Source organism: Neltuma alba, unplaced genomic scaffold (assembly GCF_004799145.2).
Source record: "Neltuma alba isolate B1F8T4 unplaced genomic scaffold, ASM479914v2 tig00011243_pilon, whole genome shotgun sequence".
NCBI classification, from domain to species: Eukaryota; Viridiplantae; Streptophyta; class Magnoliopsida; order Fabales; family Fabaceae; genus Neltuma; species Neltuma alba.
In genome coordinates, this window is record NW_021635961.1 from 43,612 (window position 1) to 98,585 (window position 54,974).

Below are 54,974 nucleotides of genomic sequence, written 5' to 3' on the forward strand. Positions count from 1 at the left end.
ACGTTTAATATAAATCAAGACGAAACTTTCTTTGCATGTTTATTTTAAACAGGCCATTATAATTCAGGTATTTGATCTTTTTGAGTTGTATAATCTTAAAATTTTGTTATAATTGTTTGACTCGGCTAATACTTGGCACTTTCTTAAATTTGATATGAGCACGAAGTTGCGAGTTTGGGTCTTAGTGATGAGTGGGTGATTTTCTTTTCTTGGGTGATGGATAATTTAAAAAAAATCTTAAAATTTTAATTTTGTGGATAGGGGCAGAGAGAGAGAGAGAAACTAACAGCCCCCAAGTTTTTATTTTTGAAAGAATATAAATTTTACGCATGTTATTTATATCATTTTGATTCTCAATCTCGCTCGGCCTTTTTTATGAATCAAAGTCACTAATGAGTTTTTCAAAGTGAAAAAAAAACAGAAAAAGAAAAAAAGAGCTGCTAATGAGTCTTTAAGAGATTTGCCATCACATTTCTAGAGAAATTTATAAGTAGTACTTTTTAAAAAAATGATAGTGATTTTTAAATTCTTAATGATATTAACTTATTACTTTATTTATTGGAGCTATCATCTATGTTCTTTATAGTTACAATTCAGTCATTTTAACGGTACAAAAATATCTTAAGATTATAGAAATAAAGTATCTTATATATATATATTCAGGGTTATTATCATATTTAATTCCTGAAATGTGATTTTATTTTAATTTTAATCTCTAAAATTTAAAATTAGTGGTTTTATTCATTTAAACTTACTCCAGGGGCCAAAAACATTGTTTTAATTGAGAACAAAAGTTTTTAAATGGATTAAAATGAGGTCAGCTTTTAGGGATAAAAATAAAATAAGGTGAAACTTTAAAGATAAAAGTTGTATAAACTTTTATTTATCACTGTCTTTAAATGAAAACATTGTTGTACCACGCAAAAGATTATTTGTGCTTTAAAAATACGAGTGTAAGACTTTCAAGTTCAGTAAGGGTGTAAGTTCCAATTCTTTTGCAAATGAATATGGATCACGTCAATAGATAATTTATAAGTACATGCACCAAGTAACCATGATAAACTTGAGACTTGAATACTTGACTCACTGTTTTTTAATAATAAATAAATAAAAGACGTGTAGCTCTTACTTTGCCGACAAAAAATCTGCATGGTGGATTCAAAATGGTACTTGATGCTAAGAATAAAAATGGGGCATGTTTTGTGAAGAATTCAGTGTGCGAGAATTGCGGTTTCAGCACATTCATTGTATTTACTATTTAGAAAGCTAATAATTTCATACGCTTCATCTTGATCTAGTCTACTAGTTTGGGTATCTTCCATTAATTAAATTGTTGTGCAACGAGTAGGCCAACAAAATGTTTCCAAGTTAGGTATGTGATTTAAGTCTTAAGTTGAGGAAACCCAGAAAATGTAGAACTTTATAATATTGTACTTTGTATGATGCTGACAGGATAAATTTTGGTGCTAATTAAGTAATTATATGCTCCCATCCTCCATAATTAGCTTGCTTTTGGTGCACAGATTTCAGCGTACGTAGTTGTAGCGGTTGGACTTTGTGATTAAGCTTATATCATTATCATCCTCACCATCATATATTGGTTAATGTCTCTACCTCCCGTTTTTAAATAAAATTTTATTTAACTTTTATTTTAATTCTAAATATAAGACCCTAATCTATTTGTTTTTATATTTATATATTTTTTTTCAAGGTAGTCCTTGTAATAATAGTAGTTTAGCTAATAAACTTGATTAAGAAAGATATTTTAGAAAAGACAACACATATTTATTATAAATAACTAACTTAACTTCTTTTCTTAATCTCCTCAAATTAGTCAATTAGCTCTTATAATTAGGACCGGAAATAGTAATAACTTTTTAATAGAATACAAAGTACAGGAAAAGGGGGATGAAATGATATAGCCGTATATTTTTTTTAGCAGATACATGTATTTTTTTTCTTGGTAACAATCCATTAAGTATAAATAATGATTCAAACCTTAATTATGTAGTCGTATTCTGTGTGAAAAAAAAAAAAACAAAGGACGAAGAGCATATGTGCACGTTGCTGCAAGTCGTGTGAAATTATCTGTGATCCATGTGACGGGACCACGGCCGAATTAATGAATGATACACACATAGATGGCCTCAAAATTTGGTGGGCCTCTTCTGATATCTGTTTCGGTTTTTCTGTTTTTTTCTTTTAATGAATAAAGGCAATCTGGGTTCTGAAAGGACTATGTACAAACGCAAACTTATTTCTTGAAACCCAACTGGCATCCAGAAATTCTACCGAGCTAGTTGCTTGCCTTCCACAACATGGCATCCAAAAATGTGCCTTTAATATGGTTACTCTTAATTATGCTCGACAATGCATGGATCTAAATTAGATAACTGTATTTGAAAAAAATTAACAAAACTGCCTGAATTCCTGAAAAGTAAAATTTTTAAAAAAACTAATTAACATTTTCTGCTTGTTATTTTTGGACAAATTCAAGTAAATGATATATATTTAATTATTGATCACTTTATCATTGAACGCTTACTATAGATTCATCATACTTTAATCAAAAAATACACACGCACGCGTACGCACATATGACAAAACCTGTAACAATATACAATATTTATGTCATAAAACAGGCAGCTTATTTCTCGAACTGAACGCATCCCATTTTTTAAGAGAACAGTAATATAAAAAATAGCATGAAACATTGGAACTTTAACTGAAATTACAAGGAAAAGAAAGGGTTGGCAGAGGTCATGGCAGCGGCTAGCAATATCAACCGACCATTTTACCCCACAGATGATGGGAGCTTCATGTTCGTTATCATCACAACCCAATAATTTAGGCAACATTATATTAATCGTTTTTTTTTTTAAACCGTGGATAGATCGAAACTCCTTCACATTTCAGGAGTAACGACTAATGATAAAAGGAAATTACAATATTTTGGCCCGTGTGATTTTTATTTTATCCGCATGCATGCTTACTTTTTGAAACGCCAAATCTCGAGATCCAATGATTCAATCATATTATTGTTTTTTTCAAACATATGCTTCACTAGCAGCAGAAACTATGATTTCTTGAAGTACTAGAAATGAAGTTCTATATTCATTCCACATAGAAATGCTGTTATTAATTAAGTTAATTCTTTTTTTTTTTTGGCCAGAGGCTATTGATATATTACATAAACCATGCACATAATATGAAATATCACTTTAACAAAAAACAACAAAAAGAGATCCATACACCCATCTTCATCTTGCAGACCTAAGATATGTAATATTTCTAATTTAATTTCATCACTAAGGACTCTCTGGCCTTATAAGAACTCAATCTTCTAATACCCTTTGCTTATATTTCCATTACAAAAATCAGCACAGTAATAATACAGAGCAGAGAAAAGAAGACGTTACCAATGTCGCTTATGGACCCATCGGACGATAGGATCTCGTCTTCTGCAACAAAAGAAAAAACATAATCAAAATCGGAGCCAAGTAACAAGTAAGAAATCTTTTTTCTGCACATTAAATCAAATGCGCTTACTGCATTCTTTGGTGTGGCATAGACACTTCAACCCAGCCCCACAGTTCCCATGAGGCTTCTCACACTCCTTACACAGATCTGGAACATGATCCGGAATGTCGAAAGAGATCCTCGTACCCAACTTATATCCTCCGTAGTTGCTAACATCTGAAGAACTTTTATGGACCCACATGTAATTTGAGCAGTTCAAATGCCTAGGATGAAACCCCTTGTCAATTTTGTGGACGTCCTTAACAACTAAACATTCATAAGGCTTAGATGAGTATAGTTCCCTGCAGTTATGCAAGAATGGCGAAATGATGTTTTTGTTTCTTCTTTTGATGGAACAGTTGAAGAGAAGAAGTGAATCAGATTCCGGAGGAGAAGGAAAACCAGCAGTGACCGCCTGAGGAGAAACAAATTGGAGAGAGGAAGAAGAAGAATGTGATATTGTTACTGTTCTAGCGTTATAGTCGATGGAAGTAACTTTGAAAAGGCCCAGAGATGTTCTGAAGTAAAGGTTGTGTGATCTGCATAGGGTTATGTTATTCAATATAGATGAAGAAGAAGATGAAGATGATGTTTGGCTCATGATCTCACCACAATAGTTTGTATGATTGTGTTGGGCCATGCAAGTAAACTCAAGCATGAGGTTGAACAAGAGAACAGAATGAAGAATACTGAATTTCTTCATATTCTTTACTTTCCTGAGTCGAAATCTGAAATCTTGAATCTTGTTCGGGTTTTTCCTTCAGGATCATAGTAGGGAGGAAGACAGAGCAGGGTCTTCAAGAATCCACAGTTTCCTTATGATTTTTGCAGTTGGGCCCATGTGTCTCTAGATTGATCTTTATAAGAAAGGTTATATTGCTTCGAGGAATCAGTAGCTAGGCTACAAATTCAATTTTCTTTATGTGATTATGCCATGTCCCTTTGAAATGGAACTTTACTTTTGCCCATTAGATTCCTTTTCTTTTCCTTCCTCTGTGCTTTGTTTCTCACACTATTGCTTATTATATATTTTTCTGATCCATGTGTCGTTCAATTCCCCTCACCACCATGGATTCTCATTAACAGACTCCTAAAGTTACATTTCCGAGTTACCTGCTTTTTCAGGTCATTAATATTCTTCCATATAAAGTGATAGAATCTCTCATCACAACCATTTGCTGTCACTCAGAATCATTTACTTTATCAGGCAATAAAGTATTACCAAACAGCAACTTCATGATCCATTAATCAGAAGGGAGAATAAAAGACCTCATGGCTCATTACAAGTTGAGAATAATTGAGAACTGACAGGCACATAGAAACAAAACCCCATAATTTTACATATACTAGAAACAGTTTTCTTAAAGATGGAATCTTTGCCGCTTTATGATCTTCAGGATCATGCTGTGGCGGTAGCTGGCGGTGGCTTAACAAGAGTGGACGGGAAATCCAGAAGCACAAGCTTCTCAATGGCAGCAGAAAATGTTGCAGAGAATTCCACATGATTTGGATGACCTTGAAATGCAACGAAGTCTTCCTTACTGTTGAATGTCATCAAGAAGGCATGAGTGTAACCCTGTCTTAACATCTCTGGGCTCTCAATGTCCTGTCCCCTGTTGATACCAATTCAGTCATATTAATTGGAAAACTATTCATATATCTTTCCTCTACGTATCAAACTTGCCTTTGAAATTGAGTTCTAGATGGTAAGCAAGTATATCAGAATTATGGCTAAACAGAATCAAAGGGAAAGGGTCTTATTGTTACCATTCAAAGTGTTTGACAGCATCAATCTGAGAGACCATCTTCCCCATGCCTTTGATGAGATCTTCAATGGCCACACCTTCCTTGAACTTAACAATCACAAAGTGTTTGAACTCTCCCATGGCTACTTCACTTATGGTTCAAATCTTGTCACTGCCTACTCAGATATATAATGCACGAAAGGCTTGTAATATATGTGCAATTTGCACGTCAAACCCCACAGTCCCAATCTGTCGCTTGTCATATCAGATACGCTTTACACTTTTAAGTTATACCAGGACAGTATATTTCATGTTTAACCGCGTGTTTGCAGTCCTGTTCGGGGTCAGATGTGGGCTAAAGAACGGAAAGAAGTCTCACATTAATAAAAAAAATTGAAGTAAATAAGAGATAAATAAAAGAAAGTGGTATCAATATCTCAGCTAGAGATTTTTATTGACCCGAAGTTTGAAGGGACAGCATTCACAGCCAAATCTCTGAGGAAAGATACAGGCTCTGTTCAAGGTATAGACCCACTAGTGGGGAACCCCTTGGGTCTATCCTACAGTAAAATTTGTCTTGTGTCATTGTCGCAGCACATGAATGGGGGTCTACTTGGTGTCATTTCCCCCTGCAAGTTTAGGTTTATGGTTTGGCCTCTGCTCAGAACAGCCTATCATGATTTTCCCCTTTGGACCAACCTTACTTTCTAGTTTGTTCCCGGGTCAAATTTTTATGCCTCGATAATTTTCATAGCTAAAACCTGCTTTATAAAAGGGAGCAGGAAAAAAAGAAAAGAAAAAACACTTTTTGAAACTTTGTTCTCATGAGGCAGTGGATTTCTTGAATTTATTGACTTTAGTGAGATTTGCAGAAAAGCATAGTGGGAGTTCATGGACATTTTCCTCCATGTCCTTGCCATGTGCAGGAGTAAAAATGATAGCTAAGTGACATGAGTTTCATGATAAGGTCTATAACCTAGTGACATGAAAGTTCCTTATAAGTAAGAAGTCATCTAGGTAAATATAAGTAAATGCGACAATGCTTTTGATGTTTTAACCTGGTAGCATCGAAGTTCCCTTATAAATGAGAGATCATAGGCTCGATCCATTAAGTGTTTTTTTTTTTTTGCTTTGTGGGCCTCTCACGCCCACTTTGATTCTACTTGTAATTTAATTCTAGGCCGCTGTTATAATTCTTATCAAATCGGTTGTATGTTTAGCTCAAAGCCATCTTCCAGAGAACAAATCCAGGTCACCATTTCTGGTTCGTTTCGGAGTTAACCTGCGTCATTAACGATTTGAATGTCCATTTTCTTTGCCAAGTCTAAATTTCCAAAACGTTTGTCTTTTCGGTCGAAATTAAAGTAAGACATTAGAGTGGAGGTAAGTGAAATGTTGCGTCATATAATTGTCTTGAAATAACGTGGACCGATAGGTAATCCGTCCTACTCACTCTTTATCGGACAAGATGCCTTTGTGATGTTGGAATTGTCTAAACTTTTTCTCTTCCCGTTTGAAATTTCTCTTAATAATTTCTTATCAGGATTCCAATCACTTAATGATACGTTTCATCAATTAGCACAATAATTGGCTCGAGTATTTACCCCCTTTCCTATAGATCGCATTTAATTAACGGGTTTTCATTTAATGCTCATCACAAGGATGAGCACCAAGTGCTTATCACTTTAATGTAATCTAAACCATCCAAAATTTAAGATGGATGATTCAGATTTAAAATTTTTAATATATAATTTTTTCAATGATAAATTTATTTTTTAAAGATATGTTAATTATGATATTATATTTATTTTAAAATTTGTATTTATTAAAACAAAAAATTGATTAAAATATATAAAAAATTAAATTTAATTTGAGCCATCTAAAATCGATCTGGATGCTTCAAATTATAATGAGCACTCTATGCTCATCGTTATGATGAGCATGGAATGTGCTCCTTTTAATTAACATCTTCGCTGGATATGGAGATGCAACTTCTAATCTGCAAAGTAGTTAAAAAAAACCTATTTCTTGCGTTAAATTCTCCTCTTTTTCATCTTCTGCAACTGCATGACATAACCCTAGTCCTGACATGGCAAGGTAATAACAGTAAAACTTTCTGATTTACTATAGTACCAGAACCGAGGGTAAACGAAGAAGTGGAGCCCATCCTTGCTGTCACGACCAATCCGAATCAGAATTCTGGCTGGTGGTTAGGTACATCTCTCCTCGAAACTGGTCTGTCCAATATATAATTATATATACAAATTAAACCTCTCGCGACATCCATCCTGGGCTCAATCCAATGCCATTGAGCCAGTCCAGTGAACTTTATTTGAAGTTAGTTTCAGACGATTTTGAAGCAGGGATAAATTCTGAGGCAAGACATGCTCGAGGACTTTAAAAATCTGAGTTGACATATTTGTATCTTAGGGGGTGTTTGGATGAAGCCAAACCCTAGTTTAAAGAATAGTTTCTGGAGAATAGATTTTAGAAGAATAGATTTTGTAAAAAAGTGATTCTAATAAAATGAGAGTGTTTGGATAATTGCTATCAGAAGCACTTTTTATATATACAAATTACTAAAAAGGGCATAAATTAATATGATAATTACATAAAAGATAGATTTTATAATATATTTTTATTGAAGTAATAATTTTTAATAATATATTTTTTTGCTAACACAATAAATAATATATAAAAAACGTAATTAATAAATAATTAGTATTTATATATGTATTTATAAAATATAAGATTAAATATGTTTTGAAAAAATATTTTTTTTTGCCAACAGAAAAATATTATTTTACCTTAAAGATTTTAAATATGAAATCCCATAATATTTTTTTCACAATTAGTTTTTTTTAACAATATACTAACTCCGGTCTTTAATATAAGAGCTATTTTGATATTCAATTTGGTCTTAAATATAAACCCCAATCCATTTTATTTATTATATTTATTTATTTTTTTAAAGTAGTCTTTTTAGTAATTATACATATTAAATATTTCATCAAATGGTACTTCTAGCAAATACATGTGATTAGAATGGATATTTTAGGGAAAACAATACCTATTTATTACAAATAGTTAACTTATCTAATTTTTTTAATCTACTCAAATTAATTACCTAACTCTTATATTAAGGATTGGAAGTAGTATTATAATGTGAAAAAAAAGGACCACATTTTTAAAAAGCAACTTTTTTTTGCTTTTTCATGAAATCATGGTTTGGGAGGCCAAAACTTTGGTTTTGGACCAAACCAAGGTTTCCTGAAAAATCAGCCTGTTTGGATAATCCCTGGCCAAAACCATGGTTTAGGGTGGAAAAGCACTTTTTTTTGAAATTGCCAAACACCCCTTAGGTTTGGTGAGATCACAGGGCGCAAGTGAGAGTAATTCATAATGTAGCAGAATAGGCTTGGTTGGTACTTGGTATACTCAGAAGTACCAGCTTGGTGCAGGGAAGGCTTTTGGCGTGATAAAAGCTCAGTGGCGACGAGTGGCCAAGGGATTTAACTGATGTTAATTCCTTTCGTTCTCTAATTTTCAAGCTTTAGCTTGCCGTTTTGTACTCAAAAAAGAATAGGCTTGGTTGGTACGTACTCGTGGGGAATCGGAAGGCAAATAGTAACAGTTTGAGGTGTTTTTTTTTTTTTTTCATTTTTTCCCCACCATGCTAGGATGAAGAATGCACATGGGGTTTGACATCAGTTACATGGAGGCTTCGTCTCAGTTCTGACAGATAGGTTTTGAAGTGTACGTGGGGGAAAAGACGTGGCCCTTGACCACAAGCATCAGATACGAACCCCCCACCGCCATCAGCAGCGTATACTTCTTCCCTTTCTTCATTTACCTATTGTTAGCTCGCCAAGTCCTTCTCATTGGAAATATTGTACATTTACCCCCATTCACGCCATAGTGACAGGCAGGAAAAACTAAGAACAAAAGAGTTAGAAACACGTAAAGTGAAAGATTTGAGGCCTCACTTTATAGAGAGTTGGAGGATTTTGTGCCTTTTCCTTTTCTGTAAAATTTGTTGCATGTGAGTGGCAGAGAAGGAGAGAAAGCAGAAAATCTAAATTTGCGTTCCAAGTTACTTCCATTTGGTCTTGTGACTCCCAATTCCGTCGCAAATTACTCTTCCGGTCCTAAATGTAAGACCCTTATACACACTAGTATAAGGGTCTTACATTTAAGACCGGAGGAGTAATTAGCACGTGAATGCAAACAAAATGCATCCAACTAAATGACTGGAATATATCTTCTTTTTTGGGTGACCAACTAGAATATATCTTCGTCCAAAAGAATAGAATTTGCTCCCTTTATATTTAAAACAAATAGAAACAACGTACAGGCCTCCACTGTGGAATCAAACTTAGATCCCCTCTTTTATCGGCAAGTTAGTGCTGGTTTCGTTTAAAGCGACATGCCATTATGATATCACATCTCACTCACATGTACTTATTATTAGTGTGTTGTCTAGTTATTAGTTTCTTAATCAGTGCAAACGTTACATTTTTCCGATTTTTGCATCCATGAACCATATGTTGTAACAATTGGCTAAAAGGAATTGATTAATTGGTGCGTACATGAGAAAAATTGCTTTGAATGGTTCAAGGAGTAAAAGCTTTAAAATGTGTCGGAAAATTACAATTCAGGGTCTATAATTAAAGTTTTTTAAACTTAGGTTAGAGTCTTTTCATAACAACTTTTTTTATGATACCAATTGAATTTCAATAAGTTGTATATCATGAATCTTAAGTGATCTGGTTGAATAAAGTCAGATTATATGAATGCAAAGTTTTTGAGACAAAAACACTATTTTTTTTTCCTTCTTTCTTCTAGACTTCTACACACGCACATATAATTAGCTGAGTTTTCCTTTATATCTTTAAGGTCCTATTATAGCGAGCGAGAGAGAGAGAGTGTGTGTGCGTGTGTGTGTGTTTTTTTTTGGGGGGGCGGGGACAGTACTGACACGGGCAATACAAAATCTATCAGAGTTCCCACTTCGTCTTCCGCCTCTCAGAGCACGCACATTTTTCAAATTTGAGTTACCTAGAGACGACAAAATTAGGGTAGTTGCCACTTAATTAATTTCAGGCTGACTAAAGATATTGTGCCCTTGATCAGAGGCAAACTATATACTATCGTCTTGTGAAGCTATAATCCATCACAATCAAATAAAACTAACAGTTAAAAAAAGAACAGAGAATATAAGTTTTGAGAATTTCGCTGCTGGCAATTAATGATGAATATTTCTTCCATCATATATGTTACCCCCAATCCTTAATATATGAGTTAGATAACTAATTTAAGAAAATTAAAAAAACTGATTAAATTGGTTAATTATAATAAGTATGTATTGATTTTCTTAAAATATTCTCTTTAATCATGTGCATTAAAATTATTTCTTAATAAGAACTCCTTACCATTAATAGGGATGTTTTAGATAATGCACTATAAATTTAAGAGATAAAATGGATTAAAGTTTTATATTTAACTAACTCTTATATTAAGGAATAGAGATGTATATCACTAAAACAGAGGCCGGTATTGTTCAATATTTTTCATGTATGGTTTACCTCTAAAATTAACTAGCTCCCATGAAGCGATTTGAAACGCAAAATCCTAAGGACGTATGCAAGTATAATTTTCCTGACATTATGACAAAACCATTTGATTAAATGAGAATTCGACGATTTTATATGTTCTTCTAATACACAGGCAGGCGGGCAGTTAACGAGGCTAAAGCGCCCCCATTTTGGACCGAATGGTCTGGATGGTACTTATAAACAAATTAAAAAAACAAATAAAACACCAAAGGCAAGAAAATCATACAAATTTTGTTTGGTATGGGAAAAAAAAGAATAAACCAAATAAAAAACAATGATGAAAACAATTATTTCGTATATAAGAAATACATATATTACCTTCGATCCTAAATATAAGATCTCATTTTTAAACTGCAAATAAGGTCTTATATTTAGAACTGGGAGATAGTATATAGTGTGATACTTAATAAAAAATTAATAAAAATATCAGTTAATATCAATTAATAACACCCAAAAAATTAAACAAGCACCGATCAAGCATGCAAAATTTGAAATGGTGATCCAATCCACATTTATTAAGCACTATTGCAACTCGATCAGACGATTGATAATTGGATTGACGCACCTTCAATTTCATCATACGAACAGGCGATTATATATATATATATATATATAGATATTCTATATACATATGTATATGTGAAAAGATGAGCTATTTGTATATATGATGGAGAAGAAGCATGGGTCTGTGAGACTTGAAAGCAATTCTTGCACATTACGAACCTTACAAAATGCAGAACTAATTAGATTAATCTGCAGACTTAATTAATTTGTCAATAGTTCTTCTTTCTTTCTTATTACCTTCAGTCTTTAATATAAAAGTTAGTCGACTAATTTGAGTATATTAAAAAAAATAGTTGAGCTAATTATTTGTAATAAATATATGTTGTCTTCTCAGATACTCTTGCTAATAATATGTATTAACCAAAATTACTATTTGATATATGAAACCTTTAATACTATGATGACTAACATGAAAAAAAAAAGAAGAGAGAAACAATAGATTGTAATATTATATTTAAGACTAAATTGAAAATCAAACTAGCTCTTATATATTTGTTTTTTTTTCCTCCTACACCGGAAGCTAATCTTTCTTTGTTTTAACGAAACTACTGCTTGTATCTTTATCATATATATGGACAGGGACTACTGCGACATTACTACAAAAAGCTATAGTCAGCTCCCATTTGGAGACATACCTAGGCCACACGAGGTCATGACATATATGGATACTAAATTTGCTGTTGTCTATGTAAAAATGAAAAAAAACTTTCCTTCAACTTTTAACTACCCTGCTCACTCCTTGTCTCCTCTACTACATCTCCGCAATGTTAAGTTACAATTGTTTTCTTAACCCAATTAATGGTTAGGGAAATTTTGTTCCTTTTTTTTAAAAGATTTATAGGGCGACATTAATTCAACAAAAATTTCTAGATATATACCCACATCTCCCACGAATATATGTGCGTGTAGTATAACTTCTATTCGCAAATTATCTTAATTATTTGTTTAAAAATAGACTATACAAGGGAATATTGTTTGAGCTTTAGTCGTCTTGCCATAAAGTCAAGTCTACTTGACACGTAAAATCATCGTCCAAACCTAAACCCAAGGCCCTCCGGCAGATAGAAGGAGGGCTAAGAAGCAGACCCTCGGCCATATGATCTAACAGGCTCGGCATATTATACAATGCCTCCTCGTCCAAGAACAAACTTCGACACTCATCACCACCTTCACTATTGCTCTTTTCCTTTTCTTCAACTGAGAAAAAAGGCTCTCTAATGTTCTGATGAGCATTTGAGGAGGTTGGTCGGAAAGCGTGGGCGGCTTCGGCCGCAGCTGCTCTGATGTCCTTGGCGGAGGATGAGGTGGCGACCGGGAGGAGCCAAGCTGAGTCAGGGAAATTGAGAGCAGCCGAGCTGCCTCGGAGAGCCAGGGCAGCCACGTCGTGTGCCCTAGCCGCCATTTCTGGATTAGGGTAAGTGCCGAGCCAAATCCTGGACTTCTTTTTCGGTTCCCGGACTTCACAAACCCACCGGTTACCGTTCCTTCGCCGGACACCTCGAAAGAGAGGATGTCGAGTCTCCTGAAATTTCTTTCTTCCTGCTTTCCTCTTATGAGATGCAGGAGGGCTAGGGTTTCGTGGTGAGCATGAAGAAGATCCATTCTTAAAGTCCATGACAAGAGAGCAACGATCGAGAGGCCAAAACGAGGTTTATAATTAATTATTTCAATGGTGTTTAGTTGGGGAAAACCGTGGAAGAGTGAGGGATATATATATAAATCCCGAAGGATCAGCGTGCGACACGAAGGGTGTGATACGAAGAAGGATCTAACTAAGGCTTTTTTTTTTTATAAAAAAAATATATATATAGTCAGTTTCGTTGAAGGGGAAAAAATCATATCAAGCACGTGGGGATTCTAATTACTAATTAGGCCCACATGATAACGAAAAATGACAAACCTTCGCGTGCGTGAATGCATGTACACATATAATCATCAGTGGGAAAACACAGACACATAAATTTATGGTGCTACCGTGGAAAATACTTTATTTGAAGATAATGATGGTGCAAATACATTCCGTGCTTTTAACCCAACTCAAGCTGAAGAAACTTGTTCAGTGGTCACTGCTAACCGCTTTGGACAACCATAAGGTAAGGACCACAGGGCTATTGAATTTAACCACTTTAATTCTTTTATCTGAAATACATGTATCATACCCTTATTAATTTGTATATTCGATATTTATATTTACACAAATATATATAATAAAGAGCCGGGGCACTATCCAAAACTTGAAATGAAACTGATCAGTATTGTAATTGCAAAGAAAACTAAGTTCTTTTTTTTACTAGAAAGATATAAGCTCTTGTAAAGGCTCCATCCTCGATATTAATATAATGTGATCCGTTTGGATGGAAAGGAAAGTGGGGAAGAAAAAAATAGAAATGAGAAAATTTTGGGGAGAAAATATTGTCATTCTTCTCGTCTGGAATGGCAAAAATATCTTTCTATGTAAAATATATCATGTTTAATATTAAATTAAATAACACAATGAAAAAAGTCATATTATTATTAAAATTAACATCATCAAACAATTTAAAATCAAATTATTTGATAAAGATTTATTTTTGTTGTTGTTATGTTTTCAAGCGAAATAAATTAGAAAAATGTTATTTTTCAAGGTAGAAAATCATGAGTGGATGGTGTTTTTTTTTATTGCAAGTAGACATGATAAAAGAAAATAGATAAATGAAAGGTGGAGTACATCAACGGAAAGGAAAGTGAATTTTCTTCTTATTCGCTTTCTCTATATGCAGAGAGAAAAATTGGGGATAAGATGGGATGTGTCTCATACCTCTCTTTCTTTTTTTTTGAACTTTGCTTTTCTTCTATTTTTCCTCCTCATTCAAACTCGGAAAACTCCACTTTTTCCCCCATTTTCTTTTATTTCAAGCTGGCTTGTTTTGGCATTGCCAGACTGATTTTTAATTTGTGTCATAAAAAGTCACCTTGGCCCAACATATTATGGTGTTTGGAATGACTTCTAAAAAGAGTAAAAAGAGCTTTCAAATCAGAAGTCAAGTTGAAGCTAGAGTATGCTGGTCAAAAAAAAGAAAAGTTGAAGCTAGAATAGTTTTTTCTGACTTTAAGCCTTTATTTAAATTTCAACCTTATGAAACTGACTTCTTAATATATGGTCCAAATAAGTTTTTGTTAAGCTTGCTTTTTGATAAAAATCTATTCAAACATGAATTATATTATATTAATTAATAAAAATCACTTTTATCAGTATAATTCAAACCAGTTTTATACATCTTTTCACACACTGCCACTGAACGTGTTTAGTATGAAGGAGAAAAACCCCAGGTCAATATTTTCACACTGGACGGATGTTTCTAGTGTCATCGGTTATCGAGCTACACGCTCTTTCTATATCTCTCATGCGCTGAAATTAATGAAACCAATTAAGCTTCAAATTATCATCATATACATATGCTTTTATCGTTAGTTTGAACCATTATACTGATGTCTGTTCACACCCTATTCTATTTTTTGTCTTTTCAGCTAGCTAATTAGTCCCAACTGACATCAATATATCAATATCAGTATTAATATTAAATTTCTATTATGTAATATATTATTTATTTTATAAGTATCATGTGACTTGTTTTTTAAGGGCTTGATTAGAGTTTCGTTCAGATTTTTAAGCAAGTTCACATAAACTGAAACAAAACTCTCCTCACATACTTATCTTGTATTCCGTAAATGACATTTGAAAAACTACTCATAATTCAATACAAATAAGGGGGTGTTTGGATAAAAACCAAACTATAGTTTCAGAAGTGCTTTTACGGTTTACGAAGTAAATATGTGGAGGAATTTACCTCGTTTTACAGAAAAGTACTTCTGAAACCATGATTTGAAGGTTGCCGAACACCCCCTAAGTCTAAGTTTTGCAGACCAGCCTACTTTTAGATTCAGTCTAAGACTTTGAGTTTAGCTAGACGTCTCACCCCACTTGTAAACTGTATGCACCACATCCAGAGAAAGAGAAAATGAACTGATTCTGTTATTATAATTCGCGTCTCATTGCTGGTTAATTTATCTCTTTTATTGCTTGCTAGTTCCTCTAATTTTCATATAAAGCTGCATCTTCGATTTTTTTTTTGGACTATTACTTTATGCAATCTTCTTCCTACAAATGTATTGAATGTTTGTTAAACTAACATGAACATACAAAATATGCTGGGTATGGAATTTTCTTTTTAATAATAAAAGGTTAAGGCGAGTTGTGGTGAGGTTCAATATGGCTGAAATTAACATATCTCCGGCCTTAGAGCGCTGATTTTTACATGTGTAGTTACAGATCATGTGCCAATAAAATTCTTATGTCAGTTGTGGGATTTGAGCCAATAGCTTTATGACTTATAGGATAATAAATCCTTACTACTTAATTAGACCAGCTTTTATTGGGGCGGCCATGAATTTCCCTTATATCATGCAAGGCCTCTTGATTATTCGTATATATAGCATGCCAACAAGTTAATTTGATCTTAAATCTCAGTTGATTGTCCGTTTATATAACAGCGACCAATATACCAAAAGTTGAACTTGTTATAATGTCTAATCGCATCCGATCCCTTGAAGTTACATTGCAATTTGATTAACATACAGTTGCACATGGATTAAGGCAAGTACCACAAAACTTAATTTCAAGTATAAAGTATACCTAATTAATTTCCTTCAAAACTTAATTAGTTACCACAAGTGTTGCACCAGATCGATCGCAGATTGGGAATTTGAAAAAAAAAAAGAAGAAGAAGAAAAAAACAGTTGGAGACATCAAAACACAAGGAAAATTCTAATTTCTTTCAAAGTTCTCGACTTCCACTGGCGACCAAAGTTTTGCCACGCAAGTAAGCAAATTTATTAATGGAAACAAACATATATAACTGCAATAGAATTCAATGAGGAGGTTCCTGCTGCCTTAAAAATTACCACGTCATTCTTTCTTCCCTATTCCATGGGACATATTATAAATCCCTTTTCCCTGCATACAAACAGAAAGCCCATGATAGAGCATTTTAAGCAAGACATGTATTTGTAATTAATTCACAAGAACAGACTAGATGATAAGTTGGATTATGATGAAGACCAGATCATGAAGAACCATGCATGATATCAAAGTTGAAACAAATAACTTACAATCAGGAAGATTGAAGATGCTGCCAGGGCAAGGGGTATTGCCACAGAAGTGATCTTATCATTTGGTCCTTTCAGGTGGGTGTATTTACGGATATTTTGGAAATATTTCTGCTTCTCAGTAAGCTTCTCTCTTGGTCTGAAGGGTAATTCTGACATCCTGCTTCACATATATATCATCAATGGTGACAAACTCTTAACACAAGAAAACATGTCATGGCATGGAATTAAATAAAACATATATATAATCAAATTTGTATCTCATGAGATGAGTATTAATTAAAAAAAAAAAAAGAAAGCCTGAACTCAAGCTATAAAATATCCAGCACCCTGATAAAAGGAATGTGCCCAGAAAAGAGAAAATATAGAAATATTTGTAGAACCAAACCAAGAAATCCCAAATTAGATTCAACTATCCAATCATAATTAGTCTGAACGTGCCTGTCCTGTTAAGCAATAATCCAAGTTTAAAACAGAGATGCACGCACGGCCAATTCATAAAAGACCCTAGGGACTGAGGCTACCCAGATCACGATGCTTCAATTTAGAGCAAAATACAGCTTAACAATGCACCATAAGGAACACCCCGAAAAATCAGATCACGACCCCGTTGAAGGGCCGATTCGAAAAATAAACGGAAGATTACATTACATTTAAACTGGATGTCAGGAAGATCAAACTGATCGACGTCAGAAAGTGCATATTGGCAGACGATATGGATCACTGATGGAAAACAAGTCATCATGAGAAAAAAAAAAAAGGAAAAGGAAAAAGTGCAGTGAAGAGATCAGGAAATTGCGTTATCGATATCGCAACAAATGTACACAAAGAGAAGCTTACTTTGAATGGAGGTAATGGACTTGAATTCTCACCGGTTGCTGTCGATTTGCGAGGAAGAAAATAGAGAAAAGGACGGCTTTCTAATTCTTCATATACAGCGTCATTCACGGGGTAGTGATTACCAAATTATATTGAAGGATCTTTAGAAGTCAATATTTACTATGAATGACCACAAAGATTATGGAATATTAATATCGAAGGATTAAAGGATTAAAAAATATATACATAAATATTATTATACCCTAAACTAATATTTTTGGATAAAAAAACAATGCTTGATAAAAAAAGTAATGAGGATGCATGAAGGAGCGGGCCGAATGTTTTCGGGTTTATATGAGAGATGGGGCTTGGGAGACAAAAAGCAGTCTGCAAAGAGACGAGAACACTACTAGAGAAAAAACATTTAACGTCGCAAAATAACGGCGGTTAAGAGAAAAAACGCCATGGAAAAAAAGACGGTGGCAATTTTGTAAATAAATGGAATAACTCTTGATTTTCCACGGCGGTTACTTGGAAAACCGCCGTGGAAAGTTCCAACTTAAACCCTACGGCGCGTTCTAGTTCTCTTATTTTCACAGTCTTGACTTAGTGCACCGTAATCCCCCTTTGTCCCACCACCAAAAAACTTCCATTACCGACCATTCCTTCCACTGTCCCGCAGTTTAAACTCCTCCATTTTGCTTGTGTGGTCTTGCCGCCGCCCGCCGCCGCCGCCTGTCGCCGTGGAGTCGCCCCTCTTTTCGCATTGAATCATCTCTATTATGTGAGTATCCTCTTCTTTCATTCTCTTCAATTTTTTTTGGTTTCCTGGATGTTTTGGCCGTTAAAATCCGTTGTATTTCGAATGGGTTTGTTAGTTTTACATTGTGGTTGGCTTACATTGTCGATTTTGCATTTTTTATTTGGTTGAGTTGTTGATTGGGGACATTGGATGTGAGAAAACCTCAATTCCTTCTTATGTACGGTATTAGAAACATGTTTAAAATTTTGAAGTTGATTAGTTTTGAATTTTTTGATTTTTTAATAATTTTTTGATATTTATTTCGAATTTTTGGTAAATTTTTTGAAATAAATTTCATAATTTAGTAATAAATAATCTGTTAATTGTTTTGTGCTTTTTTTTTCGTTATGAACTTTGATTGATGATAAAGTGTTGTTTAAAATTTCATTATAAATGGATATTGTTTGTGTTCCTGTTTTGTATTCAGAAATTTTAGCTTTAAGAATCTTTATTCATTGAATTGGTTTGAAATTGAATTCTTATTTTTTTTATTTATTATATTCTTTAAATTTATCCTATTTTTAATTTTTGTTACATTGTTATATTGGTTTGATTGATTTGTTTAATTTTGTATACAAATTTAAGATTTGTTATAGGAAAAATTAGATTGAAAAATTATACGAATTTTTTATTTTTAAAAGGGAGACATTCCCTTTAATTTGTAATTAAGTGTTAGTCAATTTTAATTTATTGACTAACATTTAATTATTTTATTATTTCAATATTTGAATTGAGGAGTTACAATTGAGCTTGACAACTATGTTCATTGACTCTGTAGAACAATGGATCGTAGTTGGATGAAAGCTAAGAGAATTAGCAAAGAATATGAGGATAGGGTTGAAAGGTTTCTTCAGTTTGCTCAGAGAAATGCCCCTAATCAAAGAGATGGATTATATTATTGTCCTTGTGTCAAATGCCTAAACAATAGTTGGAGGAGTATTTCTGAGATAAAAGAGCATCTTATCTGTGATGGGATAAATTTGAGGTATACAAATTGGATATGGCATGGAGAAATTAGAAAGACTACACTATCTGGAAAGGAGAAGGTTGTGAATGAAGACTTTGGTGATAGAATTTCGGATATGTTTCATGACATAAGGTCTGAATCTTCTACACAGTTCTCTTCCACTTTCGAAACTTTGTGTAGTGATGCAGAAATGCCTTTATACCTAGGGTGTAAAGATGATTACACAAGGTTGACAACCGTGTTGAAATTGATGAACTTGAAGGCAAAAAATGGTTGGACCGATGCTAGTTTCACGGAATTACTTGAACTGCTGAGTGATATTCTTCCAAAGGGGAATTCACTTCCGAAACGAATGTATGAGGCAAAAAATTTTTTGTGTCCTATGGGTTTGGAATATGAGAAGATACATGCATGCCCTAATGACTGTATATTATTCAGAAATGAGTATGAAGGGTTGAATAAGTGCCCTAAATGTGAGACTTCAAGATACAAGGTTAAGAAAGATGGTGGTGATTATAATGAGATGACCAAAGGTTCTCTTTTGAAGGTTCTGTGGTATCTTCCAATAATACCACGATTTAAGCGTCTATTTGCTAATGCCACAAAGCAAAAACTTGAGATGGCATTTCGATGAGAAAATATGTGATGGAAAGCTTCGTCACCCAGCAGATTCTCCTCAATGGAAAACAATAGATCAAAAATTTCCTCAATTCAGTAGCGAGCCAAGAAACCTTCAGCTAGGTCTTTGTACGGACAGAATTAATCCATATGGTAATCTTAGTAGCACACACAGTGCTTGGCCGGTGCTTCTCGTAATTTACAATTTGCCTCCTTGGTTATGTATGAAAAGAAAATATATCATGCTATCTTTGATGATCTCAAGGCCAAAATAGCCGGGAAACGATATCGATGTGTGTTTGACACATTTGATTGAGGATCTGAAAAAATTATGGGTGGAAGGTGTTGATGTGTTTGATGCATATAAACAAGAGACCTTCAATTTACGTGCTATGATCTTCACTATGATAAATGACTTTCCAGCATATGAAATTTGTCAGGATACAGTGTTAAGGGGCATAAAGCATGCCCAATATGCGAAGAAGGCATCCACTATAGGCAACTTAAACATGGCAGGAAGATGGTATACCTTAGTCACAGAAGGTTTCTTAGTCGGTATCACCCTTACCGTAGATTGAAAAAGGCATTTAATGACTCACAAGAATATGAAATGGCTCCAAGACCATTAACTGGAGAAGAAGTTTATCAGCGGGTGGAGGAAATTAATGTGGTCTTTGGTAAGAAGAAGAAGAAGACTGCCGGTGAGAGGAATATATGGAAAAAAAGATCTATCTTTTTTGATCTTCCATATTGGCATAGTCTTGATGTGAGGCATAGTCTAGATGTGATACATGTGGAGAAGAATGTGTGTGAGAGTCTTGTTGGTACACTTTTACATATAAGTGGAAAGACTAAGGATGGAATCAATGCAAGACGTGACTTAGCCGAAATTGGAATAAGAAAACTCCTCCACCCACAAGAAAGAGAGGGTAAAAGGGCTTATTTATATCCAGCTGCGCACACATTATCAAAAGCAGAGAAAACAAGTTTCTGTGGTTTTATTAATAACCTTAAGGTGCCACAAGGTTATTCTTCTAATTTGAACAAACTTGTTTCAATGCATGATTTGAAGATAACGGGGATGAAGTCTCATGATTGTCACGTGTTGATGCAACAATTACTTCTACTTGCTATTCGAGGCATTATGAAAACCGATGTGAGAAGTACTATTACGAGAATTTGTATGTTTTTTAGCGCTATTTGTAGCAAAGTCATTGATCCTGCTGAGTTAGATGAATTAGAAAATGAAGGTTATGTAATCCTCTCCCAATTGGAAATGCACTTTCCTCCCTCATTTTTTGATATTATGGTCCATTTGATAGCTCACCTTGTACGAGAGATAAGACTTTGCAGTCCTGTGTGTTTAAGGTGGATGTACCCATTTGAGAGATACATGAAAATTCTAAAAGGGTACTCTAAGAATCCTTATCGGCCTGAGGCATCAATTGTTGAGAGATATATAGCTGAAGAGACAGTTGAGTTCTGCAATGCATATCTTGATAAGGTAAAGACAGTTGGACTTCCTCAATCTCGGCATGATCAGGGGAGAAGCAAGGGAACACGGGGTGTCATAGTGAGGTCTATGTCAAGAGATGTTGTAATGCAGGCACATCTATATATTTTAAACAACACGGATGAAGTTTTGCCTTACTTGAATGCTCACAAGAATATGTTGAAGAACTTGAATCCAAGAAAGAACGATATGCAACTAGCCAACGAGCATAACAAGTCATTTGCCGAGTGGTTCAAGCAACAAGTGTTAAAGGATGGTAATCCTTTTGAAACAATACAGAGACTAGCTGCAGGGCCTCGTTTTGAGGTTGTGTGTTGGGGCGGATATGACATAAATGGTTATTCATTTTATACAAAAACCCAAGATGATAAGAGTACCATGCAGAACAGTGGGGTGATGGTAGTAGCTGAAGCAATGCATTTTGCTAGTTCAAAAGATAGAAACCCAATGTTAGCGTCAATATCCTATTATGGAGTAATAGAAGAGATATGGGAGGTTAGCTATACCAAATTTAAAGTTCCCGTCTTCAAATGTAAGTGGGTTAATAATAGTGCTGTGCAAGTTGATGAAGAATTTGATTTTGTTTCAGTCGATCTTGAGAGGATTGGATATGGAGATGAGCCATTTATTTTGGCAAATCAAGCAAAACAAGTGTTTTATGTTATCGATCTAGCAAAAAAGAAATTATCTATTGTGCTCCAGGGTAAGAGGCAAGGAGTTGGTGGAGATGACGGTGACTCAGAGGTCAATCTTGACGAAATCCCGCCTTTCACAGTTACTCGACCTAAAATTACTGAATTAGATTTGGTAGATGATGACTATGCGGTTAGGGATGATCATTGTGAAGGAATTTGGGAGGATAATCGTTGTAAGGCCTTTCACAGCTAATGTGATTTTTTTAAAAATATACTTGATGTTTTATACGGGACTTATTCTAATATTTATTGGTTGTTTGTTGAACAGGAAATGGATGGATCTGATCAACAAGGTTCTGGAGATGACAACTCCTTCCATAGAGCGAAAAGAGGTAGAGGGCCAACCCGTATGAAGAAGTTGGCCTTACGTGATGAGAACACATAGCCCCCGAGGATTGTAGTACACTTTGACGCTGATTTGAAAGCTATAGGTCCTGAAGGGGCTAAATTTACTAGTTATGTGGGCTATCTCGCACGCAGTAAGATTGGGATTGACATTCTTAATTGGAAGATGGTAGATAAAAACTTAAAACAAAATTGGGAGGATATTTTGGTACGTTACGAATTCTTTTCTTTATTAGTGTTAATTATAATTGATTATTTGCTTATAACTCTATTGTATTATATTGCAGTTGACATTTGATATTCCCGCAATGAAGAAATGAGAGACCGTTTGTATAAGCAACTCGATGACCGGTGGAGGGATTTTAAATCCACGCTTACAAGAGAGTATCTTCGTGGAAAAAGAAAGGGCGAGCATCCTAAAGAACGATACTCTTTTATTAGTGACGAGGCAAGGGAGAGGTTTGTGCAGCAACGTCAAGACCCTGCATTTCAGGTTTGGTTTCTTCAAACTTAGTTTTTTATCAATTTATATTATATTTAACTAAACTAACTTTGTTAAATTTTTATTGTCATAGGCACTAAGTAGGAAGAACAAGCAAATATCTGAGCTGAATGTGTACCCACATACCATGTCTCGTGCAGGGTATGGTGGGTTGGAAAGAAGTATGATGGAGGAGCGGCAAAAGAGTGCAGAAATGGCTGCTGCTTCAGATCCTACTGGAGTCATTCCACCTATCGACCGTCCTTCTCGCCAAGAAAAATGGAAGGCGGCGAGGATTAAAAGGGGTCAATATCTCACTCCAGAGGCTGCTATTGTTGCTGAGAAAATTGTAAGTAATATTAGCATTATGCTTCATTAATTGTTTTTTTAATTATGTTAAATTGAAGTTGTTATTTTAATGTTACAGGATACACTTGAGGAGCAATTATCCCAAGGTACATTTGTTCCTCATGGGCGGATGGATATCTTGGCCACTGCCATTGGAAAGGCTAACCATCCCGGCAGAGTCAGAGGGGCCCCTAAAGGAATTGGCATCAAACAATTTTTTGGTCCTGGTTCTCGAAAAAGTACTGGATCATCCTCCGCTGACATGGTATCTAAAGAGGAACTCGACCGACGATTACAAGAAGAAACGGAAAGAGTTCGAGTTCAACTCAGTGAAGAACACAAGGCAGAGATGCAAAAGATGCGTGAGGAGTTTGATGCCAAGTTTGCAATGATGATGGGCACGACCGGATTCCAGATGCCCCGAGTGTCTGAGCCGTCACAGGTAATAAAGGTTCATTTCGTCAATTTAAACTTATATAATGTGCCTTAAGTAATTTCTTCTTATATTTTAGGGTTCACCTATGATGAAAAGTGGGAAGGGCAGTAATAATCAGACACAACAGCTGACATTATCTGACCCTAACCCTAGCCCTGACCCTGTCCAAGACAATGGAACACCGTGTTCTCTCTATGTCGACGTTAATGGAGATTCGACATTTCATGTTGCTAATGGCCGAGTATTCTCGGGCTCAACGATCCACGGGAAGAAAGTTCCAGTAGATCAATAGAGGGTGACGGTGGATAAAATCCGTAGCGGTCAAGGTGATACACCAGTGCCCATCCCTACTGATGAGGTTCGCCTACTGGTTCAGGCTAAAGGAAATTTCATTCTGTGGCCAAAACGACTTATTGGAAAGCCTACACCATCGAAGAAGGCGACAACAAAGAAGGCGACAACGAAGAAGACGGCAAGTAGCGCTTCAGAACCTGTCCTGCTGCCTCTTCCTGCTGATATTGGGGTTATGTATGGGAGTTTGGAGCTTCTTCATAGCATGGTAACAAATATGGAAAACTCTCTTACTTATAATATGCCGCCGGGAATTGTGGGTTCAGATGTCACATACCAGTTCACTATTGACAAGAAGGACCTCATTCAGTTCCTCAACTTTGAGGAGTGGGATATAGTCTTTATGCAGCTGGCTATTTTGTAAGTTACAATAACTAAACTAATTTTTTGTATTATACTTATGCATATTCTAATATTTCTTATTTGAACAACAGGCATTTTGTTGGAGTCTGTAGGCAGGCAGGACTTGAGGACACATATGGCTTTATGTGTCCTCAAAAGGTACAAAAAATAGCCAATACTGTGGAAGCCAGGTCGATCTACATGATGACCGCAATGACTCAGTTGAAAAAGAAAATATATTTTGTACCTTACGTGGAAAAGTAAGTATATTATTATATTTGAGATACACTTGTTATATATGTAGGATTATAATTAACATGGTTCGTATTTTGCAGTTATCATTGGACTCTAATTGTTTGCGCCCCTTTTGAAAACAAAGTCTACTGGTTCGATTCCCTCCGTGGAAGTCCAACCGAAGAAACCAAAGATGTCATTGAAACGTTAGTTTTATATATTTATTACATATAAAGTTTATAAAAATGTGTTCTAATGTTCTAATATTTGAATGTTCATAGGGCTTTTCACACTTTCAATTTTATGACCAGGCATCAAAATATGCAACCACCAACATGGTTTCTCCCACAAGTATGTTGTTTTGAGCTAAATATGTAGTTATAAATCTTTTCAATCATCAAATTAGCTAATGCTTATAAATTTTTTATTTTTTCAGTATCGTTGTCAACCTAGGAAAGTTGAATGCGGATATTATGTCATCCGTTATATCAATGACATTATTGAGACAGGGGTAACTGAAAAATTACACGAGGTAATTAAATATAACTTATGTTGCATGTAATTCTACCCATTTTTTTCACATTTTTAATCAAGTTGACTAATGAATCCATTTTTGATTTACAGGCATTCGAAAATGTTATGCCATATAGCATGGACGAGATCAATTTGATAAGAGACTTTTTGTCAACCACGTTGTTAGAGAATCTTTAAAATGTCAAGTACTAAGGTCTCTTAGCTTCCTCACATATTGGTTCATTTTTTGATTGTTAACTATAGTTGATGTTCATATATGGTAATATTCAAATAGTTTTGTTGAGATAATGCTTTGGTGTTCATCTGGTAATCTTCAAATGGTGCTGCATATATATTATTCTACCGATTTGGGTACCTAAACTACAGGGAGGTGGTAAAATATAAAATGACGAATGAAAAAAAAATATAACATTTAACGGCGGTTATTCAACAAACAGCCGTTAAATAATTTATAACGGCGGTTTTATTAAAAACCGCCGTGGAAAATATTTTATAACGGCGGTTTATTAAGAAACCGCCGTGTAAAATTTGAATTTCCACGACGGTTTTGAGATAAAACCACCGTGAAAAGTTTATTTTCCATGGCGGTTAATAACCGCCGTATTTTCTTATCCTTTCAACGTCGACTCTTTTTACTCCGACTCCAAAACCCGTTAAAAGCCACAATTAACCGCCGTTAAAAGCCATTTTTCTGGCAGTGGAACATGGTAATGACATACTAGTACGGAATAGGCTGGTCTTTTATAAGCAAATAAAGATTTAAATTTTTATTGAAAAAAAGTTCATATTCAATATTTGATAATAACTTGGATAGGATTGTTTCAAATAGAAAGATATATTTGTTTAATAAGAAAAAAGGCGTGAAACTTCAACCGGATTAAACTTATCTTCTCCAAAGTCATGTATTGTATTAATCATTAATTTTTATTTATTATTTATTGATATAAAAAAAATTGTGCCTGTGATTTTGTTATAAAATTGAACTTCTACTACTGTTAATTAAAATAATATCATGCACTTGACAAAATTTAAATAAAACTAAAATTTCAATTAAATTTAAATATGAGGCAGGGCTTGCTCGTATTGCTGCCACGACGCCGCGTTCTTTTTTTAGCCTTTAACCAGAAATTCAAGAAACGACGTTCCGTTTGTAGCCCAAAGTTTATATTTTTTCGGGGCCCAAAAATAGTCTCTTTGAAACTTGCAAGATCGTCGCTGCCGCACTGCGAAGAGACGGCGGCGATTAAGCTCTGCGAATTACCAGCTGGTGATAATGGGGAGGACTAGGGGCGGCACAGTTCTGAGGTGACCGGCCACGGGGTTGCCGATATTGTAGGCATATTCTTCTTCGATATTCCTGCAGTAACCACACTTTATGTGACAATGCGCTCCAAGGACCGGATCTCTTACTTCTACGATGGTGCACATTTCTATCTTCTTTTATTCGTTCTATATCCATAAACATGAATGATAAACGACCAATTTTGCGCTGAATTATCTCTAAGAATCGAAGTCGCTCAACTTTTTGTTCATCTCGATTATATGTTTTTTTCCTACCCCCAGTTCAGTTCATTTATGTTTATGAAAACCCTAATTCTGGTTCCACGATTCTTGTATTGGTTTATTTTCTGAAAAATAGTAATCATCGAGCGAAGGAACTGTTAATAACAAGTTTTGTAGAACAGATATTTCGGTGTTTACTCAGCTAAACATCTAACACAGTTTGCCTTAGCAAATTTGTTTTTCGGTTTTTGAAACTTTCGAGAATTTCAAAGTTGTGTATGTTCCATATTACCAGTACTCTATTTGATTGCATATAGTGATGAATTTAACATTACTTTGATGAGTTATATACTCATTGTTGCCCATACGTACTATACCATGTTCCTGTATATGTTTTAATATGGAATACTTGCTTGAGACTTGATATTCCAGGTGACGTGGGCAGCGTTTACTTTGGGCCAAACCATCCAATGAAGCCTCACCGTCTTTGCATGACTCATCATCTTGTCCTCTCATACGAACTTCATAAGAAGATGGAAATTTATGTTAGTCATATTAGTTGGCATTACATTTTTCTTTCTCCTCATGTTTGTGCTTGAATAATTTACTTCGCCCCCACATCAGTAATTTTATTCTGGTTAATTGATTTTGCGTGATGCAGCGTCCGCACAAGGCTTATCCTGTTGAGCTTGCCCAGTTTCATTCAGCTGATTATGTTGAGTTTTTGCACAGGATTACGCCTGACACTCAGCATTTGTTCTCGAATGAATTGGCCAAATGTATTCTTAAATTTCTCTTTTAAATGACTTTTGTTCGTATGTGCTTTAAAAATTAATTATTTTTTAGGTCAGAAACATTGAAAGTTTTCTTGCCATGAGCATTTTCTTTCCGTCAGAGAGAGAAATATAATTTAGAGAGGGAGAAGGAACACCAGTTAATGCACAAAAACTGAAGTTTTATGCTGTATAAACTTCGATTTGATGCTTAAATGAAAGTTCCCCTGTATTGTTTTCATCTCTGCCAGATAATCTTGGAGAAGATTGCCCTGTATTTGACAACTTATTTGAATTTTGTCAGATTTATGCGGGTGGAACCATAGGTAATTTGTTTGTGATGGGATGCTCTTATACTTTGCTCATGCCTGATTGTCAGTTTGTCATATATACTGATTAATATCTACCTCCAGATGCTGCACGTCGATTAAACAATCAACTCTGTGACATTGCTATAAATTGGGCTGGTGGACTACACCATGCCAAGAAATGCGAAGCGTCTGGATTTTGTTACATCAATGACTTGGTTTTGGGGATCTTGGAGCTTCTTAAATATCATGCTCGTGTTTTATATATTGATATAGATGTCCACCATGGTGATGGAGTAGAAGAAGCCTTCTACTTCACTGACAGGTAAAGTTTTCTGGTATATTCTGGAACTGGAATAGAGTTGTAAAAGCTTCAGTATGATTGTATTCATTGATTCGGTTTATTCTAACTCTAAATACAACATCAACAGTAAGCAACCATGTTCCCTTTCTGTTAAGATAGACGGGAATCCTTTCCATCTAAAACGTTCAACTCTTTTAAGTTCTATGAAGTCACTAGGTTTTGCCACTCAGCTGCTGTTTTGGTATTGTGATACTAGTTATAGCTGGGGAAAACTTTTAGTCTCGTGATGGACTTTGCATGCTTGTAGACTGTATGCATCTAACAACGTTTCCACACTGAGCATACTGTTGATCAAATTGTGGCGCCAAATAGATCATGTTAATGTCCTTTTTATCATATTGAATTTTTATATTTCTTGGTTCCAGCTTTGCTTGTAATATCAAAAGTGAAACGTTTTTCAGTCAGTAGATGGAATTTTTTTTCTTACGTGTACTGATACGTTAATTTTTCCATACTTCTCATGGACTTCTCAATTACTTTAAATGGTGAAGTTTGTCATGACAGGGTAATGACCGTTAGTTTTCACAAGTATGGAGATATGTTCTTTCCGGGAACTGGTGATGTCAAGGTGATTTCTTTTACTTCCCTATTTGTGGACTTCTGGTAGTTGGGTTTAAAATGTCAGTACCTGGATCTTATTATTAATTGCTACGGTTGAATTTTCTCCATTCTTTGAATCATACCTGCTACACTATAGACTGAAATGATATAAACTGATTTTACTGCATTGAAGGAAATAGGAGAAAAAGAGGGCAAGTTTTATGCCATTAATGTACCCCTTAAAGACGGAATAGATGATCCTAGCTTCAATCGGCTTTTCAAGACAGTAAGTTTGGTTCTGAAGTTGCCTAATGTAATAGTTAACTTGTTACTTTTGGGTTGAAGCTGTCCAGTGTGAACCTGTCTGTTTGAAATTTTATGGTGTAGATTATTTCTAAGGTTGTTGAAATATATCAACCTGGCGTGATAGTTCTCCAATGTGGGGCAGATTCGCTTGCTGGAGACCGTCTGGGATGCTTCAATCTTTCCATTGATGGTGCTTATCTCCTATTATATCTCGTGTGCTGATTATATATACGTATCATGTGCACTCTCCTTCATAATCGCTGCCCAACTTTTATTAGTGATTGTTCAGCTATATTTGAAGATTATCTTTTGGACTCCTTTTATAGGTCATGCTGAGTGTGTTAGATTTGTAAAGAAATTCAATTTGCCTTTACTGGTGGGTTTTTATAACTTAATCCTTCGCTTCTATTCACCTATGAAATACAATAGATTTACTTGAATATTCTATCACAGGTCACTGGAGGTGGGGGATACACAAAAGAGAATGTCGCTCGGTGTTGGACTCTTGAGACTGGTGTTCTTCTCGATACAGAACTTCCAAATGGTACCTTACGCTAGTTTTAGCTAGCAGTCAGTTCTAAAATATGTAATGCAATTCGGCCTTAAATTTTGTTTGATCCTTCTTGTTTTTAAGAGAGTAACATTGTATACCTGTTTGATCTGCGTCTTGCAGAGATCCCTCAGAATGATTACATCAAATATTTTGCTCCAGAATTTTCCTTGAAGATTCCCAATGGGCACATAGTATGTACATTGCCAATTATCTTGTATCATATTGACTTCTAGTTTATATCTTGATCTTCTCCATTATAAAATTTGATTGAAAGGCCACGATCCGGTAAGAGTTGGCCGTTCCAATTGGTCTTGATATGACAAAATACACGTTACTGTGATTTAGTCCGAACCTTGTACTGTGCCGTGAAATGTCTATACAAATATACAATACATGCCATGGCCCCTTACCATTTTTCTTATTTTAAATTGATCAGGAGAATTTAAATAGTAAATCATATCTTAGCACCATCAAAATGCAAGTCTTGGAAAATCTCCGTTACATTCAACATGCTCCAAGTGTACAAATGCAGGAGGTGAGTGTGTCCCCCAACTAGATAGGCTCCCAGTACCCGCAACTTATATAGAATGAAATTGTTATTTCTTGTGGTTGTGGGTCATGTCCTGGCTTTTTTGAACATGCCACTCATTGGGCAGGGGTTATATCGCAAGCACTTGAAGTCTGGTTACGCACATTTTGAAAAATATCATGATCAAAAACCAACTTCAACCCATATGCTGATAAATCATGATGCATAATTAGTAATCTTTTCCTTCAAAAACTGACCAACGCATTGTGGGTTACAGGTCCCTCCGGATTTCTACATTCCTGATTACGATGAAAATGAGCAAAACCCTGATGAGCGCATTGATCGTAAGTGAAAAAGTAGAAGTTCTGCTTCTATTGCCCATATGCCTGCATTAACATAACACTTACTGGGCATTCGCGCTCTTGTTTCCTCACGTTGCGCAGAACCGTTTTAGCCTGTACACTTTTTATGTAATTGACGATTCTCTCTTTTCAGAGCACACTCAAGACAAGCAAATCCAGCGGGATGATGAATTTTATGAAGGTGACAATGACAACGATCATCACATGGATGATGTATGAAGTTTGCCCCAGCTTTGTGTATTCTCTTGGGGGAAGATTGAGTTATGAATATTATGAAGTTTGACTTAGGGAAGGAAATTGTAATTAGATTCAAATACTCAGTTGTTACCAAGGGTGGGAAAAAAGCAGTGGTATTTATGTGAGAAATTCTCGCTTCCGATGTATTCTTTGTAAATTTTCCCTGGAGTTTTGTTTGTTTCTTTTACGAAGGGCATTTCTCCGTAACTTGATAGATAGTGTAACTGCTGAGCTCTGCGCAACACCTCTCGTGATGGGATGTTCTGGAACCGTTTATAGTTCTATCCGTGATTCAAGGTTGATGGAAACTTTCGGAGCTCCTTTTTTTTTTAAAAAAAAAAAATCCGCCCAGAAAAATTCCATTAAAAAGAAAGAATTCAGGGGTTTATGAAAATAAAGATTTTGAACCACATGATTATCATGTAATGGTAATGGTAGTAGAGGCAATTTTTATCAATCAATTTTTCCAAAAAATATTAATAAAAAAAAAGCCACGAGGGTTTTAATAACATTGTAAAATTTTAAAATCTAAAAATGTGATTACTCATGTCAATTATTAGAGTTGTGATCAACTAAATCCGCGATCATTGAAATAAGAAGAGAAAAGTACAACTAATTAATTAAATCTGAACATATATTTAAATTTTACATTAATTATTTCGTACTCACTATAGTCACAGCCCACAGCTACTTGCACATGAATGCAGAGGGTGGAAATGGAACGTGAAATTGCACGGCAAGTCATTAATTTAAAGTCACATAAATTACTTAGGATCTCTGATAAGCAGCCGAGACTATTATCATTATTTTATTATTACACGTAAATTAATCAATGATAATCTCTGTAATTATCTATAAAATATATCGTTATATCAATTATTCTATAATCCCCATGATTTTGCCAAAATTAATTAAATGTATATCAATTATGACAAATTCAATAAACGTAAGAAACTGACAAACAGATTCGAGCGGGATTGTCAGCAGGGTGAGAAAGAGAGCGAAAAAATGCTCGAAAAATTCCTTCAATCCGTATCATTAAGCGAAGCAATCGATTTCCATTATCGACAGATTCCTCCGCGCCACATAGCTCTCGTTGCTCGTCGCAGACTCATTTCGACCATCGGAGCTGCTGGAGGAACAAGAACGAGAAACAAATAAATTTGCATTTCGTTTCATAAGCTGAACGGTGCGTTTTGGCTGAATGGAGGGCCGGGGAAGGAAGGGCTAGCGGAGGGAAGCTGACAGCCTCCACGTGACTGGGAAGTATTGGTTTATCATTTTAGATCTTTTGGATTTCCGTTTAGGAACGGAGCAAGCAGGTGATTGAAAATGAGCAAATAGCTTCCCCCTTTTTCGCCCGCTAATTAGTTGTTGATTGCTTATCACCGGTAAGAGTTCAGCATCGGATCGATCTCTGCTTATTTTCCTTTGCCGTGAACTGTTGAACAGTAGGCTTGTATCCGAAAACTTTCGCAGTTAACCAAATATTTTTTCAGGCACAACGGAAATTTATGCGTTAACGGAATTAGAATCTTCATATGCTTCCTTGGTTCTGTCTCCATTTACTTCATAATTTGTATTGCTAGGAAGCTAGCATCATGGTTCACGGATAAGTTTTGAGCTTAGTGTGTTCTGTTTTGCATAGATGCTATAACTAAATACCTAAATTTCGTGTCCCGGATGCAGTTTTGAGGTGTTGAATAATTTGAGCTCGATAGATGGCGACATCAGTACATATGCGGCAAATTTTATCGGGAACTTCCCCTCGTTTCTTCCAGTTTGAGACATGTTCCTATGATGTTAACTCTGTATGGTCCAGGTCCAACAAATCCAATTTATGTAACAGAAGAAAAAGAATTTCGGTGTATGTGCTAGGGAAAAGAAGTTCAAGAATATGCCTGACTTCCAAGAAGAGAAGTACATTAGAGGTTATAGATTCTGAATTCCATGGCATGACTGATCGTGGCCGATTAGAATCCGTTGTTTGCAATTGTCAACGGATAGACAGTGTTGGCAGCTCAGCAACTGAGGATCAAGACAATCCATGGTCCTGGGGCACGGAAAAACGATCATCAGGGTCTCTTGGTGGGAATTTCGATGGTGGTAAGTCACACGGAGAAGCTCCTGAGATTGATGCGCCAGTCGAACACACAAATGGAAGTATAATATCCAACGGAAAGTCAACTATGGATGGACTTGCAAAAGAAACATTGCACGAGGTCAGTGAGAATTCAATTGAGGATGAAGCATGGAATTTACTGAGGGACTCCATTGTTTACTATTGCAATAACCCTATTGGAACAATTGCTGCAAATGATCCAAGCAGTAGCAGCATCCTGAACTATGATCAGGTTTTTATTCGTGACTTCATACCTTCTGGGATAGCATTTCTCTTGAAAGGAGAGTATGATATCGTACGGAACTTCATTCTTTATACACTTCAGTTACAGGTAATGCCTTATTCTTTATTGATGATGCTATAATTCATCCGTTTACTACATTTGCTTGTCAAGCTAATTGTGAGCTTCTGGCAGAGTTGGGAGAAAACCATGGATTGTCATAGCCCTGGTCAAGGATTGATGCCTGCAAGTTTTAAGGTGCGGACTATTCCCCTTGATGGAGATGATTCTGTAACTGAGGACGTCTTAGATCCTGATTTTGGTGAAGCTGCCATTGGTCGTGTGGCACCAGTTGATTCTGGTTAGCGAATAGTACCATGTTATGATTCACACACGCATGCATGCGCATGCGTGCATGTGCACATGCATAGAGCATATTTATTCTACTTTTATTTGTCCTGGATCAGTATTAACAGTATATAATTTTGATACCAGGACTTTGGTGGATTATATTGTTGCGAGCATATGGGAAATGTTCCGGAGATTTCTCTGTGCAAGAGAGAGTTGATGTGCAAACTGGAATCAAAATGATTTTAAAGCTGTGTCTTGCAGATGGTTTCGATATGTTTCCAACTTTGCTGGTGACAGATGGTTCTTGTATGATAGATCGTCGTATGGGAATTCACGGTCACCCTCTTGAGATTCAGGTTAGTAGCTCCTTTCTTTATTGTTGAGTTCATTACTGAGCTGATGCTTCTTCACCCTGGACAAAGACAATTTGAGCAGTTTTTTTATTTTTGTTAAATGGCTGATATAAAATATAGCCAAATAAGTACTCGAATACTCCTTTAATGCCATCTTCTTGTTTGGTGCATGAAGTCAGTGCCTTCCATGATCAATTTTTAATGTCCTGCAGGCATTGTTTTACTCAGCATTGCTGTGTGCACGTGAGATGCTTGCTCCTGAAGATGGATCGGCTGATCTTATTAGGGCTCTAAACAGCCGTCTTGTTTCATTATCATTCCACATAAGGGAATATTACTGGATTGATATGAGAAAACTCAATGAGATCTACAGATACAAAACGGAGGAATATTCATATGATGCTGTTAATAAATTTAACATCTATCCTGATCAAATTCCCTCGTGGTTGGTGGAATTCATGCCAGCTAAAGGAGGTTATTTGATTGGAAACCTGCAACCCGCTCACATGGACTTCCGTTTTTTCTCTCTTGGGAACCTATGGTCTATTGTAAGCAGTCTGGCCACTGCAGATCAATCACATGCCATCTTAGACCTGATTGAAGCAAAATGGTTAGAGTTGGTGGCTACCATGCCATTCAAGATATGCTACCCTGCTCTTGAAGACCAGGAATGGCGTATTATAACCGGCAGTGACCCTAAAAACACGTAATGTCTTGACCAAAATCCTGCATGATGTTCTTCTCATTTTCTGCAGCTATCCTGACCTTTCATTTTCACATGCAGTGCTTGGTCCTACCACAATGGAGGCTCTTGGCCAACTTTGCTCTGGCAGGTTAGTGTTTATTAAATTATTATTGATATTTTATGGTTTCTATTATTGGGTTCAGTTCTTAGACTCGGAAGAAAACAAATCTTCAGTAAGTCAATTTCACACGTCACTGGAAATGTAAAATATAAGTTCTTTTCTGCCATGATGTTGATGCTTACTGAACTTGTGATTTGAGACTTACCAGGGAGATGATTGGCCTTGAAATATTTGGTGTTCTGTTAAATTTTCCATGTAAACTGCGTTGCTATTTTACTCTTTTTAAGTTTTTCATTCACACATCTAAACCTTAACCCTAAAAGGATGGGACATCTATATTCCCTCGCATATAAGTTTGGGTCTAGAGAGGTTGTGTAATCATCTACATCCCTTGCATTACGCTTCACATTCTTGTAATGGTATGACTGGAACCATTTCTTTCTTTAGCTGACATGTAAGTGATGGATACTAAAATCTGGTAAAAAAATGGATACTAAAGCATGATCCGATTCTTTAGGGGTAAATAGAACCAATCCAAAGAAAATTAGAATTCGTGAGTGATGCTTCAGTGTTTCAAGGGCTGCAGCTATGACAGGTATTAATTCAGGTGTGGCATAGCCTTTACTACAAATCGGGTTGACCATTCGAATATTCTTGATGATAGACCTCCCAATGGATACAGTACATCACTAGCACTTGCTACCAACCTATTGTCCCCACAATCAAAGATCCAAAATGTCATCAAAATATTTGAGATAAGGCTATTCAGAAAAAGATGTCTAGCTTCGCTAACAAAAAGAACAGATGTGATTCTCAACCAGATTTTTTTATCACTGGAGATCAGTGCTTATAGATTGGAAATTTAAGTTCTAGTTTCTGATTGATACTAGCATACGGCGTGCCAAAATAATAGTTGTAACATGAAACTGGACATATTTTCTGTGGATTAATTGACTATGGTTATGTTGCAGCTTACGGTCGCATGCATTAAAATGAATAGACCAGAGATCGCTTTAAAGGCAGTCCAGGTAGCTGAGAGACGGTTATCAAACGACAAGTGGCCTGAGTATTATGATACAAAGCAAGCAAGGCTTATTGGAAAACAGGCACGACTTTTTCAAACATGGTCTATTGCAGGATACCTTTCGGCAAAGCTCTTCCTAGCCAATCCAAATGCTGCAAAAATCCTCATGAACGAAGAGGATTCAGAGCTTATAAATGCTATGCTAAGTGCCAACCCAAGGAGGAGGGGACGGGGCAGGAAGAAGCAGAGCTTTATAGTCTGAGTTGATCTCATGATGAGTGCCAACAATAGCTTATTGGCTTTGATGATTCAGTTATGATTGTGAGACGCAATCAAGTTAGAGCGACTTCTTTATCCTTTCCTGTGTTGTGGGGCAGGTCACCTTTTTGTGTAGGTGTGTATGATGTATATGAATTTGGCTTATTTGTTTTTTTTCCAAAATTAATTGTGAAATTTAAACAGTAACAGATCGCTATATACACCTGAGTAATAGATCTTTTATTGTGTATATATCTTTTAAACTAATGGCCACCGCCATTTCATACCAAGCAGAGCATATTCTGAGAGATTTTGGCCAATTTGGTCATGCAGTCTTTTTTTTTTTTCCTTTTTAAATAAGACATTTTTTTAAACTAAATAAAACGATTACATTTAAAAGGTTTTGAGCAAAAAAGGAAATCAGACGAGAAAAATTGCCAGCCACTAAAACGAGAAAACAATACATTATAAAGGAAGTAAAAAAATTGATGTTTGGTGGCATAAATAGTATTTGCTTTTGACTTTCAGAGAGACTTCTTGATGATGATTTAATCTCCAAGAGTTTACTAAGATGGTGTTCATTTCCAGTTCGATGTTGTATTATGAAATATGAAGTAACCGCATCTCATTTCATTTTGTTTTTGTTTTTACTTTTCCAAGTTACATAAACATTAGAGCAACTGAGCAAGTGAAATTTTGGTCAATTCCGTAGGAAGAAGAGTTAAGTTCTCCTATTTCTGACTCGTAATTAAGTTTATATCTCAGATTAACCTTTGGTAATCTTAGCTCCAGATTCAAAAGAAAATCCTAGGAAGGTGTGAGACCCCCAGGGGGGGTCCAACACAATAATCAACTTCAACAGTCATCTCCAAATCTCGAGAAAAGCTGTTCAAGAATGAGAATTTTGAATATTTGTGACTTTTTAATCTGTTTTTGAAAAGTGAAAACGCATTCTGGTTGAAGGAAGTGATGCTACATATGCACATGCCAACCGGAGTTTAGACAGAAGACCAATGGAGGCAAGACCTTAAGCAAATACCTATAGCTGCCAATCGCCAGTCTACTTTTCTCAAGGAAAGAACAGCTCAGTCCCATCATTCTTGCAAATGTTTATGCTCTGCCAAAACCTCGTCCAACAATGATTCACAAGCATCTTCAAGCAAATCTAACACCTGCCATATCAATGAAAGCATATGACCAGCGCATAGGCTTAACACACACAAAATATTGTTGCACGAGTGACTACTTACCTGGATTTACTATTGCTAAAACAACTCCAGGACATGATATATCATCGAGTTTCAATAGAAAAGCTATCATTAAAATATGCTTAGCTTTTCTTTTCTTTTTTCTTTTTAAATTATAATTTACATCAGAAGGGATTGAACTTTTGGCCTCTACCTACACCCCATTTTGCCCTTGCCACTTGAAGCTAGTCCTAAGAGACAAAATATGCCTAGCGTTGATTGTAAAGTATTATTATTTTTTTGACAAAATTCAGATAAAAATCTTTAGCTGCTTACTATCAGGTTTTCATATCTGTCCTTACACAGCACTCCTTCATGTTAATTTATCACCTAGAATCCTAACACCCTTGGCGCCAAGTAGCAAATACTATTAAGACAAGCAGTCCTTCATGCTATGTCAAAATGTTCAATGGCGATTTACCAAGTAAAATTTCTCTGGAAGCATAATTTTTTTTTTCAAAATGTTTCCATACACATCAATGTAATGCTTGGATTTCTGACCCCACAAATTTTTCCAATCATACTCATGTTGCCGTTGCCCATCCCAACAATTGATGATCTGTTAGGACCTACCAGTAATTATAAATCATTACCTTCTCAAACCCTTGTGGTCCGCCATAGTAAGGATCTGGGACTTCAGTTTCATCATGTTTTTTACAATATGAGCACATCAATTTAACCTACATCACAAGTACGCACATTAAACAAGCTAATAAAAATTAGGAGCCCAGATCCAATAAAACCCTTGCGCTGACCTTCTTGTATGCATCAGCTGGCAAAGCATCTCTAGACTTCCATCTACTGAATGCCTCTAATATGTCCTCTACAACAAACAAGAAACAAAAGCCATTACACCACATAGTAAGAACTTATAGAAGAGATTGTTCAAGACAACTAGTCCTGCCCAAAGATCTGATTCAAGCTCACCTCTGTTTTGCTTGTCCATGGCAAGAATAAGATCAAAATCTCGGAAATCTGATGGTTGAATTGGCCTAGAAATGGAGGTTATCTGAATTCCTCGCCTTTTAGAGGCCGCTCTCATCCTTGGGTCCGCTTCATTCCCCTTTATCAATAATGATCATTAAATTATGCTATAAAATAGGAAAATACACAACCCAGTACAAGCTAAGTACATCAAATCATAACATTATTCAAAAGTCAAATTAGTTAAATTCATTGTGAACAAAACTATGTGGTAATTGAAGTAGATATCGCTAATATTCTGGACTTCATGAATTTTCACTGGTCACAAGTTAGTTGCAATGGTGGATGAGAATATTAAAGCAGAAGGAAACATCAATACATATATAAACCTGCCAATACAATAAAGCAATTGTTTTCTTCCTTTAGTGAACAACAATGAACGTTCCAACAAATTCGATGAGCGAATATTATTCGGAGATTCTTAAGTCCGCACTTGCCATAACAGCAGCCATATGTAACTGAGATAATTCAAGCAAAAAGAATAACACATAACACTACAGACACAATAAATCAATTTTTCCCTTCATCCGAGGATCATAGTATGAGATTTGACTAACGATAACCCACTTCATGGTAATTAATCGTGCCAGCAGAATCAATCTTGAACTTGGAATCTAAAGCCCTTTTGTTGACCAAGTGTCTGAAGACCCCTTCAGCGGCCGGGCTCCTACAGATGTTGCCGAGGCAAACAAAGAGCACAGAGAATGGCTTCGTCTCCTCTGTGCCAATGGATGAGGTAGAAGATGCCATCGATGCTTGAATCGGCGACAACCCGGAAGGAGAAAAGAGACTGTGTTTGTAGGAAATTGCAGCAGTGGGGTTTCTGCGAGAGAGGCAAGTAATCCGTGATGAAGGAATAAGAAATGGTGCGTTCGAGGAGCGGAATTGAGGACAGTGGCAAAATCGTAAATTAATAAGGTTCCCTCCGGAATTGCACAGCGTCCTCATTTCTAAAGCGGACTGTGCCTTCGCTTTTGGTGAGGGTGAGAGAGAGACCCATTTTTCCAAGGCTCCATAAATTGGTGAATATTCGGCACACGACGACAAAAAAGGAAACACCAAAGCCTTGCGTTTTACTGAAAAATTAGATCAGAGATCTTTTAGCATAATAATTTAATTACTTTTTTCCAAAAAGTATATTTATTTTTCAGTATTTATTTAAATCTTATTAAAATGTGTTAAAAATTGAATATGCATATATAGGAGCCTAAAGCCACTAATAAATTGCAAAAACTTCGTATTTTGTTAATTATTACAATTAAAAATAACTATTTGCCATTAATTAATTATTATTAATTCAAAAAAAATTATGTTATTATGCTTTACAGTATAGGTATTATAGTTAGTTTTTCTTTGGCCAACCGGTAATACTACCTCCGGTCCTTAATACTCCTCCGGTCCTTATTATAAGACCCAATTTGACTTTTTATTTGGTCCTAATTATAAGACCCAATCCATTTTCTCTCTTATATTTATGCATTTTTTTCCAAGATAATCCTTCTAATAATGATAGTTTTAGCCAATATACTTAATTAGCAAGGATATTTTAGGAATAACAACACTTATTTATTATAAATAACCAACTTAACTTACTTCCTTAATCTCCTCAAATAAGTCAATTGGGTCTTATAATTAGGACCGGAGGAGTATAAGACTATGTTTGACTTTTATTTTTGTTTTAAATATAAAACTCCAACTCACTTTATTTCTTATATTTATTTTTTTTTCAAAATAACTCTTCTAAAAATGATAGTTCTAGTCAACACACTTGATTAGTAAAGATATTTTAAGAAAGACAATACCTATTTAGGACAAATAACTAATCCAATTTACTTTTTTAATCTTCTCAAATTAGTCAACTGACTCTTATAATTAATACCGGAGGAGTAGTAGTTAGTTATTCGGACTTTTCCTTTCTTCCTGCTCAGCTATTATTTTTATTTATCTGGACATAAACTTACCTTGGTTTCGTTTACAATAGGTGCCCGCGCTCGGGAGCAAGAAGAAGCTTCTGCTTCCTCTGTTTCAGTTTAGCCCTCTGAATATTTTATATTTTAGTGGAGTGAGATTCGATTCCTAACATCATCCTGCATTCTTCTGGAAACGATCTGTGTTGCTAAACCACCGGGACGGAGATGGAGGAGAGTCAGAATGGCGGTGACGCCAAGTCGGCGATTCCGGAGTGTGAGGAGGATGTCCCTATTGGACCGGGGCCAGCCCCTCGCTCTCGCCCCAAACGTCCCCTCCAGTTCGAGCAGGCCTATCTCGATGCTTTACCCTCCGCAAACATGTGAGTTTTTGTTCTAACCTCTTTCGGACGTCTGTGTCTTGAGATCATAGCTTAGGGTTTAAGGTTTAGTTCTTTTTGTCTTTAAATCAGGAAAGCTCGATATCAATAGGTATGCAGGAAATTGTGTATAGTGAAGCTTTGAGTCAAGATGTTGGTTGTTTTCATTTAGGGTGTTGAGGTGCCGGTTCTTATGCACATTTGGAAAATTTTCATTGTTTTTCTTTTTAGTTTTCTAGTTTCTTGAGCGGCTGAAAATGTCTTCTTTTCTTCGTATGATCTTCCAGTCCGTTTGCTAAATGTATTGCTTCAGCGCAACCAGTCTTTAGTAATGCTGTGCTGTTTCCGCTGAAAAGTCAATTCAAGTACAATGAAACATCTCATTCCACCTGTAACTGCTAAAATAATCATAATTTCAGTAGTTCCCGAGATGAAGACGATTATGAATATAGTGAAGTTCATTCACCCATTATTTCACTGATACTGAGAGCACTGCTGCCAGAAAGCCACCCGCTTGCAATCTCACTGAACTTTTTGCATTAAGTTTTATGCCAAGCAACTGACTTAATTCCCTCGTGGTTCCGTTTTAAATGGTAGAGATTTCGTTAAGGTGGAAAAAGACAGAGATGGATTATCATTCTTCTATTAAAGGAAATGATTATTCCAAGAAAGTATTTCCGCTCAACAGAGTAAACTATCCCCTATGCATAATAGACAGGGAAGCTTCCGACAGAAACGCAGAATCTGAAACTGATAAAGAAGATGATGATTATAATAGCCTATCGACTGAAGATGTGAAGGATGAAATCACTGATTAGTGAGCAATAAATTCTACCAGTTATCTCCCTTCAAATTACAAATTTACCATAAAGTAGCAGGATTAAACCTCCTTTTTTTACTCTGAAATTTTGTGTGCCTAATATGTTGAGTATAATTGCTCTAGTGCTTCATTCTTTTTTTCCAGTAGGAAATCTTGGTAGACCTGTGTGAAGTTTTGTAAACAGTGATTCTTTTTATCATTGCTTCTCCGTCTTTGTACAGGTATGAGAAAAGTTATATGCATCGTGATGTAGTTACACATGTTGCTGTTTCATCTGCAGAATTTTTCATAACTGGGAGTATTGACGGTAAACATATCCTCAGCGGCTTATCTATAATCATTAAATTTTGCATGTGCGTGTGTTTGCGTGTACGCTATTAGAACTCTGTACAACAAATTTGGTTGTTATATTAATCAATCCAATCAACTTCAGCATTATATATTTGATCCAAGCATATCTTGACTTCTTCTTCTTTTTTTTCTTTTTTTTTGAGTAATTTTTCTTCTCTGTAACATACTGACATAGCCTTTTTTAACTTGACAACATTTGTATCCTTTTCAATAATATCAGACCAATTGACTCTTTTTGTAATACAATGGCTTATTGTATGATACCATGAGTAATCTCTTCATGGGTAAATTTCTACTTTTCAACAGGGCAGTTGAAGTTTTGGAAGAAAAAGCCTATTGGTATTGAATTTGCAAAACACTTCAGATCCCATCTTGGTCCAATTGAAGGTCTAGCCGTAAGTTTATCAACCTGGTGAAACTCTTTTCATATGAAATAATGTCTAACTTATCCCTGCCCCAATGCTGTTCGATGGAAGATTTTTATTTATATGGTTAGATATGCTTCTTTCTGAAAGTATATAAGTGACGTGAATTTTATGTATTGAGCATGTCATGGATTTTCTACTGCTGAATTGTACGATATTGTTCATCCGCGCATGGAAAACAGGTGTTTATAAATGTGTTTATTATTTCATTGTAGTCCTGAATTATTCTATCCCGACCTGGGGTCTTCCAGGTCTCAGTAAAGGCGCAAAGTTTATAGCTGTATTAAGGTACCTGCGTTAAGCATGGATTAAAAAATTGCTGTGCCTTGAGTATTGCAGATCCTGCAGACACAAGTGGAAACATGCAACTAAATCGGTGCTCATCATGTTATATATGTTACTGGAAATAGTTGATATTGGATTTGTCTTTTAGAATGTTGAGAAACATTCATCATGTTTCCAGCAGATAATCACTTGTGCTGGGATAGAAATTCCCCCTTGGATATTAAAAATATGCTTTTCATCAACATTGACTTGTTTCTGCTGCGCAGGTTAGTGTTGATGGTCTTCTTTGTTGTACAATATCAAATGATCATCCTGTGAAAATATATGACGTAGTCAACTTTGACATGATGGCCATGATTCGTTTGCCATATATTCCTGGTGCTGTTGAATGGGTTTACAAACAAGGAGATGTCAAAGCTAGACTTGCCATTAGTGACAGGAACTCATCTTTTGTGCACATATATGATGCGCGAGCTGGTTCAAATGAACCTATGATCTCCAAAGAGGTGCCTATTCTAGACCAAGTTGAATTTCACTGACAATTCAAAATGCTTATCTTTTTTTTGTTGTCCTTTGCGATTATTAATGAATTTGATTGAACCACTCTTCCTCATTTCAGGTGCATTTGAGTCCTATTAAAGTTATGAAGTTCAATCCACTATATGATTCTGTAATTTCAGCGGATACAAAGGGGTTAATTGAATACTGGAATCCTACTACACTTCAATTCCCCGAGGATGAGTATGTGCTTATTCTCATGCTATCACAATTTCCTACCTCCTTTTAATGTGTGATTATTGCTCTTGGTAGCTGTAGTAGGAAAGTTTTCATTCATGTATGAAAACAAATCGTATAGGATTGCAATCTTTAAATTCTTATTTGCAACATTAGGTTTTTAACATTTATTTATTTAATCTAGGGTGAATTTTAAACTAAAAAGCGATACGAATCTCTTCGACATTGCGAAATGCAAGACTTCTGTTTCAACTATTGAGGTATCATTCTGGGCATAAATCTGAACTTATAGTTCACCAGTCAACGTCAAGATAGGTTACTTAATGATATAGATGCTTTCTTGGTAAAAGAAGACGTTTACTCACAGTGATGCCCTGACTTTTAGGTCAGTCCAGATGGAAAACAATTTTCCATAACATCACCTGATCGCAGGATACGTGTGTTTTGGTTCAGAACGGGTAAATTAAGGCGAGTTTATGATGAATCACTGGAGGTAATGCCTCACTGGAAGTTTGCACTGAGTGTATTGGCTTTTGGAAACTATTGGTCATTGAACAATTTTGTTAATAGGTTGCACAAGATCTCCAGCGAAGTGACTCTCCCTTGTATCGGCTGGAAGCCATTGATTTTGGCCGAAGAATGGCTGTTGAGAAGGAGATAGAGAAGACAGAAAGTGCACCGCATCCAAATGCTGTTTTTGATGAAAGTTCTAATTTTCTTATATATGCAACCTTGCTTGGCATAAAAGTAAGTTACTAATCTTGTTTAATTGGTTAATAAATCACCTTGTACGACTATTTTTGCATTCACTTCCTCAAATTATATGATTTCGTACATATAGCATTTAGTGCAATGAGACGACTACTTGATGCTTTGTACTCTAATGCATTTTTTATCTCCAACTGTTTATAGATCATAAATTTGCATACCAATAAAGTTGCCCGAATACTTGGGAAGGTGGAGAACAATGATAGGTTCTTAAGAATAGCTTTATATCAAGGGGATCAAGGCGGTAAAAAAGTAAGAAAGATTCCTTCAGCAGCTGCAAATGTCAATGAGAGCAAAGAGCCTTTGACAGATCCCACTCTTTTGTGTTGTGCCTTCAAAAAACATAGGATATACTTATTTAGGTAAGAGTTTAACTGTCAGGTTATATAAACTCTATTTGGGATTATTTCTGCTAGTGTTTCCACAGTGCCCTGGTTTCCCAATGTCATTGATCTGGATGATGTTGCCATTTTTCCTGACTTGGCGTCTGTCATGATCTTATCAGTCGGAGAGAACCAGAGGAGCCTGAAGATGCAACCAAGGGGAGAGATGTGTTCAATGAAAAGCCTCCTCCTGATGAACTTTTGGCGGTTTCAGATATTGGAAAGGCAGTTACAACATCGCTTCCGGAAAATGTGGTGAGTTATCTTAGTCTTTGAAGTAGACTGTTCTCTTGACCTGCAATAAATTTCAGGGATAAATTTACAAACTCAAATCATTGCTTCATGGTAGAAATAAACGTCATCTAAAAACGTATTCCCTCCCCAATAGGTGGATTTATTCATTTTTCCTTGGCTACCCTACCTTCTTGGCTGCTGCTATGTAGTTGTCAAAAAAATACTAGAGGGTGTAATTCAGTACTTGTTTCCAGCATCTACTCCTGTTTGCCCTTTTTGTGTATAAATCATGAAACTCCAGCAGATATTCTTATGAATAGGGATGATACCAGAACCATGAGATGTGCATTGTTAAATGTGGAGTATTGTAACCTCCACGCAGAAATTGGCGGGTTTAGCATTGTTTGTCTGTGTGTACATGTGGCTTATTGGGTTTTGCTTTCTTTTGCACTTCAAACCCTAAACACCCTTTTCCCTAGAAAAACCTTCTGGATTTATGTATGTCTATTTAATATAGATCATCTCGCATTACCATAAGGATAATGATTACGTCTTAATTTTTTCTTTTTCCAGATTATGCATACTTCTATGGGTGACATTCACATGAAGTTATACCCAGAGGAATGTCCAAAAACTGTGGAGAACTTCACGACTCACTGTCGGAATGGCTATTATGATAACCTTATTTTTCACCGAGTTATTAAAGGCTTCATGATACAAACAGGTGATCCCTTAGGGGATGGCACTGGTGGGCAGTCTATTTGGGGTAGGGAATTTGAGGATGAATTTCACAAAAGGTAAATTAATTGTTTATGTAAGTCATCCCTAATCAAGTTCATCATAGGTTGTTAGTACGGTCGTCATCATCACCTTGGAGATTCCTCTTCCTTCTCCAATTTAACGAGAAATATTGCATGCAATCACATGGATTATGAACTTGACAGGACTCATTTTGGTGATTCCTTGGTTAAACTTTTTGTTTACGTGTAGATTAGATTATATTACCGCTAATTTTTCACCATGTATCTGTGCACATACAAGCAAAAATCCATCATCATTCCAGTGTCCTCTTGTGTACTAGTCTGCGTAACAAGTAGAATTTTCTAGCAAGATTTGCCCTATAATGGAACTCTCAGCGAATTATTTGCCCCTGCAGTTTAAGACATGATAGGCCATTCACATTATCAATGGCAAATGCGGGCCCAAATACAAATGGTTCTCAGTTCTTTATCACCACAGTGGCCACTCCTTGGCTGGACAACAAGCACACTGTATTTGGCAGAGTTGTGAAGGGAATGGATGTCGTACAGGTAAATTGGGTTTTGAACTTGCTGTCACTACCATCAAGAAGATTTCAAGACACATTGTCACCTATCGGAATCGCTTTTGCACTTTCACAGATTAAAAATCTCTTTCGAGTTTCCACTATTCTTCTATTTTATTCTTCGCATTTGACTTACATCTGGGAACTCCCGGTTTTGATGACAGGCTATAGAAAAGGTAAAGACAGACAGAGCAGACAAGCCATATCAAGATGTTAAAATCCTAAACGTTACTGTGCCAAAGTCTTGAAGGTCCTTGGCCTGTTTGATTAGTCCTTATTGGACGCACAAGCTTTAACTGGTAAATATTTTTCTTCTTTCCTTGACTTAGGTCTTGTCTTATTCCATTTCAGGATCATCATTAGTTAGCTTGAGGACATATGTATGCAAGTATTACCCGCATAGGCGAAGAAATTGACATTTATTCGATTGATTGAGTAAAAGCGTTATGCTATATGATTACTGGCTGGCTTATAAATATTTACGATTCTTTCAGGCAACGGAGCTAACAATCAGGCTGATGGAAGTTGCAAGGGATGGTTGAGACGTGGCAGCGCAATTTGTATTTCTGATCAATCAAATTTTGTTTGGGCAGTCTATGTATTTGTTTTGATTGATTATTACGAGATTAATCTTTTTTTCTCTTTTTTTTTTTCCTTTTTTCAACTCCATAACATTAAGCAGCCAAAAAATGAAAAGAAAACTCCATAACTTCAAGGGAAATGCTACAAGCTCCAATACTTGACCATCTGCCATATTGTTCATGTGGGGTTCTGATGCGCTTCTGGTTGAAGATTAGGCTTATTTTAATTTCTTTTTAAATGAAAAGAAGGTACGTTTCATTGAGGATCATGAACAAACCAATCAATTCCTTTCAGCCTTTCATGAAGATATTATTGTCGAACATTTCAGTAGCACTTCTTGGGGAGCATGTCGTCATCATCGATAGGCACAAAAAAATAATTGCCCTTCCTTGTTTTGGATTGCGAAAAATTTAAGTTGAATATTAACAAGGTCAAATGCTTCTTTTCCTAAATAAAGCTGAATGTGCTGATTCCAAAGACAGACATACAAGAAGCTACAAGAATCTTAGAAAAATTATTTGTTATCATTTGCCGCGTCCCTTTGATGAAAAACAGGAGATAATCAATCACAGGCACGAAAAAACATTCTCCAATTCGTGCGATTTCTGAGCTCGCGAGTTTGCGATGTTAATACATCGCCGTTAATAAGTGAGACATTCCGTCTCGTTTCCCATTTTATTCGCCTTTCCATTGAGCCGTAAGCCAATTTTAGTGAAATAAAAATCCTTTAGGGACTATTAAAGCATCGAACCATGCTAACTCCAGTTCTTATTCTCACGATTGAAAAGGTTTTCATAATTTTACGCACGAGTCAGATTACAAATTAATTAGAACATTGATTTTTCTCTCACAATTACCTCGATATTGAACGATAATTTTAGAAATTAATGAATCAAAGAACCATCTTCAAAACAGCGGTAATTGTTCCAAAATTTAAAAACATAAACTGCTCTTCTAACTCTTGTTCTCAGTTTTTGCGTGAAATGATTAAATTAAAAATGAAGAATGGAAAATTTTTCATTCCGTGATGATTGTCCCGCAGGAATCATAAATGCAACACAGGTAGTTGTTACTCATACAAGGATTAAAATTCACGAAACGTATCACTATGAAACTTCACCAAAGTTCGTGCAAAGTGAAATTGAAAATATTCATAACAGAGAAGCTGCTATTATATTGTTTCGAAAGATAAGTCTCAACCAAACCAACCTAAAATAATAATATGCAACTTCGGTAAAAGGTAAAAATAGTGTAAATGGACAAAAACCCTAAATAGGGCCGCAAACGCCACTGATAAACAAAGCAATTCAGACCTTTTAGTCGAATAAGCTGAAACCCATGTCCTGTAGAAAGAATAGCATCCATTAGTAATAAAACAATGCGCAATCAATATTAACAAATGGTCATTGATTATCAAGAATCACTGCAAGTTTATATCTCACCTCATCAGACTCCTCTTTCTCCTCCACCTTCTTCTCCTCCTTTGCCTCAGCAGCAGGTGCCGCTCCACCGGCTGCAGCACCACCAGCAGGTGCAGCAACGGCAGCAACCGCACCTCCGCCGCCTGGAACTGAGGCCAGCTTTTCTCTTCCAGCAGCAATTAGTTCGGTAATATCTTTGCCATTAACTTCATTTAAGAGAAGCTCAATCCTCTCATCTTCAGCCTCAGCCCCAACTGAAAATCATGATGACAGTAACATTAGGAACTGATCGGCAAAATGTGATACAGTTCCAGCATGAAAATTGAGGGGCAACTTCGATTTTAAATATTTACTGGTTGCAGGTTGTAGGGAAATCTTCGCATTCCATGCAACATATAAAATCATTTTAACTATCTGGTCACCCATACTAAATTTTTCCAACTAATGACAATAACAGTGAGAGGTAGGGGAAACATCAATTCTGCTTCCATGTAACACTTCGGATTTAATTATTCAGCTATCCAGTGTAGTGCAACAGCAGATGGGTGACATCAGTGATGGATTTGAAGAGAGAAGACGTTAGCACTGTGATCAGACGAGCCTTCTGAGATAACTTTTCACTAATACCCAATTCAGTCGTTGAAATGTAAAAATTAGTAGTGTTTTCTAACGCAATTGGAGAAATATGAACAGAAAAGTGAGAATCGAAGAGGCATGCAGACAATAGATGAAGTTTAAATAGATCCCATATATCCGCTATTTCACTCCTTTAATTTCCCTCCTCTCGTTATCACATATATTAATCAAAACTTCAACTATATTTTACACCAGCAATTTTTTTATTAATGTTTGAACTAGAAAGTTTATACAATCATTGAGAAAGCAAAATCACCAATGAATATAAAGTAAAACGCACCAATTATCCGCAAGAACAAAAGAATGAAAAGAGAAAATATGAGAGACACGGCACCTGAGCCAAGAATATTCTTTATATCATCAGCTGAAGGGGATGTGTTCCCTCCCAACACTGCCAGCAAATACGCTGCAATCACCTTCATTTCTGCCCTGACATTAAATTAACATAACCAATTAGCAAAACATATAGAGTCATCTCGATATGGAAGCATCATAAGCAGTCACAGAGAGCGCACTCGCAAGAAATACGAAAGGATAGCGACTGTAGGGTTTATGAGGAGTAAAGCAGGTAGGATAAAAGCAATAAAATCGTCAATAATATCATAAAAAAGTTAAAACGAAAAACCATAGAATTCCATTTCGTCGTGCATCAGAGAAAGGAATCGGACGATACCTGGGAGTGCAAAGGCGCCTTGCGAAAGACAGAACGAGGATTGGGCGCGCGTCGGCTTTCTCTTATTATTATAGAGGGCGGCAAAGTTAAAACCCTAATTCTGCAAGCCATATGTACCCGAAATGACAAATTTGCCCTGATGTTCTTCGCCAAGACTATTTTGGATATATCGTGTGTGTGTGTGTATTTGCCTAAGAATTGCCTGATATGTATAGGAATTTTTTTTGGCCAGAAATTTGTGTATGATAATTGCTAGCAGGTTTTTTAACATAAAAAAATTTGTTTTAAACTTAAAAAAAAAAAACACTAACGATGTGAGATTACAAATAACTTTATAAAAAAGTTCTCATATGATTGAGTTAATTCCTATCTTTGACTGCCTAAAAGAAAGTGAAAATGAAAACTAAACACTTAAAGAGTCCATTCAATTTAACGTTATGTTGCATGTTGTTTTACTAAGAATTAAGAAATTACCTCATCCAAAAAAGAGTTAATGATGGATGGATGAAAGCACACAGATTAACGACTATAGATGTTATATTGGGCCGGAGGTTATTGGGCCATCGTTAGGGTGGCCCATTGAGCAATTCTCATATGAGGGAATTTCCCGGCTTCACTGGCGCCCTTGTTATCAACGATCTCCTGGGTACTCGATTCCCCACTTTGACGTAGACTTTTAATTGGGCCTGGTCCATCGCAGTGCAGCGTGCAAAGCGCTGTCTTCGGAAGAAAACAAAACCGGGGCTGTGGAAAATTAATCGGCCACCGTATGCAATACTTTTTTGTATTTCATATTAATACTGATTATCTAATCAATTATTTGCCTATGTCATATTCGAAATACAAGTTTCAAGAGTGTAATGTTCTATATATATATACTCCTTTGTTTAAAGGGTAAAGAAAGCAGGTTTTTTTTTATATATTTAAAGTCACCTCATTAAAGTAGTAGGGGGAGGGGAAAGGCTTGGGCTGGGCCTACCTATTTCGAGAGGACCTCATAAAGGAACGAGAGCCGTTGAGAGGTTCTATATTGCCGAGCCGAAGGTCTTCTATACGTGATCGTAGTATGTCACGTTGTCTCGTCCCCGCTGCATTGAAGAGTACCTATGCACTATTTCCGGTTCACTGATAAGGAAGAATGTGAATGTTTTATTTTATCCTTTATTTATTATAATATATGTAGTTATCTCTTTTGAAAGTATATATATTAGATATGGGTAAAATTGAACAATTGTTATATTTTAATGAAAAGCTAATGCATTTTAAAGTTTTTTTTTTTTTATATAAATATACTGAAAGTGCCTTATAAATAGAACCAAAGGAGTATTTCTTACTATTCACTGATGTTGAAAAATAAACATAAAGTATATAATATTCATTATTTGTTAAATAAATAAACATAAGAAAATATTAAAACATACAATTAATGATAGGTAATCTTATTTTAATAACAATATTCACGTTTTTATTTTTCCGCCGTGAATAGAACAATTTTTTCTTGGGAACGTGAGTAGAGCAAGATTTTAATAAAACAATCTAAACTCCAGTCTCAAATCGAAGTTTGAAATAGAGCATGATTGGACCTATTCGACTTTTAATCCAGTCTGCCATTTCAATCAGGGCATAAGTAAAATACTCCCTCCGTTCCTTATTATATGAGACAAATAACTGAAGTACGATAAAAAAACAGTTAAAATTAGTTAAGAACAATTAATGTGTAAAAAAGTATAATTTTTTTTCCAAAAATGCCCTCATTAATAAGGAGAGCATGAGAGAGAACAATTAAATTATTAAAGATGAGTGTGAGTTGGAGATAATAAATATGGGTAAATAGTAAATCAACACAAAAAGTAGAGACAACTTGTAATGTCTCTTATATATAGAAATATGCATAAGCATCAAATGTCTCTTATAATAAGGAACTATACTGCTTCCGGTCATTGATATAAGAGCTTATTTAATTTTTATTTTGATCATAAATATAAGACCCTAATCCACTTTGTCTCTCATATTTATGTATTTTTTTCAAGGTAGTCCTTCTAATAATGATAATTTTAGACAACACATTTGATTAACAAGGATATTAAAAAAAACAACACATATTTATTATAAATAACTGATTTAACTTGTTTTTTTAATTTTTTTCAAATAGTCAACTAACTCTTATAACTATGATCAGATGTAATATAAATTAAACTGGGTAAATTGTCGAATGGCGTATGGATTTTGAGATTGTTAATTCAGAGGGACAAAATTAATGTTTTGCGGCATTGGGAATAGGCTGAGGAAAAGTTTTCTTAAAAAATGAGAGATTCCTAACACATCATTTTTAAAGGGACAAAATTAATGTTTTGCGGCACTGGGAATATGTTGAGAAAAAGTTGCTGGTCAAAAAAACAAAAGGGAAAGTTTTCTCAAAATATGAGAGATTCCTATCATATCATCACGCCAAGGTTATTTCTCACCCAGTAGAAGAGTTGTTCGACTCTCTTTCTTTTTCTCTCTTCGCAAGTGCAACTGCTAATTGTTATGTCATCTTGAGTTAGGTTCAACTGGTCTAAAATCTTGGGTGGGTATCTATTATTTAGCTTGGAGGTTTAACCTGGATCCGATGCATCCAACTCGATAGGCATGCCTCCCTCTCCTCTATTTAATTTGCTGGCTTTAGGACCGAATTATAATTGCATTAAAAACACGGAGGAACACCAAAATAAATGTGACAAATGATGAATATGAGATTAATATTGGTAGACATACCTCCTGTTGTTTGTTAATACTAACTCTGATATTTAATATAAAATCTCATTTGATTTTTTTTAATTTTAAATATAAGATCCTAACCTATTTTTTTTATAATTATATTTTTTTAAGATAGTCATTCTAATAATAATAATTCTAATCAATATATTTGATTAGCAAAGATATTTTAAAAAAGAGAACGCCTATTTATTACAAATAATTAATTTAACTTATTTCTTTAGTTTACTCAAATTAATCAACTAGCTCTCATATTTAGGATTGAAAAACTCTTATATTTAGAACTAGAAGTAGTGTATCTCCTGTACTCCTAATTATAGCGGAGATAGTTATGTATATCTTCTTGCCCAGTGTCAAAAAACAAAAATTTAAAACATGTCTTGCGCGGTGCCTAGTTAAAGCTGACGTGGGCACTTACGTTAGTTGATAAAGGATCTGATCCATCCAAGCGGGTTCAACCATTTGACGCTGAAGTTACACGCGAAGCGGATCCTCTTTGCACGGTGCATTGGGAAATACAAAACGGTCAGAGACGAGAATCTAAGCTCACACGCATAAACATGCACTTGCTTAAATTTTTTTATAATTAAGTGCATTGGCACTATTATTAGAGCAATTAAAATCATTAAAAACAATTTAATGAATCGTGTGTGTCTAATCATGTCTTGCAAAATGCGACAGGGTGTCATGCCAAACCATTATCCTAGTTCCTAATGCAGCAATGCAGGCACAGGTGGCCAAAAGGGGGAAAAGAAAGCGAAAAATTATAAGAAATGGTAATTATAAGGTATTAGATAATAATAATGATTATATATTATATATAAGCCTAACTAACTAATTAAAGTTATATCGTCTTCGTCTTCCATTATAGAATCTCTGATGGTAGTAGTGTCCAACTGCTTAACTATGTCATCTCCTCCCTGGAAAGCGGTTTTCCACATGCCCTGTTTAAAGGATGGGGGAGGGACTAAGCCAAATGCTAAACAAATTATTTAAAAAATTATCCCCGTATAAAGTAGCTAAACAGTAAGACACTATTTACGATCTTTAATTTAAGACATTATTTAATTTTTATTTTGATCCTAAATATAGGATCGCAATCTACTTTGTCTCTCATATTTATGCTTTTTTTCCCAAAGTAATCTTTCTAACAATGGTATTTCTACCCGATACACTTGATTAGTGAAGATATTTTAGGAAAGACAACACCTATTTATTATAAATAACTAACTTAACTTCTTTCCTTAATCTCTTCAAATGAGTCAACTAACTCTTATAATTAGGATCAAAGATATAGTATTTAAGAATTGGACCTCAAATTCTGAAAACTGAGTCTACATTGTCATACTCCTTTAATTTGAAATCATTCACCTCATGTTTATACTATGATTAATCCTCTAACAGCTTAACGTGGCACTGTATACATCCAATGTTCCTAGATACCTTAACCGTGGAAGCATTTAATTTAGTAGGACTTTAATTTGATTTTACTGAACAAGCTCGTCCAGTTCTATATCCTGGCATTAAAAAAGAATATAATATAATAAAAAGAGACGTGAACCCCCGTGTTATTATAGAATAAGTTGGCAGCACTCCATTGTATACACTCTTTTCATAAATTCAACTACTACAAAAAAAGTTAATAGAAATTTGAAAAATGACGAAAGCGTAGATTCAACCACTGAAGGTTAGCTAGTTTGTGCGATCAGTTCTCGAAACATGATTTTGATTTTTAAAGGGCTGACGATATTTAATTCCCAATAGAGTTCAAATTTTCCACGTTACATGTAAGTCCAAGTGTAAAATAAGCGCCTCGTTAAAGCTTAGAATTTAAATATCCACCTTAATAATAACAATTTCGTATGTGTTCAAAATTTAATTTTCATGAGAACGTATAATATCAGGTAAACTATAGTTGTTTCTATAGACTATAGCGCATAACCATGGGTTGGTTTCGTGGACCACCATCAATATCTTGGTGGTTTGATTATGTAACGATTTAAAGGTTGACTTATATATATATATATATATATATATCTTACAGAAGGGGTGGTCCTAAGATGAGGGTGAAGGACACATCGTCACTTGGAAGCTAAGGCGCAGACACACACATCTACAGAGGCAAAGTTGACAAATTAAAAGGAAGCAGAAGATGGAGGCATGCGTATAATATATCCAGTTTTTAACATCAGATCTACTTAATTAACTAATTTGAGTAAATTTGAAAAAATATAGTTAAATTGGTTATTTATTAAAAGTATATATTGGTTTCCCCAAAATATCCTCTTAAATCATTTATATTGAAACTACCATTTGATGCAAACCTCCCTTAACATATGCAATCAATAAGGTTAGTTTGAATAAATAAGTGAGACAAAATAAACAATAATTTCATATTTAGGACTAAATTCAACCTCCTACTAATTCTTATATATATCAAGGACTGGAGATAGTATAAGCGGGAACAACAAGTACAAGCACATGATAAGAAATACTATATACGTAGACAAAAGCTGACAAAAAAGGGGAATCAATACGTTTCCCCATACATGTAGAGAGATGAAGCCTTTTAATTTGTTTAAAGTTGAATAATAAGTTGTGGGTTATGCATGTGCAGCAGAGGAATAGGCAACCCTCATGTTTAATTATTTCTGCTAGGTTCTGATTAACTTATATATAGCCTCTCAATCCATATATAATTAAGATCCCGTGATACAAACGCCAGATTGATTATTGCCCTGGCCATCTATATATTCATCAATACACCGATCGAAAGAGTAAGTATATGGTCTTACTCGCACGTGATGTTCAATTAATCACCCATTTACTTGCTTAACTTTTCCCATGTCATTTAATTAATTAGACGTCTTTTGAAAATGTGATAGCTAGAGAGACTTCCTTATTTTTCAACCTAATAGCTAGTTTTGTGACTTTCACGTGCAGGCATTGAAAGCAAAATCCTGTATAGTTTATAACACGCTCTATCATGTGAACATGATCCCATGTTCGCAAAATGATTTCAACCGCTCATTAACATCATATATTCATAAATAGATCGCCTTATAATGCCCCGCATGTGACATTTGTTTCTATTATATGTTTGTTCGCAACTTTTTGTTCATTAATAATGACTAGCTTTTAATTTGATGTTATTGCTTTTGATAGAGACAACGCTACCATACATGCTTTGCGTCGTCGCAAGCTTTGTAATTTCTGTGTGTGTGTGTCGCGAAGGACATCAATTTAAATGCTTAAAATATCTAAGGACTTCAGTCATGAATTGATGTTTCTCGTAATTACGTAGCAAAACACAGCCTGGCTGCGGATATTTTAATTCATTCCAAGTACTACCCCCGGTCTTTAATATAAGAACTAGTTAA

At 35.5% G+C, this 54,974-nt stretch overlaps 9 protein-coding genes across 17 annotated transcripts; 3 read left to right on the forward strand and 6 right to left on the reverse strand.

The window, feature by feature from the left end:
* Positions 1–3,200: 3,200 nt before the first annotated feature.
* On the reverse strand, positions 3,201–4,319 carry LOC114762864 (uncharacterized). Its single transcript, XM_028952463.1, has 2 exons — positions 3,550–4,319; positions 3,201–3,461 (listed from the first exon to the last, which is right to left on the reverse strand). Exons 1-2 carry the CDS (start codon positions 4,220–4,222, stop codon positions 3,358–3,360), a joined length of 777 nt encoding a protein of 258 aa, XP_028808296.1. The 5' UTR covers positions 4,223–4,319; the 3' UTR covers positions 3,201–3,357.
* Positions 4,320–4,735: 416 nt separating this feature from the next.
* Positions 4,736–5,431, reverse strand: LOC114762861 (stress-response A/B barrel domain-containing protein At5g22580-like). Its single transcript, XM_028952460.1, has 2 exons — positions 5,287–5,431; positions 4,736–5,132 (listed from the first exon to the last, which is right to left on the reverse strand). Exons 1-2 carry the CDS (start codon positions 5,403–5,405, stop codon positions 4,919–4,921), a joined length of 333 nt encoding a protein of 110 aa, XP_028808293.1. The 5' UTR covers positions 5,406–5,431; the 3' UTR covers positions 4,736–4,918.
* Positions 5,432–12,425: 6,994 nt separating this feature from the next.
* Positions 12,426–13,058, reverse strand: LOC114762796 (dehydration-responsive element-binding protein 1D-like). The gene has a single exon (XM_028952373.1). The coding sequence runs from the start codon at positions 13,056–13,058 to the stop codon at positions 12,426–12,428; it is 633 nt and encodes a 210-aa protein (XP_028808206.1).
* A 3,174-nt stretch (positions 13,059–16,232) lies between these two features.
* On the reverse strand, positions 16,233–17,483 carry LOC114762807 (uncharacterized). 3 transcript variants are annotated; one of them, XM_028952392.1, is made up of 4 exons: positions 17,429–17,467; positions 17,240–17,311; positions 16,592–16,748; positions 16,233–16,436 (listed from the first exon to the last, which is right to left on the reverse strand). In XM_028952392.1, coding segments are annotated over exons 2-4 (207 nt in total). In that variant the 5' UTR covers positions 17,242–17,311; positions 17,429–17,467; the 3' UTR covers positions 16,233–16,388. The 3 variants fall into 3 exon arrangements, with proteins under 3 accessions (XP_028808225.1, XP_028808226.1, XP_028808224.1); XM_028952393.1 differs by lacking the exon at positions 17,240–17,311 and having other exon boundaries at positions 17,429–17,483; XM_028952391.1 differs by lacking the exons at positions 17,240–17,311; positions 17,429–17,467 and adding an exon at positions 17,077–17,222.
* An 8,761-nt stretch (positions 17,484–26,244) lies between these two features.
* Positions 26,245–30,790, forward strand: LOC114762806 (histone deacetylase 9). 3 transcript variants are annotated; one of them, XM_028952388.1, is made up of 14 exons: positions 26,245–26,493; positions 27,009–27,121; positions 27,238–27,355; positions 27,601–27,675; positions 27,763–27,982; positions 28,526–28,589; positions 28,755–28,847; positions 28,949–29,057; positions 29,194–29,243; positions 29,321–29,411; positions 29,541–29,611; positions 29,857–29,955; positions 30,227–30,293; positions 30,445–30,790. In XM_028952388.1, exons 1-14 carry the CDS (start codon positions 26,457–26,459, stop codon positions 30,528–30,530), a joined length of 1,293 nt encoding a protein of 430 aa, XP_028808221.1. In that variant the 5' UTR covers positions 26,245–26,456; the 3' UTR covers positions 30,531–30,790. The 3 variants fall into 3 exon arrangements, with proteins under 3 accessions (XP_028808221.1, XP_028808222.1, XP_028808223.1); XM_028952389.1 differs by lacking the exons at positions 26,245–26,493; positions 27,009–27,121; positions 27,238–27,355; positions 27,601–27,675 and having other exon boundaries at positions 27,900–27,982; positions 28,513–28,589; XM_028952390.1 differs by lacking the exons at positions 26,245–26,493; positions 27,009–27,121; positions 27,238–27,355; ... (2 more) ...; positions 28,526–28,589; positions 28,755–28,847 and having other exon boundaries at positions 29,035–29,106.
* A 758-nt stretch (positions 30,791–31,548) lies between these two features.
* LOC114762805 (neutral/alkaline invertase 3, chloroplastic) lies at positions 31,549–35,968 on the forward strand. 4 transcript variants are annotated; one of them, XM_028952383.1, is made up of 7 exons: positions 31,549–31,939; positions 32,048–33,001; positions 33,086–33,251; positions 33,386–33,597; positions 33,807–34,300; positions 34,379–34,427; positions 35,372–35,686. In XM_028952383.1, exons 2-7 carry the CDS (start codon positions 32,270–32,272, stop codon positions 35,684–35,686), a joined length of 1,968 nt encoding a protein of 655 aa, XP_028808216.1. In that variant the 5' UTR covers positions 31,549–31,939; positions 32,048–32,269. The 4 variants fall into 4 exon arrangements, with proteins under 4 accessions (XP_028808216.1, XP_028808217.1, XP_028808218.1 ...); XM_028952384.1 differs by having other exon boundaries at positions 32,197–33,001; XM_028952385.1 differs by having other exon boundaries at positions 32,238–33,001.
* Positions 35,969–36,490: 522 nt separating this feature from the next.
* LOC114762799 (putative low molecular weight protein-tyrosine-phosphatase slr0328) lies at positions 36,491–38,883 on the reverse strand. The gene is made up of 5 exons (XM_028952376.1): positions 38,481–38,883; positions 37,857–37,992; positions 37,685–37,752; positions 37,523–37,609; positions 36,491–36,854 (listed from the first exon to the last, which is right to left on the reverse strand). Exons 1-5 carry the CDS (start codon positions 38,859–38,861, stop codon positions 36,777–36,779), a joined length of 750 nt encoding a protein of 249 aa, XP_028808209.1. The 5' UTR covers positions 38,862–38,883; the 3' UTR covers positions 36,491–36,776.
* A 1,026-nt stretch (positions 38,884–39,909) lies between these two features.
* On the forward strand, positions 39,910–46,276 carry LOC114762860 (peptidyl-prolyl cis-trans isomerase CYP71). Its single transcript, XM_028952459.1, has 14 exons — positions 39,910–40,203; positions 41,242–41,327; positions 41,678–41,766; positions 42,348–42,587; positions 42,701–42,822; positions 43,001–43,076; positions 43,202–43,309; positions 43,387–43,563; positions 43,729–43,946; positions 44,090–44,222; positions 44,775–44,998; positions 45,358–45,511; positions 45,690–45,824; positions 46,020–46,276. The coding sequence occupies exons 1-13, from the start codon at positions 40,049–40,051 to the stop codon at positions 45,771–45,773; spliced, it is 1,866 nt and encodes a 621-aa protein (XP_028808292.1). The 5' UTR covers positions 39,910–40,048; the 3' UTR covers positions 45,774–45,824; positions 46,020–46,276.
* Positions 46,277–47,141: 865 nt separating this feature from the next.
* Positions 47,142–48,930, reverse strand: LOC114762859 (60S acidic ribosomal protein P2B). Of its 2 annotated transcripts, none has more exons than XM_028952456.1 (4): positions 48,838–48,930; positions 48,499–48,588; positions 47,550–47,782; positions 47,142–47,450 (listed from the first exon to the last, which is right to left on the reverse strand). In XM_028952456.1, exons 2-4 carry the CDS (start codon positions 48,584–48,586, stop codon positions 47,424–47,426), a joined length of 348 nt encoding a protein of 115 aa, XP_028808289.1. In that variant the 5' UTR covers positions 48,587–48,588; positions 48,838–48,930; the 3' UTR covers positions 47,142–47,423. The 2 variants fall into 2 exon arrangements, with proteins under 2 accessions (XP_028808289.1, XP_028808290.1); XM_028952457.1 differs by having other exon boundaries at positions 48,499–48,593; positions 48,838–48,902.
* Positions 48,931–54,974: the final 6,044 nt, after the last annotated feature.

Excerpts from the sequence above, each read along its gene's own strand:
- LOC114762861 (XM_028952460.1), bottom strand. The coding sequence starts at position 5,405 with ATGGGAGAGTTCAAACACTTTGTGATTGTTAAGTTCAAGGAAGGTGTG. Across the intron at positions 5,133-5,286 it reads GCTGTCAAACACTTTGAATG|GGGACAGGACATTGAGAGCC; the intron begins GTAACAATAAGA and ends TGGTATCAACAG.
- LOC114762859 (XM_028952456.1), bottom strand. The coding sequence starts at position 48,586 with ATGAAGGTGATTGCAGCGTATTTGCTGGCAGTGTTGGGAGGGAACACA. Across the intron at positions 47,783-48,498 it reads AAAGAATATTCTTGGCTCAG|TTGGGGCTGAGGCTGAAGAT; the intron begins GTGCCGTGTCTC and ends CATGATTTTCAG. Across the intron at positions 47,451-47,549 it reads AGAAAGAGGAGTCTGATGAG|GACATGGGTTTCAGCTTATT; the intron begins GTGAGATATAAA and ends TTCTTTCTACAG.
- LOC114762807 (XM_028952391.1), bottom strand. Across the intron at positions 16,437-16,591 it reads CATCTTCAATCTTCCTGATT|GGAAAAGGGATTTATAATAT; the intron begins GTAAGTTATTTG and ends GTTTGTATGCAG.
- LOC114762860 (XM_028952459.1), top strand. The coding sequence starts at position 40,049 with ATGGAGGAGAGTCAGAATGGCGGTGACGCCAAGTCGGCGATTCCGGAG. Across the intron at positions 43,077-43,201 it reads CTTCTGTTTCAACTATTGAG|GTCAGTCCAGATGGAAAACA; the intron begins GTATCATTCTGG and ends CCTGACTTTTAG. Across the intron at positions 43,947-44,089 it reads CATAGGATATACTTATTTAG|TCGGAGAGAACCAGAGGAGC; the intron begins GTAAGAGTTTAA and ends TGATCTTATCAG.
- LOC114762806 (XM_028952388.1), top strand. The coding sequence starts at position 26,457 with ATGCGCTCCAAGGACCGGATCTCTTACTTCTACGATG. Across the intron at positions 29,412-29,540 it reads CGATACAGAACTTCCAAATG|AGATCCCTCAGAATGATTAC; the intron begins GTACCTTACGCT and ends TGCGTCTTGCAG. Across the intron at positions 29,612-29,856 it reads AGATTCCCAATGGGCACATA|GAGAATTTAAATAGTAAATC; the intron begins GTATGTACATTG and ends TAAATTGATCAG.
- LOC114762796 (XM_028952373.1), bottom strand. The coding sequence starts at position 13,058 with ATGGACTTTAAGAATGGATCTTCTTCATGCTCACCACGAAACCCTAGC.
- LOC114762805 (XM_028952383.1), top strand. The coding sequence starts at position 32,270 with ATGGCGACATCAGTACATATGCGGCAAATTTTATCGGGAACTTCCCCT. Across the intron at positions 33,598-33,806 it reads GTCACCCTCTTGAGATTCAG|GCATTGTTTTACTCAGCATT; the intron begins GTTAGTAGCTCC and ends AATGTCCTGCAG. Across the intron at positions 34,428-35,371 it reads GGCCAACTTTGCTCTGGCAG|CTTACGGTCGCATGCATTAA; the intron begins GTTAGTGTTTAT and ends GTTATGTTGCAG.
- LOC114762864 (XM_028952463.1), bottom strand. The coding sequence starts at position 4,222 with ATGAAGAAATTCAGTATTCTTCATTCTGTTCTCTTGTTCAACCTCATG. Across the intron at positions 3,462-3,549 it reads ATGCCACACCAAAGAATGCA|AAGACGAGATCCTATCGTCC; the intron begins GTAAGCGCATTT and ends CTTTTGTTGCAG.
- LOC114762799 (XM_028952376.1), bottom strand. The coding sequence starts at position 38,861 with ATGAGGACGCTGTGCAATTCCGGAGGGAACCTTATTAATTTACGATTT. Across the intron at positions 37,993-38,480 it reads GCACGATTAATTACCATGAA|GGGAATGAAGCGGACCCAAG; the intron begins GTGGGTTATCGT and ends TTATTGATAAAG. Across the intron at positions 37,753-37,856 it reads CATGGACAAGCAAAACAGAG|AGGACATATTAGAGGCATTC; the intron begins GTGAGCTTGAAT and ends TGTTTGTTGTAG.